General features: G+C 44.7%; 1 protein-coding gene across 4 annotated transcripts; it reads right to left on the bottom strand.

Annotated features, from left to right (window-relative positions):
• Window positions 2,864-51,333, bottom strand: LOC102190194 (general transcription factor II-I repeat domain-containing protein 2). Of its 4 annotated transcripts, none has more exons than XM_018040746.1 (16): window positions 50,860-51,328; window positions 34,504-34,607; window positions 33,247-33,385; window positions 27,924-28,049; window positions 25,641-25,824; window positions 25,076-25,104; window positions 23,646-23,700; window positions 23,281-23,324; window positions 19,190-19,267; window positions 12,957-13,013; window positions 11,473-11,535; window positions 9,770-9,847; window positions 9,390-9,473; window positions 7,724-7,907; window positions 7,147-7,175; window positions 2,864-4,682 (listed from the first exon to the last, which is right to left on the bottom strand). In XM_018040746.1, exons 1-16 carry the CDS (start codon window positions 51,311-51,313, stop codon window positions 3,079-3,081), a joined length of 3,312 nt encoding a protein of 1,103 aa, XP_017896235.1. In that variant the 5' UTR covers window positions 51,314-51,328; the 3' UTR covers window positions 2,864-3,078. The 4 variants fall into 4 exon arrangements, with proteins under 4 accessions (XP_017896235.1, XP_017896236.1, XP_017896237.1 ...); XM_018040747.1 differs by having other exon boundaries at window positions 11,473-11,511; XM_018040748.1 differs by lacking the exon at window positions 19,190-19,267.

Below are 52,837 nucleotides of genomic sequence, written 5' to 3'. Positions count from 1 at the left end.
CCAACTAAAGTTGGTGATTCCATCCAACCATCTCATTCTCTGTCGTCCCCTTCTCCTCCCGCCTTCAATCTTTCCCAGCATCAGGCTCTTTTCAAATGAATCAGTTTTTCGCATCAGGTGGCCAAAGTGTTAGAGTTTCAGCTTCAGCATCAGTCCTTCCAAAGAACACTCAGGACTGATTTCCTTTAGGATGGACTGGGTGGATCTCCTTGCAGTCCAAGGGACTCTCAAGAGTCTTCTCCAACACCACAGTTCAAAAGCATCAATTCTTCAGCGCTCAGCTTTCCTTATAGTCCAACTCTCACATCCATATCTGACTACTGGAAAAACCATAGCTTTGACTGGGTGGACCTTTGTTGGCAAAGTAACGTCTCTGCTTTTTAATATGCTGTCAAGGTTGGTCATAACTTTTCTTCCAAGGAGCAGGCGTCTTTTAATTTCATGGCTGCAATCACCATCTGCAGTGATTTTGGAGCCCCCCAAAATAATGTCTGTCACTGTTTCCACTATTTCCCCATCTGTTTGCCATGAAGCGATGGGACCAGATGCCATGATCTTTGTTTTCTGAATGTTGAGCTTTAAGCCAACTTTTTCACTCTCCACTTTCACTTTCATCAAGAGGCTTTTTAGTTCCTCTTCACTTTCTGCCATAAGGGTGGTGTCATCTGTTACTGATATTTCTCCTGGCAATCTTGATTCCAGCTTGTGCTTCATCCATTCCAGCATTTCTCATGATATACTCTGCATAGAAGTTAAATAAGCAGGGTGACAATATACGGCCTTGATGTACTCCTTTCCCGATTTGGAACCAGTCTGTTGTTCCATATCCAGTTCTAACTGTTGCTTCTTGACTTTCATGCAGATTTCTCAGGATGCAGGTCAGGTAGTCTGATATTCCCATCTCTTAAAGAATTTTCCACAGTTTGTTGTGATCCACACAGTCAAAGGCTTTGAAATAGTCAATAAAGCAGAAGTAGATGTTTCTCTGGAACTCTTTTTTGACGATCCAACGGATGTTGGCAATTTGATCTCTGGTTCCTCTGTCTTTTCTAAATCCAGCTTAAGCATCTGGAAGTTCACAGTTCATGTACTATTGAAGCCTGGCTTGGAGAATTTTGAGCATCACTTTGCTAGCGTGTGAGATGAGTGCAACTGTGTGGTAGTTTGAGCATTCTTTGTATTGCCTTTCTTTGGGATTGGAATGAAAACTGACCTTTTCCAGTCCTGTGGCCACTGTGGAGTTTTCAAAATTTGCTGGCATACTGAGTGCAGCACTTTCACAGCATCATCTTTTAGGATTTGAAACAGCTCAACTGGAATCCTATCACCTCCACTAGCTTTGTTTGTAGTGATGCTTCCTAAGGCCCACTTGACTTCACATTCCAGGATGTCTGGCTCTAGGTGAGTAATCACACCATCGTGATTATCTGGGTTGTGAAGATCTTTTTTGTATAGTTCTTCTGTGTATTCTTGCTACCTCTTCTTAATATCTTCTGCTTCTGTTAGGTCCATATCATTTCTATTCTTTATTGTGCTCAGCTTTGCATGAAATATTCCCTTGGTATCTCTAATTTTCTTGAAGAGATCTCTAGTCTTTCCCATTCCATTGTTTTGCTCTATTTCTTTGCATTGATCTGTATCTATATATTTTTTTGAGTTAATAAATTTTTGTTGCTTATTATGATTTGTTAAAAATTGAAGTGTAGTTAATTTACAATGTTGTATTAGTTTCAGGTGCATCTATATGACAGCCCTCCAAGGGAAAAGTGCTACAAAGGAAAAGTAATTTGGTCAACTGAAAAAACTGGAGTATGATTGCTAAACGAGATAAAAATACTGCATCAGTGTTCAACTTACTGGAATTGGTAACTAAATCATGGTTATGGCCAAGAATATCCTTCTTCTTAAAAATACTCCCAAAAGTATTTAGAGATGAACAAGGTGTAACTTCCCCCTCAAACAGTTCAGGAAAGAACTATGTACATATGTTTATACACATATACAGATAATGATAAACAAGACACTTATACACACAGGAAATGTACACACACACGCACACACACACATACAGACGAGAGGGAGAGAGAGAGGGATGGGGGGAAGAGAACAAACAAATGATAAAACAGTGTGCAAATCTGGCAAAAGGGAATTAACTGTTCTTCATGCACTTTTCATTTCTTTAACTTTTCTATGCATATTTGAAATTATTTCAAATAAAGGTTTAAAAAAAGCCTCCAAACTTCAACTTCGTCTTTGAAAGCCTATGTTATTTATTTTTGGATTTTCTATTGTATTTTGCTTTTCATCATCATCATCTGCTTTTATTTTGTTTTTACTAATTTTTATTGAAGCATAGTTGCTTTGGGGTTCACAGGTGGCTCAGTGGTAAAGAATCCGCCTCCTGAGGCAGGAGATGTGGGTTCGATCCCTGAGTTGGGAAGATCCCCAGGAGAAGGAAATTGCAACTCATTCCAGTATTCTTGTCTGGGAAATCTCATGGATGGAGGAGCCTGGTGGGCTATAGACCGTGGGGTCGTGAAAGAGTCAGAGAGGACCCAGCGACTAGACAACAACAATAGTTGCTTTACAATGGGAGTTTCTGTTTTAAGTCCCACCTTTCCGGTTTCTTAGGAAGGCAGAGACACCACAGTACGTGAACACGTCTCTGATTCTCCTTCAATTTGGAAACATGTGAAATCACATGGAATACCATGCAAACGATGGGGAGGTAGATGTGTGTGTGTATGACCCCATCTCTCTCCCCAATTTAAACTTCAGCACGCAGTCCCAGTGCCCACAGGGGTCAAGTCAGCATGTGAGTGAGTGAAGCAGGCCAGGCGTAAGAAGAGTCAACTACTAGAAATACAATAGAGCCTTCTTGATTGTTTTTTACTGGGCTATGGGGAGCACAAAGTATCATACGAACAGGTATGCTGACTGCAAATGGGATTTCTGAGTCACACTGGAAAAAAAAAAAAACCCAGAAATATTTAATAACGTGTTTTCATCTCAAAACCCCTCAGACCTAGAGGATTCCAGGCTTCCAGCCCCCGGGGACCGTGCGGGAATGTGGTTTTGTCACGTCGAGATGTGGAGTACGGAATCCCACTGGGAGTCTTTCAGCTGGGAGCAGTACTCAGTTTTACTCAGTTTCATAATGGAAAAGAGCTGTTCACAAATGTAGGTGCTCCCAAACATGGAGAGGATCTTGGCACAGTGCGTCTTGTACTTGGGGTAACTGCCCCAGAGGTATTTATAGAATTCCGGTATTCCAACCTTGTCGTATTTGGTTTTCAGGACCGTGTTGCACTGCAGATCAATCACCTCCATCTGCAGGGCTTCCTGGACACTCTCGATCTTTGTGGAGAAAGGGGAGCTGAACAGGGTCAGTTCACTTTCGTAGAGTTTGAAATCGGACAGCCTTTTCTGGAACTCCGTCTTCAGCTCCACGATTTTGGGAATGTAGTTCAGGCCGTCGCTTTCATTCCTGGAGACTGATTTCAGGGTGGGAAAGTGGGCCAGGTTATTCCTGGCCAGATGAGTCTCCCAGAGGCACAGTTTGGCCAGGAAGGCCCGAATCAAGTCATACATCTGCGTCACGATTTGGGAATGCCCTTGCAGGGAGATGTTCAACGTGTTCAAGTGCGTGGTCACGTCCACCAAGAAGGCCAAGTCTTTGATCCAGTCTTGAGAGCTCAGCTGAGGCAGGGGCTTGCCTCTGGAGGACATGAAGCAGTCAATCTCTTCCAAGGATTCAAAGAACCTCTTCAGCACCAGCCCACGGCTGAGCCACTTAATCTCCGTGTAGTACAGAAGGCTGCCGTATTGGCAGTCCAGCTCATAGAGCAAAGTCGTGAACTCGCTGTGGTTCAGCCCGCGGGAGCAGATCCAGTTCACAGCGTTAACCACCACGCTCATGACGTGGTCCATCTTTAACCTCTGAGCGCAGAGCGATTCCGGGTGGATGATGCAACACACGGACTTCAGATCGGAGCCCTTGCAAACCATCGCCACCTTGGACTTGAGTTTCGGGACCAGCCCATCGTTGGCGTCTACCATGGCAGGGGTGCCGGTGGAGGCCACGCTGACTAGTTTCGACCAGTCGATATTAAACTTTTTCAGACTTTTCTCAACACGCAAAAAGATCTCGTTTCCAGACTTCGTACCCGTCATGGGCACCGTATCTAAAAGTTCTTCTGACACATCAAAATTCTCATCGACTCCCCGGATAAAGATGGCCAACTGGGTGGTGTTGTTTATATCTGTGATCTCGTCAATGGCAATGGAATAAGCCACAAAAGACCTGATTTTTTCACGTAGCTTCTCCCACAGGTTCCCAGCCGTGTCTTCCACAGGCTGGATGGCAGCGTTTTCCCTTGGACTCACCTTGGCGAACACTTGTTTTTGCTCGGGACACACGGTGTCTGAGGACCCTAAGAGATACTTTCTGAGTCCTTCCTTTAGCTCCTGGAGCTTCTCATCACGCATCTTCTCGGTGTACTGGTCATAGTGCTTGCTGTGGTTGGTTTGATAATGGCGTCTCAGGTTGTATTCTTTGGATACCGACATGCTCTGTTTGCATATTAAACAGGTAGGGATATTCTGCACTTCCATGAAGAAATAAGCTCTCTCCCACTTTTCTTGAAATACACGGCCCTCTTGATCTATCTTCCTTTTTCCCACTTTTGATAGAGACATGGAGACAAGAAAGAGTTCACTTTTCTCTTGACTGTTAGAAAAACATCAGCAAAAACATGATGACAAATGCAGGGGATAAGGTAGCGGGGGGGCGTGGGTTAACTGGAGAGTAACCCAGCTATGCAGAGGTGAGGGGTGGGGCTGCGGACACTCAGGGCCAGCAGACTATTGCCAAGGGAGCATGGCCCCATGCTGGCTGGATCTTCAGATTTCTAAAGAAAACCTGGAAATGAATTTTTACGAAAAAGCCCCTGGTTTTTCCGTATCGGCCACTAATTCCCTTTTTTAAAAGGCTGATGAGTCAAATGAAAGATGTCTTTGGTGAGGGTCGGTAAGTGGCTATGTTTGTTCCACCTGGTTTAAATGAGAATGATTTGAGATTGTATCTGCATTTTAACATATTGGGCTTCCCTGATGATTCAGCATGTAAAGAATCTGCTTGCAATGCAGGAGACACAGAAGACTCAAGTTCGATCCCTGGGTCAGGAAGATCCCCTGGAGGAGGAAATGGCAGCCTACTCCAGCATTCTTGCCTGAAAAATCCCACAGACAGAGGAGCCTGGCGGGCTACAGTCCAAAGAGTTGGACATATTTTTTTTTTCAATGGCTTTTCAAGAGAATTTGGAAATAACAGAGAAGGGGATGAGTACAGAAGGCATGTAATTTACCTACTATGAGTCCCAAAAGACACTGGTGACAGCCACAGACCCTCACAGAACTTACGTGGTTTCAGTGTAAAGAAATGGGCCACAATGTACGTGAGCTTTACTTCAAGAGAACACGGGTATAAAAATTCACTTTAAGGAAATGCAGACAGAGACGGTCAATTCAGTAGTTGCCTGGGGCTGGGGGTGGGGATGGGAAATGACTAGAAATGGGCAGGAGGAATCTTTGGGGGATGATGGAAATGTTCTAAGATTAGATTATGGTGACAGTTGTGCAACTCTGTAACTTTACTGAGAAAGATCACTGGACTGTGTACGGTTTGCACAAGTCAATGTTATGGTATGTAAATTATGCCACAATAAACCTCTTAAAAAGGTACAAAGCTATTTAGCAACCAGATGAATTTAGGAAGAATAACTGTGCATTTCAAGAGAAGAGTTTTGATTCCAAAAATTTAAAAAAAAAATTTTTTTTTTTTGAGATGGACCATTTTTAAAGTCTTTATTGAATTTGTTACAAGATTGCTTCTGTTTTAGGTTTTGACTTTTTTGGCCCTGAGGCATGTGACCAGGGATCCCCTGACCAGGGATCAAACCTACACCCCCAGCACTGGAGGTGAAGTTTTAACCAGTGGATTTCCAAGGACGTTCAGAGCTTCCAAAATTTAAGTGAGGAGGTTCTCTAGTGATTCAAACTTTTGGAACCATCTCTACATTTTCTGCTTTTTTTTTTTCTTTCTAGAGATACCTTATGTTTTAAAATTTACATTGAAATATAGTTGACTTACAGTGTTAGCTTCAGGTATTATATACATATGTTCTTTTCTAGACTCTTTTCCATTATAGGTTAATGCAAGATGGTATAGTTCCCTGTGCTATACAGCAGGTCTTTGACAGTCACCTTGTCCGCTTTAATATTCAAGAGGATTCTGACTTGCTTGCAAGGATTCTAGGGGAGACATGAAAAATATTTGGACTTCCCCAGTGGTCTAGTGGTTAAGACGAGCTTCTACTGCATGAGGCGTGGGTTTGATCCCTGACTGGGGAACTAAGATCCCACATACCAAGTGGTGTGGCCAAAAAAAAAAAAGTTTTAAATTAAAATGAAATTTAACAAGCAAAAAGGCTGGAACCTTGCTCCATCAGAATAGAAGTCAGCCTCGGCACTGACTGGAGAGGGTTCTGGGAGCCCTGCTGTGCCAGGCAGGAGCCGTGTTGGTTCTAACCATGGGGATGTCAGTGGTTAGAGACCCTGGAGGTGGGGCTGGCGTGGCCAGGCAGGTCCTAGTTACCAACTAAGGTGGAGCAGCAGGAGTTCAGTATTATGAGCACCTTCCTCCGCCATAAAGGACTCCTGAATAAAAGCGCGGTGTGCCATCACACAGAGCAAGCGCCACCAAACTAATATGAGAAAAAAATGGCCTGGCTAAGAAAACACAAGAAATGAAATTAACGTGCTTTATAAGAAGCAGGAAAAATGAACATAGAGACTGACGTGTTTTGGGACTTGTCGCTGGTGATCCAGTGGCTAGGATTCCAAGCTCCCAATGCAGAGGGCCCCGAGTTCGATCCCTGGTCGGGGAACTAGGTCCCACAAGCTGTAACTAAAGATCCTGCATGCCACAACTAAGGACCAGAGCAGCAAATAAATAAGGAAAAAGTGGCATGCTTTGCTCTGAGACTCAAGGCTCAGGAAGGAAGGACCCCATGGTGAGTGCCCCCGAAGACAGCTCACACCTCATATCGAGGGCTGGAACCATCTTCTCACCCCCAGAATACTCACCATTGCTGAGCTCGAGACCTGGAAGTGGTCTGAAGAGAAAAAGAGACATTGGTGAGTGCAACAAAGGGCACTTTTCCTGTCTTGTCCATTTAGTTCTATTTGACAAACTTTTGTGACGTCAGCTATCGGCTAAAGTAAGACTGGTTTCCCAATGATTACCAAGAAATGGGAGCTAATACACACAGTTCCCAGAAGCGGAAGCTGATGAACTGGGACTTCCTCGGTGTTCCAGTGGTTAAGACTTTGAGCTCCCAATGCAGGGGGCCAGGGATTGATTCCTGGTCAGGGAACTAGAGCCCACATGCTGAAACCTGAAGTTCCCGCCTGCTGCAATGAAGATCCCACATGCCGCAACTAAGACCCAGAGCAGTCAAATAAGTAAATTAAATATTTTTTTTAAAAGAACACTGTGAGCTGAGTATGAGGGGCAGTATCACATAGCACTTGACTGACTTGACCGCTGGGACCCACCGCCCCCCTTCTGGGGTGAGAATCCCAGTGCCCCCCGACTTGTCCACCTCGAGGAAGTTAGGATCTGCAGCTCATTCTCCTGACTCGGCAGGGAACCCTCCTGTACCTGATGACTGTGAATTTGATAAAGTCTGCGGCATCCAGGATCCTTCTCATGGAGCTGATTTCTAGGTAGCCGGGGGCTTTGAAGACCACCCCCGGGGGCATGCCGTCGATCACCACGCAGCCAGGGTTGAAGGTGATCTTCCGGTAGGGAACTTTCACAGGGAAATCCACGCCAACGGCTTCACCTGCGGTGAGATGAGCATAAAGCCAGTTCAATTTGTTACTTGCTTCTCCCAAACTGAGCTTTACCTTTAAGGTTAAGCTTTCAAAATTATTCACATCAAGTGATAACAATGGTGATCAGCCATTATTTTATTCTCCAGGTGTGCTAGGATGCAAGAGTGATTTTAGTGATTTTTGAAATTGGGAATGGGTAGGATAGCAGACTTGGTCTCACTATGCATGAAATAGGGATTATCTACCTAAAAAGGGTTTCTGAGGATTAGGTGATTCCTCACAGGTCAAACGCTAAAAACAGTACTCAGCCATGGGAAGAAGTCGGTAAGTCAAAGATAGCTATGGTAGTGATTTTTTAAATTGAGATAAAATTGACATATAACATTATATTAGTTTTGGGTATACAACATAATGATTTGATAAAGATAGCTTTTTAAAACAATTTTTTATTGAAGTATAATCAATTTATAATGTGTTAATTTCTGTTGTACAGCAAAGTGATTCAGTTTTATATATATATATAACACACACACATTTTCTTTTTAAAATATTCTTTTCCACTATGGTTTATCATAGGATATTGACTTTATTTTTCTGTGCTATACAGTATGACCTTGCTGTTTATCCATTCTATTTATAAACGCTTACATCTGCTAACCCCAACTTCCCGCTCCATCCCTCCCTCAGCCTCCCCCTCCTTGGCAACCACCAGTGCGTTCTCTACGTCCATGATTCTGTTTCCCAGATAGGTTCATTTGTGTCCTATTTTAGATTCCACAGAAAGTGATATCATATAGTATTTGTCTTTCTCTTTATGACTTACTTCACTTAGCATGACAATCTCTAGTTGCAGCCATGTTGCTGCAAATGGCATTATTTCATTCTTTTTTGTGGCTGAGCAGCATTCCATCAGACGCAGGTACTAGGTCTTCCTTATCCGTTCATCTGTCGGTGGACATTTAGACTGTTTCCATGTCTTGGCTACTGTGAGTACTGTTGCTACGAACATAGGGGTGCACGTATCTTTTTGAATTATAGTTTTGTCTGGATATATGCCAGGAAATGGAAATGCTGGATCATATGGTGGTTCTGTTTTTAGTTTTCGAAGGAATCCCTATGTTATCCTCCACATGGCTGCACCAACTTATTCCCACCAACAGTGCAGAAGGGTTCTCTTTTCTCCACAGCCTCTCCAGCATTTATTATTTGCAGATTTCTTTAATGATGGCCATTCTGACTGGTGTGAGGTGGTACCTCATTGTGATTTTGAGTTGCATATCTCTAATAATTAATAATGTTGAGCATCTCTTCATGTGCCTATTGGCCAAAAGCTAGCTATTATTATTATTATGTTATTAGTGTTTCCGTGTAAAAACACACACTAATTTTGATCACAGCTCCTTAAGAGAAAGATCAATTTCTTAATCAGTTAGAAAGAAATATTTCAAATATAGTCAAAACTCTGAATATGCAACAACATAAAAACATACCAAATTTTCGGCTAAAAAGGTCATTGACTTGCTCTCTTAGTTGTTTTATTTTTTCAAGGCTTGACAATCTTTCCTTCTCATTATCTAAAAAAATTAAAAAAAAAGTTAATGTATTTGGCCCCAACCCCATAAGGCCATTGGAGAAAACCCCCATTAGCTCATGAGAAAATACTTTACCTGGCTTATCAATTTACATTTAGCAAAAAGTAAGCATTTTGTAAATTTGTAAATTTAAGGCATTAGAGATGTCTTTCCTTAGTTGACAGGTTGAACTTAGTAAAGAAATAGCCCCAAGAGATTAACCCATGTCACAAAATGGTTAAAATATAACAAAATGAAACACAGTCTAAATTATGACAAAATCAGATAGAATTCTATACCTGGGACTGTCACCTGAACGATGTTAAGGTCTTCAACACCTGCTGCAGAATTTGTAATATTGGGTGAACTGCTGTTTCCTTAAACAGAAATTGAAATTTAGAAGTTATAGAAAATTAGACCACTTCTGCTCTAAAACTATCAAACTGCCATTCTGATCAGAAGGCCCAAGGAGAGAATTCCCGGTGACCTAGCGATTGTGACTCAGGCTTTCCCTGCCAACGGCCCAGGTTCAATGCCGGATGGGGAACTAAGATTCTGCAAGCACCACAGTGTGGCCACAAAAAGAAAGAAAGAAAGAAAGCAAGCCAGACTAAATTGTTAACACTCCAGAGAATATTTAGCTGTGGAATCACAAGCTGGCTTGGCATTAATTGACGTTTGAGTCCATGTCAAAGGGGAAAGGACACTATGGCTTTTACTTAGTTTGTAGCCCCTGATACTTCACAGTCAGTCTAAATTGATTTCAAAAGAAGAATGATTAAAAATATATTTCCTGGGACTTCCCTAGCGGTCCAGTGGTTCAGACCCCAAGCCCCCAATGCAGGGGGCACAGGTTCATGCCCTGGTTGAGGAATTAAGATCCTGCATGCGACTTGGCCAAAGGAAAAGAAAAAAAAATCCTTTATTGTTATTCTCATTTTAAGGAGGGGTGAGGAGAGGAAGACATACGAGTGTGTACAAGAGAGCACTTGAGAAGCAGACGACCCATGAGAAATGATGTAACAAGACAGTCAAGGAAAAGCTCAGATGGGGCTAAATAGTAAAAGCGCAGCTGATATTATCACAGTCTGGTCTAATGACAGACACTACGCTCCCTTAAGTTCTATGCGAGAAATGAAATGAGCCTATCTAGTCCTTTCTGCGGAGAAGGCGCTGGCACCCCACTCCAGTACTCTTGCCTGGAAAATCCCATGGACGGAGGAGCCTGGTGGGCTGCAGTCCCTGGGGTCGCTAACAGTCAGACACGACTGAGCGACTTCACTTTCCCTTTTCACTTTCATGCACTGGAGAAGGAAATGGCAACCCACTCCAGTGTTCTTGCCTGGAGAATCCCATGGACGGAGGAGCCTGGTGGGTTGCAGTCCATGGGGTCGCGAAGAGTCGGACATGACTGAGTGACTTCACTTTCCCTTTTCACTTTCATGCACTGGAGAAGGAAATGGCAACCCACTCCAGTGTTCTTGCCTGGAGAATCCCATGGATGGAGAAGCCTGGTGAATCCCATGGATGGAGAAGCCTGGTGGGCTGCAGTCCATGGGGTCGCTAACAGTCAGACATGACTGAGCGACTTCACTTTCACTTTTCACTTTCATGCACTGGAGAAGGAAATGGCAACCCACTCCAGTGTTCTTGCCTGGAGAATCCCAGGGGCGGGGTAGCCTGGTGGGCTGCGGTCTATGGTGTCGCACAGAGTCGGACACGACTGAAGCGACTTAGCAGCAGCAGCAGCAGTCCTTTCTGAGGGACGCAGAGTTCAGTCCCTGTGTTCTGAACGATCAACTATTTGGATATCTGAGATTCTACACTGGAGAGCAAGACCTCAGAAGGACATAAGGAGCCACACCACACTGCTCCTCCCTCCCCTGGTCATACACACACACACACACACATTGATTTCACTCTTTTCCCTGGGGCAGTCCTTTGAGGAAAAAGGAAAACTACACTTAGCAGTGTGAATTCGGCAAGGCTTTTGGCAACCAACCTTCAATTTTCACCTCAGCTCCAGGGTCCTCACTCGTTTCTGAAGGGGCAAGTTGAGTAGAATCTTGAAAAAAAATTTCTAAAATGACACTCGTTGTTACATATTCTCATGTTCCAATATTTTACTGCTCTTCTGCCCCCAAAGTTGCTTATCCTGGCATTTTAAATGCATTTCATATTTAATAAACAGAGGTATAAACACAAAGGTAATTTTAATTTTAAAAGGGATAACAGAGTAATAAAAGATTACCTTAACTTACAAGGGATAAGGGGAGATAAGAAACTTTCAGGGAGCAAATGATACGAAGTTACCCACAGTAAGGGACACAGAATATTCTTCTCTTTGAGCTAATGGAATTCATGTGGCAACAGTGTTTTCTGGTTGTTGTTGGGAATTATTGAGATTTTTCAAAAGCTATTCACTCCTCTCTTATCCTGCCAGCAGCCCCCCAGTGATTCAAGGTCTATCATTACTTGGACTCATAGTTGAGTTTTCTGCTGGATAAGAATTATGACATGTACATCAAGTTGGCATCACCAGACTCAATGGAAACGAGTCTGTGCAAGCTCCAGCAGATGGCGAAGGACAGGGAAGCCTGGTGTGCTGCGGTTCGTGGGGTTGCAAAGAGCTGGACACAACTGAGCGACCGAACAACAACATACAAGTTCTACATACAGACAAGAGCCTGGCTAGATTATCTCACCCAATGGGCTCATTTTAGAAAGATCTGTCACTTGTTACGTTAATTGATTGTTAGCAAGAGAAGAAAGACTAGAACTCAAGACCGTTTTGATTTTGAACTATCGTCGTATAAGATAGGGGAAAATGGATGAAGGTGCACTGGGCTGCGTGCACTGTTCTTGCAGCTTCTTGTCAATCTGTTGCTGTTCAGTTGCTAAGCTGTGTCTGACTCTTTGCGACCCCAGGGACTGTAGCCCGCCAGGCTCCTCTGTCCATGGGATTTCCCGGGCAAGAATACTGGAGTGGGTTGCCATTTCCTTCTCCAGGGGATCTTCCTGACCCAGGGATCGAACTCTAACTACTTTAAAATAAAAAGGTTTCAGGGAGTTTTCTGGTGGCCTAGTGGTTAGGATTCTGGGCTTTCACTACCATGGCATGGGTTTTAATCCCTGGCTAGGGAATTGAAATCTGGTAGGCCGTGTGGTTCGGTCAATAAAGAAAGAATGAAAGGACTGGCATAAAATAGAAAGCTTTTAAAAATCAAACAAGGGGCTCCCCTGGCAGTCCAGTGGTTAAGACTTCACCTTCCAGCGCAGGGGTTTCGGGTTTGATCTCTGGTCGGGGAGCTGAGATCCCACAATGCCTCGGGGCCAAAAACCCAAAACATGAAACAGAAGCAAGTATTGTAACGAATTCAATAAAGACTTTAAAATATGGTTCATATCCAAAAGGTCTTTTAAGAAAGTTTATTCTCTGCAAAATACTGTAAACTGAAAAGAGAGAGAATGCCTCAATTTTCTAACCTTCCATTGGTAATTCCATTTCTATTACTTCAGTGCCTGCAGAAGAATGACGGCTCTCTGAAAGGAAAGCAAACAATATATTAAATAGGCAGAAACACATATTTTTAAAAAAGACATCATTTGAAACTAAGGCAAAGAATTCAAGACCCACATAGGAATACCCACGAAATATTTACAGACTCCTTGAAATCGAATTCATATAAATGATCCTTTATGTTTTTTTTCCCTTAACCTAGCTTTGCTTTGGAAAAACTTAAAACATAGAAAAGCAGAGAGAAGGCGAAATGAGGCCATTTGTCCATCCTCCAGCATCAAGTCATCGACTCAGGTCATTCTTTCTGTGCCCCCACCCCCACCCCCCGGCCGGTTGTTGTTCAGTCACTCAGTTGTGTCAGATTCTTTGCAACCCATGGACTGCAGCACACCAGGCCTTCCTGTCTTTCACTGTCTCCCTGAGTTTGCTCAAACTCATGTCCATTGAGCTGGTGATGCCATCCAACCATGTGGTCCTGTGTCATCCCCTTCTCCTGCCATCAGTCTTTTCCAGCATCAGGGGCTCTTCCAATGTGTCAGCTCTTTGCATCAGGTGGCCAAAGTACTGGAGCTTCAGCTTCAGCATCAGTCCTTCCATGAATATTCAGGGTTGGTTGCCTTTAGGATGGACTGGTTTGATCTCCTTGCAGTCCAAGGGACCCTCAAGAGTCTTCTCCAGCACCACAGTTTGAGCACCAATTGTTTGAAGCTCAGCCTTCTTTAGGATCCAACTCTCACGACCACTGGAAGAACCATACCTTTGAGTATACGGACTCTGTCGGCGAAGAAAAGTAACTACCCCCATTGGTAGTTCAGGGTAAATCTCGGAATTCAGTGTGCAAATGCCTACACTGGAGGAAGTCCATCTCTCTTCTGTTAGCGTCACCATATCGTGATGACCCACACAATGAACAATTATTCTTGGTCTTCCCAACCCAGGGATCGAACCCGGGTCTCCCGCATTGTGGGCAGATGCTTTACCATCTGAGCCACCAGGGAAGATAATTCTTTATCACCATCTCATATCTACTCATTGTTCAAGTTTCCTCAATTCTCATGCATGTGTTTATACTGGAAGTAGGTTTAAATCCCATGGATGGAGGAGCTTGGTGGGCTATAGTCCACAGGTCGCAAAGAGTTGGACACGACTGAGCAACTTCACTTTCACTTTCAGTTTTAAACTTATGGGAAAGTTGTAAAAATAAAATAGTACAAAAAAGATCCATCTACCCTTTACTCAGATAGCAAAATGCTAATAATTTACCCTGTTTGTGATCTTTGTCTTTCCCGACCTCTGGCTCCAGATGGAGACACACATCTGGATTTCTTTTTTGATCTTGCCTAACTGCTCTGCTTAGGACCTCCAAGACAATGTTGAAAAGAAGTGGCAAGAACAGACATATTAAAAAAAATTAATCATTGTTTTTCAGTGTGCTGGGTCTTTGTTGCTGCGTGCAGGCTTTCTCTCGCTGCAGAGATGGGGGCTACTCTTCCTTGCGGTGTGCGGGCTTTTCACTGCGGTGGTTTCTCTCTTGGAACACAGGGTCTAGTGCAGGCGCTTCAGTAACTGTGGTGCGCGAGCTTAGCTGCCCCGCAGCACGTGGGACCTTTCTGAATCAGAGCTCAAACCCATGTCCCCTGCACTGGCAGACATATTCTTAACCAGTGGACCACCAAAGAAGTCCCAGACATACTTGTCTTGTTCCCGGTCTTAGGGGGAAAGTCTTCAATCTTTAAGTATGACATGATCTATATAAGTTTTTAAATAGATGCTCTTAATTATGATGAAAAAGTTCCCTTCCGTTCCTAGTTTCTTGAGCGTTTTTTAAAAATCATGAAAGGTATTAGATTTTGTCAAATGCCTTTTTCCTACATCTATGGGGACAATCGTGTGGGTTTTGTCCTTTATTCATTATGTTGCTATTCTGTTGATTGATTTCCGTACGTTGAGCTAATCTTGCCTTCCTAGGAATCACCGTATGGTGATTCTGTGGTCAGGCCGTTCAAGATGGCCGTTCTCTTGCTCTTAGTACATCTCCCCACTCAACCAGACCCTGCTTCACACACAGGGCTACCTCCATCCTCTTAATTCCGGCTTAATTAGTAACTACCTACCTCGCTTGCCCCCTACCCAACTGTTGGTTTCCCCGGTAACCGAAGAGCCAATCAGACGTCAGTTCCTCCCTGTAAATGGGAGCCTCCTCCTCCGGGTTAGCAAAGGTTGCTGTCACTTCTCATCTGGCGTTTGCTGCACAAGGTGGGTGCTGCTCCAGGACTTTGCTTCAGCTGTGTAAGGTCCCTTGTCCAATAAGCCACTGATGGCTTTGTCGCTGGGCTTTTTCTTTGTTCTCAAGGTTTGCAGGCCTGAGGCTGAGGTACATACCCAACAGGTATGGATGTATAAACTTACGACTGTTTTATTGAAGATTTTTGTTTATCTGTTAATAAGCGATACTGTTCTGTAGTTTCCTTGCGTTGTTTTGTCTGGCTTTTGTATCAGGGTGATACTGGCCTAACAGAATGAGCCGAGACGTATTCCCTCCTCTATTTCCTGTAAGGGTTTTTGAAGTTCTGGTGTACATTCTTTAAACACTTGGTAGAATTCACCAGTGAAGTCATCTGATCCTGGGCTTTTGTTTGTAGGAAGTTTTTCAACGACTATTCAAAATTCTTGTTATGTGACTATTCAAAGTTTGTGTTTTATCTTTAGTCAGCTTCAGTAGTTTGTCCATTTCATTTAGGTGACTCAATTTGTTGGCGTACAATTGTTTACTATTTGTGATAGGCAGATGCCCCCCCACCCACCGCTGCAAAAAAAAGATATCCAAAACCCATGAATTTTTATGTTATATGGCAAGGGGAAGATAGGATTAGGTGTCCTCATTGATAACCTTCAGAAAAGATTATCCTGCATTATCCAGCTGGGCTCTGTGTAATCAATATTTGGAGTATTTCAATGTGGAAAAGGAAGGCAGAGGGTCAGCATTGCAGTGATATATTTTGGGAAAGGCTACATTAATTCCTTGACCTTGGACTTCTTGTTCTTGGGCTCCTTGACCTTGACCTTGTTCCCCCGTCCTGGAAGCCTTTCCCCCCACATCACGCCGTGTCGGCCGGGAAGAGGACAGAATGGTAGTGATGCTCTGACATCCATCCACATCAAGGAAGCCTGGGTGCAGTACAGCCCAGCAAAGCTTGCACAGGGCGTTCTTCATTTCCAGGGAAGAGATGGGGGCCCTGCACACCTAAAAGACCTATGGGGCTTCCATGGGCTTCGCGTGGGCCAGATACTATATGTACCTGTGTAGACGTTGTGTCGGGGGTCTGCTGAGAAGTCTGTGTTGCAGATGGATCATGAAGTCCTGGTGTGTGTGCTGGGGGGTAGCTTCTGAGCACTTGTGGGGCCACGGCTGACTTCACCGGGGGCTCCCTAGGGGCCAATTGCCATTCTGAGCAGGGCACACTGATTGTCTTTTTGGATTTAAAACTATCTCCCTTACTTAAAGGAGACAGAAAGATATCAATACTTCAGCATGTATTTAACCTAAATGGTTATAAAAACATTCAGTGTAATGGAATATCATCCATGATGTCAGACAATCTGGAACTTTTTTGGTATCAAGAAGGAAGCTGTTCTACAAAGATGTCTTGAATGGTTCTGTCGTTTTCAAGCCAACCAGGAGAAAGACTATAAAGTCATACGTTGAATGTAAATATCTCTCTTCAAATAATGTACTTCTTTCTGAAAAGTTAAAATAGAGTGATTGCAGGCGCATCTGATTTATTTATTTCACTGTTGCTTTTTAGAGCAGAATCTGTAAGTATCCTATCCCTGATTGTACACAATTTGATCATTTAAGTTTAAAAATATATTCTTGGGAGTCAAGAATTTGTTTCTAAATGACTGTTGTTTCGAAACAACAGTCATTTAGAAACAAATGTTACACTGATTCTTCACACTAAATTCAGCAAGCACATTTGAGTGTACAGGATGCAGAAAGTCCCGACAGGATGTAGAAAGTCCCGGGTTTGGGACTCCAGGGTGGGAGTAAGATTCTGTGTTTCCCGCCACTAGCTGAGGGAGTCCTCGGCAAAAGCATCAATATAGACTTCCCTGGCGGTCCAGGAGTTAAGACTGCACCCTTCCAATGCGGGGGGGGTGGGGGGCATGGCTTCAATCCCTGGTCAAGGCACTAAGATGGCACATGCTGTTTGGTGTGGCCAAAAAAAAAAAAGCAAAAATAGAACACGGCAGGTCACACTAAATGCTGGAAGCTCCTGCAGGAGTTGAGGTTCTGACTGTGCCCAGAAAGAAGGCGGATGCTGCTCAGAAGTCTACAGGATAGGAAGGGGAGCCTCAGCGAGGGATCAGCTTATATAAAAGCCCTGTGGGAGGGGGACTCAGGGCATGTACAAGGAACCACAGACAGAGCACGTGTCTGAAGAACAGAGGGAGGGTGATGGTGGGGGAGGCAGATGACACAGGAGGGGACACCAGAAAGAGCAGGAGGGGGACTTTCCTGGCGGTCAAGCGGTTAAGGTTCTGAGCTTCCACTGCCTGGGGCACAGGTTTGATCCCTGCTCTGCTCAGTTGGTAAAGAATCCGCCTGCAATGCAGGAGACCCGTTTGATTCCTGGGTCGGGAAGATCTGCTGGAGAAGAGAGAGGCTACCCACTCTAGTATTCTTGGGTTTCCCTTGCGGCTCAGCTAGTAAAGAATCTGCCCACGATGTGTAAGACCTGGGTTTGATCCCTGAGTTAGGAAGATCCCCTGGAGAAGGGAACAGATACCCACTCCAGTATTCTGGCTGGAGAACTCCATGGACTGTGTAGTCCATGGGGTCTGAGCAATTTTCACTTCTCGGGCTTCCCTGGTGGCTCAGGTAGAGTCTGCCTCCAGTGCAGGAGACCCAAGTTCAATCACTGGTTTGGGAAGATCCCCTGGAGAAGGAAATGGCAATCCACTCCAACACTCTTGCTTGGAAAATCCCATGGATGGAGGAGCCTGGCAGGCTACCGTTCATGGGGTTGCAAAGAGTCGGACACAACTGAGCTACTTCACTCTCTCTCTCAGGGAGCTAAGATCCTGTGTGCCTCATGGGGTAGCCAAAAAAGAAGAGGAACAATAGGAGCATGGAAGGGAACTGGGACTTTACAGGTGATCCGGAGCCACAGAGAATGTGAGTGGGGAAAGACGAGAACGGATCCCAGCTTTCAAAGAATACACAATTGGGGTGGGGTAGGATGTATGGGATGGGCTGAGAAGAGATCCTCTGCCCCTCTGCCCAGATGTAAGGAGACTGGTCACGGGGCACAGGGCAGGAGGGGGCAGAAGAGGGTGGGTGGGGTTGGCCCACGACAGAGCAATTACAACAGAACTTCCGTTGGTCTCTGGGCCTTTTAGATCTTTTGGAAAAGGTGTTTTTTAGTAAAACTTACTGAGCTAAGTAAGGCTGCAGGGAAATTCCAAAGTTTACGATTTTGTAGGAAACATTTTCAATCTTATCATGTTTGAGGATGTAATTGCAAATCGTCCTTCACTCTGCAGTGGAGCTGGAAGGTGGAGAAAGGACCTGAACACAGTGCAGTTGCCATAGCAACAAGTTGGTGTCCTGTCACCATGATGGCCCCAGCTGACTATCAACCATCATCATCAGCTGGGGGCCGGCAGGATTCTGGTCTCTGTGTGGAGAACAGAGCCACCCAACCCCAGAGACCACCCCACCTGTATCCCCTTTGGAATGTTTGTGCATTTGGTAACAACCATCTTCTTCCTGTTGAACTTATGTGCTGGTAGTGAACTCTGCCTTTCTAGTAAAAAAAGGCACTTCAGTTTCTTAACTTTGTCTCCATCTCTTTTATCTTAATATCTTCTCAGCAACTCAGACTGGACAAAAGTGGCTTAAGAGGGGAATATTTTAGAACACAGAAAACAATATTTAATAGACAAACTCAAGTAAAACACAGCCTGAAATACCTTTACAGTCATGTATGCCCAGAATCATAAGGATTCAGGCTACATATTAATACAATCTGTTTTACGACTGTGAAATTGTTCACCTTAATGGCACTGTGCCAGATTCTACGTAAGTATACATGGATCTTTATGACTCTTTGCTTATTTGCTCAGATGAGCACTAATTAAAACCTTTCATCACAGATAACTTTTAGAGAAGAAAGTTATTATAAAATGGTATTACCTTGCATACTATATTCATAGTAATTAGGATCTTCTGATTCTTTCTTGACTGACACAACTTCTGCTTTCAGTGAAATACCTTGGAATTCAATGGAAATTATAAAAGGATGTGTTAAACTCACCAACAGAGATGTGACCAGCTAATATACCTTCCAGGTTGTTTAATGCAGGTTGGATTAACACAGTAACACTGCAGTCAGCAAAAGAACTTGTAGCTCAGGCACTATGAACCAATGGGTTAATCTACATAAAAATATAAAAACACAGCCTAAAAGGAATGAAAGACGGAGGGAGGAAGGAAAAGAAGAGAAGGAGAAAGAGGTCTAGTTCCCAGTTTGGAGAGATTTTCCCTTTCAAGATGGCTGAATATGTACATGTATTTACATGAAATACTATAAATCTTCTTCTGTAATGGGGCCTGAATTGGCACAGATTATCTTAATTTACTTACTACAACAGGATGAATGTCAAAACCTGGGGAAACTACATTAGTAAAACCAAAAGGCTTAATCAGGGAAAGGTGTGGGAGATGGCAAAAATTCACCACAGAAGCCTCCCATGCCAGTATACACGCCTGATGCAACCTAACTTTCCCACTCCTGTTTTCTCCAAGTGGAAAACTACCCCCCCTTGTAAACCTGGGGCTGGTCATGTGACTTGCTTCAGCCAATGGGATGCAGACAGAGGCTTGAAATGTGCCTGGGCCTGCCACCTCTGCAGAGTGGCCTGTGAATGAACCTGGAGGATGTGAGGCTCAGAGGAGAGAGAGCCAGCTCTGCTGCCTGAGGCCTCGACCCAGGAGGATGGCCAGCCCAGCCCGGAGGACGGCCTGGTCCACACACAGATGTGTGAGAAAGACGGAATCACGGTTTGAAGCCACTAGGTTCTGGGGTGCAGGCGGTCTTTTATACTGCAATAGATAACTGATACTGAAGTATACATACAATCTGTGAAAGTTAACAGAGGCAAAATCAGTAATTGTGACACAGCTTGGGATTTCACTGTTCACCATTAATTAACAAGTTCTGGGGTCGGGGTGGGGGGCCTTCTGAAATGAACAGCTCTGTTGGCATAGGGATAGTGAGATGGGGTATTAAAGAATGTGATTATCAAAAGGGCTTCCCTGGTGGCTCAGCTGGTAAAGAATCCACCCGCAATGCGTGAGACCTGGGTTTGATCACTGGGTTGGGAAGATCCCCTGGAGAAGGGAAAGGCTACCCACTCCAGCGTTCTGGCCTGGAGAATTCCAAGGACTGAATAGTCCACGGGGTCTCAAAGAGTCTGACACGACAGAGCGACTCTCATTTTTCACATATCACCAGCCTGAATTTTTGTTTGAAATGTGTATAGCTTTTGTAACTTACAGTCAAACTTTTAGGTACAACTTCCAAGTTGATTAGACGCTAATGCCTCTACTCACAAACATCTGATAAATATGTGATGGCTGGGCTGTCAAAGAAAAACTCCCGTTCAATGCAGGCAACTGAAAGCAGATTTGATGCTGCGGAATGCAGAATGTGTTTGAAATGGTAATGAAAACAGGCTGGCTTCAGCTTTTCCTCAACACGTGAGGAGGGGGAGGGGGACATTCAAAAGGCAAAACCCGTTTAAACAGCTGTTCGCTGCGCCAGGTGCTACACAGACATTGGGGGAAGTAAGGCCAAGGGATGGTCAGCTCTCAGAAGCCTGTAGGCAGCTGGAAGCGATCCATACCATGAAATTCACAGCAGAAAGTCACATTATTAGGGAACACATATTGTATCTTAAAGGGAACCACATCTCCAAAGAGAGACCTCAACAAAAGAGGCCTATTTTAAGGCCAATGGGAATGGCTCATCCATGCTACAGCTGGTGAGGAAGGAGAGGGAGGCGGGGGCCGGGAGGGGGCATGGTTCCGTGAAAGGGCCCCCCTCAGGGAGGGCTAACAACCGCTCACTCTCATCCCATCTGTTTTCCCGGTTTCTGACAGGAGACTGTGGCTTGGGGGTTTTGAATTCTCCGTGACCAACAGAGACACAGGCAGAATGTATCTGAAATGCATCATGGCTAAGATTAGAGGGGCTTCTCTGGCTCAGCGGTACAGAATCCGCCTGTAATGCAAGAGACAGGAGATGAGGGTTTGATCCCTGGATCAGGAAGATATCCTGATGGAGGAAATGGCAACCCACCCCAGTATTCTTGCCTGGGAAAGCCCATGGACAGAGGAGCCTGGTGGCGACAGTCCATAGGGTCACAACGAGTGGACATGACTGAGAACACACACATCCCTAAGATTAAAGGGGCATCACGTATAAGGGGGATGAAGACTACACAGCTGAATTCTGCCAGCGGAAATCCTCGGCTCCTCGTTGACTTGTGTTGGTTTTACCTAGAATAACTACAGTGGGCAAGCACTCTTATTTTTCAGACCATGATATTTAAGGTGGAGCTTCCACCAAGCACACATTTCCATGTAGACAGGAGTGACCCTGGTGTATGACAAGGGAGGGGTCAGGCTCTCCTGCCCCGAGGGACTGGGGGAGGCAGCCGGGTGCAAACCACACCCTGACACCTTCAGAAAGGTGGATGCTCTGACCTCCATTTCACTGAAGATAAAGTCTCTCTTTGCCTTTCCTCTACATGTATTCTTAATATTGAATATTTTTCTTTTAGATTCTCTCATGCTTAATTTTAACTTTTGGAAGTTTGGAACTGTTTATTTTTAGATTGCTTTTCTAAACATTATTAAATTCTAGTTTTACCCCCTTATGGTAGTAGGTGGTTTAGTTACTAAGTCGTGTCCAATTCTTTCTTCCCCCGGGACTGTGTGCCTCCAGGCTCCTCTGTCCATGGGATTCTCCAGGCAAGAGTACTGGAGTGGGTTGCCACTTCCTTCTCTAGGGGATCTTCCTGACCCAGGGATCAAATTCTTGTCTCCTGCATTGCAGGCAGGTTATGTACTGCTGAGCCACCAGGGAAACCCTTTACTCCATTATAGCCAGTTTGCATTCATCTTTATCTTTCTGAGGTTTGAGCGTTAGTTTTATGTACTTGTTTATTTTAGGCTGCCTAAGCTTTTAACTTCTAATGCTTTCAAAATTTTTCCATCCCTTGATGAAACATTTGACTTTAAAATTTTTTTCTATTTTTAACCTTTAACATTTTCCCTTAATGCCATTTTTCTTTTTTCTTTTCTTTTTTGAGAAGTGGGAGAAGCAGGGATGGGGGTTAACTGCTCTTATCCATCAAAGAGGGATTTCTTTTCTGCCAATATAGATTATCATAGTAATGCATGTCTATTGTAGAACATTTAGAAATTAGAGTGTAAGAAAGCAATAAAACAAGTTGTTTATTCATACTTTATTCATAAATCAAATTCATAATTCCAAATGTATAAGACTTTTTTTTTACCTATTTAACAGTCAAGTTATAATTTCCATACGATTAAAATAATACTTTACCTACAAATATATCTACTTAGTGACCTCATGGACTGTGGCCTGCCAGGATCCTCTGTCCATGGACTTCTCCAGGCCAGAATACTGGAGTGGGTAGCCGTTCCCTTTTCCAGGGGATCTTCCTAACTCAGGGATCAAACCCAGGTCTCCCGCATTGCAGGCGGATTCTTTACTGTCTGAACCACCAGGGAAGCCCAATAACATTTTAGTAAGTCAAGAAAAGGAAATATATGGTATATGATTGGGAATAATGAATAAAACTGACAGTTTTCTTGTCTTATTGCATTAACTAGGACTTTCAGTATGATATTGAATGGGAGTGATGAGAGGGGACATCCTTACTGATCTTAGTGGGAAAAATTACAGTTTCTCACCATTAAATATGATGTCAGCTACCAGTTTTTTGAAGTTTTTTTTATCAAGTTGAGGAAGTTCCCCTCTATTCCTGATTTACCGAAAGTACCATTTTTACGTAAAATGTGCAGTGAAAGTGAAAGTCGCTCAGTCGTGTCTGACTCTTTGGGACCCATGGACTGCAGCCCGCCAGGCTCCTCTGTCCGTGGAATTCTCCAGGCCAGAATACTGGAGTGGGTATTAAAAGGAGTCAAATAATGACCTGCTGAATACCTTATTCTACAAGCATCAGTATACATACCAGAATCTTCCATGGGTTCAGTCTTCACACGGATGGGGGTGCAGCTAAAAGGAGAAGGGAACGCTGGTCAAGATGGGCAGGAAAAGAACTGCCCACAGGCATCTGGACACACTGAGCCCACTCCCCAGATCTCCGTGATGTCACGGTTCCCCTCCCCTCATCAAACTGAAGGCACAGCTACCTCGACTTTAATTTCATAAAGTTAAATGACACCATGAAGAAAGTTAGAGGTGTCAGCAGAATATAGTTTCATAATCCCAAATATCCCTTTGAATAAGGAATATGTAACAAAATAAGCCATTCCATACTCTAAAGGCTAACACACTGGGTTTAGATGTAGAGGTAATTTTTTATTTGTCCCTTACCTTTCACTTGGTGATGTCACTGACTCATCAGTGTCGGTTACCATCCCAGGCCCACCTGTGCAGGAGTAAAAAGACACACGCTAGCTGGTTTCATGCATCTTGAAACATGACAACATTCAAAAGCATATAAAGGGAAGGGAAATGCAGAGAGGACTGAACTCCAGGTTCCAGGTCATCAGAGAAGGGCAGCAGAGAGACCAGCTCAAAGCAGCCCCCAAGGACTGGGCCACCTGTGTGGGCACAACGGGGGCTGAACAGCAGACAGGGGCCAGAGTGACCTCCAGCAGGTTACTAAGCCTCCCTGTGCCTCAGTTTCCTCATCTGAGGATGGTGCTTGAGTAAGGATTAATTCATCCATGCAAGGTGCTTAGACCAGTGTCCATCACAGAAGGTGTCAGCGGTTATTATCATTATTCTGTAAGGATGATACAAGCCACCTGGGACAGCGGTCACCAGCCACCCCTCACGTTCCAGTCCCTCCTTTAAGGTGAGCTGGGCCCCCAGGAACTCACAACTGCTCCAGAAATACTTGCTCTGTGAACAGTCCATGCACAGGAGTGTCTCATCACCGTCTGTACCCCGAGGTGCGTCTTGTGGACAGTGAGACCCCGCCCACCCCAGCCACTTGGTTTCTGCACCTAGGTAGGCCCAGCACGACACTCTCTTTAGACCTGGTCTTTCATGAACCTTTCATGACCCAAGGTTTCCAACTACATCCAGAACAATGATCTGAGAAAACAAGAATTGGGCGTAGATGGATCTCTAAATGCTCCTGGTAAGACTGCTTCTTTTTTTGGTCCCGTCATCATTATGAGGAGATTATGAGTGGTCCTGGGTTCCCAAACGTAGTCTCCAGCACCCTGCACAAGCCTTCTGCCTGACCACATGGAATGGGCTTCCTGGGGGAACCGAGCTGTTAAGACCCTGCTTATCTTGGGGGCCAGCTTCTCTGGGAAGCTCTTCTGACCACACAATTCTAACCCTTTCCCAAGGGCTCTCACGGTCGCCACCCCTGGTTCTCTGAACAGTCTCATTCCTTCTCACAGACATCTCAGAAACACAGGAATACCACACAGCCCAGACCTACTCCTGAAGCCCAGGACGCCTGGCCCATGGCTGGTGCACAAAGACCAGCCTCCTCACATTCCTATGCATGTGGACAAGGCAGGTCTCCTGCCCTGTGAAGGCTGGAAGCGGAAGTCCGCTGGCTCGCAAGCTGGAGGAGGCTGGTGTCTCGGCTCCTGGGCTGGGTGTGTGTGCTTCCCCGAGCTGGGAGTCCCTGCAAACATCTCCCCAGGTCCCGGGATCAGGGGTGGCCTCCTCAATGCAGGAAAGGCACAGCCTAAACAAGTTTTAGAAGGTGCCAAACTTGCACTTTAACTAAGAAAAGCAACCTGGGCAGTCACCAAGTAGGAGAAGCTGTCACTTACCTGGCTGATTCGCTGGACCCGGGAAAGGTCTGCAAAAGAACCCCATAAATTAACACCTGACATGCACACACCAGACATACAGAGTAAACATCTGAAGAACCAACTTCTAAACGTAAGGGGACAGGGGCTTCCTTGGGGGCTTAGTGGTAAAAAAAATCTGCCTGCCAACGCAGGAGACATGGGTTTCATCCCTGGTCTGGGAGGACCCCACAGGCCGTGTAGCAATGAAGCCCGTGCGCCATAGCTACTGAGTCTGTGCTCTAGAGCCCATGTGCCTCAGCTACCGAAGCCCGCGTGCCCTAGAGGTGGTGTTTCGCAACAAGGGAAGCCACTGAAGTGAGAAGCCTGTGCATCACTAGAGAGGAGCCCCTGCTCGCCACAACTACAGAAACGCCCATGCAGCAGTGGAGCCCCAGCACAGTCAAAAACAGATACATCAAACCATTTAGATAAATACAACAATCCCAATAAATAAATGCAATGGGACAGACTGAACCAACTGAAATTAAGTTGTCAGTTTATCTTTAGATGAACCAGCTGTGAGAAAAGGGGGAGAGCCTGTCACCTGTTGATGAGGAACGAAATCCCCGCTTTGTTCTCCAAAATCCACTTCAGCGTTGCAAGGTCATAGTTCTCAGGGTGTTGGAAGGGGATCCCTTCTGGGAGCCCCTGCACCACTATAGCCTCCTGGTCCGTCAGCATCTTCTCGTAAGGAACAGGTACCATGGCGGTTGTCCCCAAGGCTTTGCCTGGAAGCATTAGCAGGATATCTTTAAACAACAGGAGCATAAGAAACCCTGACCATCAATTTCAGTTAATGCCATAAACCCAGGTGGTGACATTTGGCTCCAAAGTTTATTAAAATCCTAAAGTGTCCCATGCTGCTATATCTCAAGTTCGTAACATTTCCAATCAAAGGGCCAAAAGAATACATAGAATCTGTTTTCCTTTAAATCTTCACAGAAGAGAAAATAACAGGTTGCATAATCTATAAAACATTGAATCAGTATGTTGTACACTGGAAACTAATATAAGGCAAGTCAACTATATTTCAATAAGTAAACTAACTAAAAATAATCCATTTCTGAAAGAAAAGACAATAACAGGTCTTTTTGTCTCTTCTCTTGGCGGTTGCACGATCCAGGGTACTCGCTCGGGTGCACCCAGGGCCTCAGGGAACACCCTGCATGGTCACTCACGGTGCTGCCAGCCGAGGATGGGGGCCTGGCCCAAAGCTTACCTGTCCCTGTATCACATGGTGCAGACCAGGCCTTGCCTGTAGAGAGCCGAGGCCTCGTGTCGCCACCTGGGGCTGTGACGGTCTCTCTGCACCGCTGGCCATCCCCATGGTACTAGAGCCCCATTTCTCATAGGGAAGTATAACCTGAGACCCTAAGATCCCCTAGCTGGGGTCCCCAAATACAGATGCTCACTGCAGGTCACACAGATGTATGCCGCTGTATAGGAAAGAGGAGCCAGGCCTGAAGATGCTCATGGGCTTCTAATGCAAATATAATACCTGCAGACGTCCTTGTTATCTAGCTTTTAAGTGCTTTTCTGTTTTGTGTGTGTGTGTGTTTTAAACGCACTGTGTGGCATGCTAGATGTTACTTCTGGCATAGTACCACGCCCCTGGCAGCGGAAGCACAGATTCTTAACCATTGGACCACCTGGGAACACCCCTATCTAAAGCATTGTGTAGGTATTAAAAAAAAAAAAAAACCGTCTCAGGGGAGTGAGGCTCAGGAGGGAGGGGATATATGTATAATTATGGCTGATTCACGTTGTGGTACGGCAGAAACCAACACAACATTGCAAAGCAATTTTCCTCCAATTAAAAAATAAATTAAAAAAAATTTCCTGTCTCCAGGCCTGTGGGGAGACCAATGAGGATGAGGCTGGTGTGTGAACCAACCATGAACATCTGTCATAACTACATGGGCGTGGGGAGGGGGCTCCACAAAGACTGAAGGCTGACAAATGGGAAGAGACCAAGTTGGTCTGGTGCTTAACTGGCTGGTCGCTTGATGGAAATGTGGATTTCTCTAATGTTAGAGATGGTTTATGTAGTCATGCTGATAAAATGATCTCTAATACCATCTTTGCCAACAAAGGTCCGTCTAGTCAAGGCTATGGTTTTTCCAGTAGTCATGTACGGGTGTAAGAGTTGGACTATAAAGAAAGCTGAGCACCAAAGAATTGATGCTTTTGAACTGTGGTGTTGGAGAAGACTCTTGAGAGTCCCTTAGACTGCAAGGAGATCCAACCAGTCCATCCTAAAGGAGATCAGTCCTAGATGTTCATTGGAAGGACTGATGTTGAAGCTGAAACTCTAATACTCTGGCCACCTGATGTGAAGAGCTGACTCATTTGAAAAGACCCTGATGCTGGGAAAGATTGAAGGCAGGAGGAGAAGGGGAGGACAGAGGATGAGATGGTTGAATGGCATCACCGACTCAATGGACATGGGTTTGAGTAAACTCTGGGAGTTGGTGATGGACAGGGAGGCCTGGTGTGCTGTGATTCATGGGGTCACAAAGAGTCGGACACGACTGAGCGACTGAACTGAATACCACCTTTGTGGGTTTCCCTAGTGGCTCAGCAGTACAGAATCCACCTGCCAGTCCAGGAGGCGAGGGTTCCATCCCTGGGTCGGGAAGCTCCCCTGGAGAAGGAAAGGGCCATCCACTCCAGTATTCTTGCCTGGAGAATCCAAAGGATAGAGGAGCCTGGGGGCGGCTACAGTCCATGGGGTCACAAAAGAGTCCAACACGACCGAGCAACTAAGCAACCTCACCATCTTCTGTAGTGAACTAGTCAGGGAATGAATGCCGAAGGTGAGCTTTACCGTAACAAAAGCAGAAATAGTCTTCGACAGCTTTTCTGAGGATTTCCGTTTCTCCCGAATCAACCTGCATCCCGCTGGCGTTGGCGGGGCCTGGGGGCTTCACCTCCTGCAGCCCTTCAGCAACACCTGTGAATGAGCCATCAGTACAAAGTCAGAAGCCAGGCATCTGTACAGTACATTTCCTTAATATCCATGCTTCCAGTACTGAAAGGAAAAAGGGGGAAAGGAACTGACATAAAACAAGATCTTTTAATTAAAAAAATAGGGTAAAATAACAAGGTGATAGCCTCTGAAATGACTCTATGGATAAACAATCAATAATTCAACGTATGAGGAAATAGAATTTAGTAGTTCAAAGGGAAATATCATAGAAAATTATTTACTACTGAGTTTGCAAGTCACTAGGCAGGAAGACCCTCAGAAATGGAGAGATTTAAGACCAGCCCCGCAGTGATAAGCTCTGAACAAAATCTTAAGATGAATTACTTCTTTTTTTGGCCACACTCGTAGGATCCTTGTTCCCTGATCAGGGATTGAACCCATGCATCCCGCACTGGAAGCATGGCGTCTTAACCATCGGACCACCAAGGAAGTCCTAAGACCGATTACATGAAAGCTTTGAAGAACAGTCAGAAACAGGCAAAACCAGAAAGGAATGGTGTCCTTGAGAGAAGGGAAGAACACATGGAGTGAGATGCATGCTGACCTGGCTTTTCCCCTGTGGGAACTCTTTACTTCCCGTGGGGTTCCGAGGGAAATAGAGCTTAACCAAAAAGCAGCTGGGGGTAAAGAATCTGCCTGCCAACGCAGAAGACGCAAGATCCCTGGGCCGGGAAAGTTCCCTGAAGGAGGAAATGGCAACCCACTCCATTCTTGCCTGGAGAATCCCATGGACGGGGGAGCCTGGTGGGCTACAGTCCATGGGGCCGCAAAGAGTCGGACACCACTGAGTGCCTGGGCACTAACAGCAGCAGACTTGTTGAAATGAGGACATCTACATCACAGGTCGGGACTGCCGCTGTGGTTAGACACTGAAGCGGAAGTTCTGGAGAAGAGTGAGTCACGAGGTGGGAGACCCAATATCATCACAGCAACTTCCCTCGGATTCTTGTTGTTGTTATCGTTGCTAAGTTGTGTCCCACTCTTTGCGACCCCACGGACTGTAGTCCCGCCAGGCTCCTCTGTCTATGGGATCTCCCAGGCAAGAATACTGGAATGGGTTGCCATTTCCTCCTCCAGGGGATCTTCCCGGCCCAGGGATCGAACCCAAGTCTCTTGCATTATAGGCGGATTCTTTACCATCTGAGCCACCAGAGAAGCCTCAACTGGTTCTCCAACTATGCAAGCACAGGGTGAGGCTTTCAGTAGAAGCAACGTTTGGAAGCTTAATTGTTTAGCAGAGATTTAACAGCCAACAGGGTTTAAACATATTTAAACAGGGTTATAGGATTCGCCGGGTTTGGGAAGCTTGTTGAACACTTTGTAAAACTAAGGGGCACATCTTAGGAGGAGGGGCCTCCCTCCGAGACTAAGAGGGATGGATGCTCCAGGGCCAAGGGCATCACTTGTCCACATGGGGACCAGGTGACCTGCCTGCCAGAACAAAATGCAGTTTTATTTAGCAGACCTTTACAACAGAGCATGCATAATACCCGGTATGAAATTTAAAATTAGTAGCGACTTCCCTGGCGGCCCAGTGGTCAAGACTCTGGGCTCCCAATGCAGGCGGCATGGGTTCAATCCCTGCTTGGGGAAGTAAGATCCCACATGCTGTACAGCACAGCGAAAACAAAACAAAACAAAACAAAACACAAGCTACACACACACACAATTAGTAGAAATGTGAAGAAGCAGGAAGATGTGACCCATGATCAAAAGAGAAAAATAGCAATTTATAGACTCAGAACCACTAATGACTCAGTTGAAATGACCAAATAAGGACTTAAGACAACTGCTATAAACACACGAAGGACTTTATATAGCCATGGTGAACACAACAAATGAATATAAGGGGAATTCCAACAGAGAAATGAAAATGCTAACCAGAGAAAGAAGAAAGAGAATGGAGTTTTAGAAGTGGAAAACAGTTGGAAATTAAAATCTCCCCAGATGCACAGTGCCCCAGATATGGCAGGAGGAAGAACCAGTGTCCTCAGAGAAACGCCGGTAGAAACTCCAATCTGAAGCTTGAATATAAAAAGAAAAAGGGGACACCCACACACAAAAGGAACAGAGCCTTAATGACCTGTGAGACAATAAAGAGCAATTTCCCCTCTCTGTGTAAATGAAGAGAATTGGAGTAAATATTTGATGAGATGATGGCCGGAAACACCCACTGTTGACGGAGACGCCAACCTGCAGATCCAATAGACTGCACAGCCCGAGTGAGGCAGAAGCAAATAAGGTCATGAATGGGCATTCCATGGTCAAATCGCTAAAAACCAAAGATGGGACAGAGCTAGGGAAAAACATGCATTGCCTCCAAGGGAACAAAAATAAGAATTCTAACCTAATTTTGCTATCTAAAACAGTGGCAGCCAGGAGACAATGGAAGGGAAACATCTGAAGGGCTGGAGGAAGGAAATTTTCCGGCAGTCCAGCAGTTAGGATGCCATGCTTTCACTGCCGAGGGCGCAGGTTCAATTCCTGGTTGGGGAACTAAGATCCCATAAGCTTTGTGGCATGGCCAAAAAAAAAAAAAAAGCCTGGAGAGGAAAAAACTGTCAAGCCAGGAGGTTTCATAGCAAGTGAAAAACAGTCTTCAAAAAGCAATAGGAACCTACTGTACGGTGGCCCAGGGATCTGTATTCAATAACCCACAATGAAAAACAATCTGAAAAAATATATAAACATAGGTATGACTGAATCACTTTACTGTACACCTGGAACTAACACAGCATTGTAAAGTCAACTATTCTTCAATCCAAAAAAAAAAAAAATTCTTCAAAAACAAAAGCAAGGAGAATGATGTTGGCATGATAGCAGACTAGGAAGCAACAGGCCTTCTTTCTTCCACGGATACACCAAATTAACAACAGACGGAGCAGAACACCGCTGTGAGAACTGCTGACCACCTGAGAAGCTACGGCACCCCAGCCACTGGAAAACCAAGAAGAGACTTCAGCACAGGCGCAGGAAGGTTCTCGGCATTTGGTGTGCCTGTGTGCGCCTCTCCTTCTACGTGGCATAGTGCAGAGCAGCTGGGAAGGAATCCCTCAGTCTGAGCCTCCTCCCTTGGGGTGCAAACACAAGAGTGGACTGTGTGTTCAACCTTCTGGCTCGTCTGGGAGTTGCTGGAGGAACTGATTTCTGTCTTGCCTGACTCAGAGCACACGACTTAATTCAGAGCTGCCGTTCTGCGGGGGGACACCAGGGGGCGAAAGAGAGTCAAAAAGATTTGAAGAGGTTCTAGAACAGACTGGTTCCAAATAGGGAAAGGAGTACGTCAAGGCTGTATATTGTCACCCCGTTTGTGACTGGAAAAGGTCAGTTTTCATTCCAATCCCAAAGAAAGGCAATGCCAAAGAATGCTCAAACTGCCACACAATTGCACTCATCTCACACGCTAGAAAAGTAATCCTTAAAATTCTCCAAGCCAGGCTTCAGCAATACATGAACCGTGAACTCCCTGATGTTCAAGCTGGTTTTAGAAAAGGCAGAGGAACCAGAGATCAAATTGCCAACATCCGCTGGATCATCGAAAAAGCAAGACAGTTCCAGAAAAACATCTATTTCTGCTTTATTGACTATGCCAAAGCCTTTGACTGTGGATCACAATAAACTATGGAAAATTCTGAAAGAGATGGGAATACCAGACCACCTAACCTGCCTCTTGAGAAATCTGTATGCAGGCCAGGAAGCAACAGTTAGAACTGGACATGGAACAACAGACTGGTTCCAAATAGGAAAAGGAGTATGTCAAGGCTGTATATTGTCACCCTGCTTATTTAACTTCTATGCAGAGTACATCATGAGAAACGCTGGACTGGAAGAAACACAAGCTGGAATCAAGATTGCCAGGAGAAATATCAATAACCTCAGATATGCAGATGACACCACCCTTATGGCAGAAAGTGAAGAGGAACTAAAAAGCCTGTTGATGAAAGTAAAAGAGAGAGTGAAAAAGTTGGCTTAAAGCTCAGCATTCAGAAAACGAAGATCATGGCATCCGGTCCCATCAATCCATGGGAAATAGATGGAGAAACAGTGGAAACAGTGTCAGACTTTATTTCTTTGGGCTCCAAAATCACTGCAGATGGTGATTGCAGCCATGAAATTAAAAGACTCTTACTCCTTGGAAGAAAAGTTATGACCAACCTAGATAGTATATTCAAAAGCAGAGACATTACTTTGCCGACTAAGGTCCGTCTGATGGTTTTTTCTGTGGTCATGTATGGATGTGAGAGTTGGACTGTGAAGAAGGCTGAGTGCTGAAGAATTGATGCTTTTGAACTGTGGTGTTGGAGAAGACTCTTGAGAGTCCCTTGGACTGCAAGGAGATCCAACCAGTCCATTCTGAAGGAGATCAACCCTGGGATTTCTTTGGAAGGAATGATGCTAAAGCTGAAACTCCAGTACTTTGGCCACCTCATGCCAAGAGCTGACTCATTGGAAAAGACTCTGATGCTGGGAGGGACTGGGGGCAGGAGAAGAAGGGGATGACCGAGGATGAGATGGCTGGATGGCATCACTGACTTGATGGACATGAATCTGAGTGAACTCTGGGAGTTGGTGATGGACAGGGAGGCCTGGCGTGCTGCGATTCATGGAGTCTCAAAGAGTCGGACACGACTGAGTGACTGAACTGAACTGAACTGAGAACAGATAGCGGCTGGGAGGGTGGTCTTCCCTGCCTGGAGCCAGTAAGCAAAAACGGGAGAGGTCTTGGACTCAGTGTTTTGCTAGGTCAAAGGGATGTGTCCAAACCATTTTTAGGATAATGCTGATGACATCTTAGAAGAAAACAGCACACAAGTCTTGCCTGCAAATATCCTAAGATTTATAAATAGAAAGGATAACATCCTTAACGTGCGTGCATGCAAAGTGGCTTCAGTCTTGTCCGACTCTCTGAGACTCTATAGACTGTAGCCCGCCAGGCTCCTCTGTCCATGGGATTCTCCAGGCAAGAGGACTGGAGTGGGTGGCCATTCCCTATTCCAGAGGATCTTCCCACCCAAGGACAGAACCCAGGTCTCCTGTATTGCAGGCAGATTCTTTTCCACTGAGCCACCATGACGACATCTTAGAAGAAAACAATATATAAGTCTTGCCTGTAAATATTCTAAGATTTATGAATACAAAGGATAAAATCCTTAACACCTACAGTATTTTGCAAAATCCTTCTGTAAATCCGTCCTGGCATTGACAAAAGCACGGCCTTTCTCTGTTCCAATAACAAACACGTCCGCTTCATACATTGCGATGCAGGCCACTTCCGCCTTGGACTTGGCCAGCTCTTTACACTGAAATGAAACACAGAGTTAAATGTTGTCTACATGGATGGATCCATATTTTTTGGGGCCAGGGAGGTCTGCTTTAAGAAAAAAATACAAAATTACACACACACACACACACACACACACACACAAGAAAAATCCCTAGCTAATTTTCCCCTGGTCCAGGATCCAATCCAGGCTTGCACTTTCTGTTTGCTGTCCCGTCTATCCAATCTCCTTCCATGTGGGACAGACAGATCTCATCTTTCTTTGTCTTGCAGGAGACTGACATTTATGGAAGTGCAGTGCAGCTATTTTCCAGGCGTCCTGAAATTTGGGTTTGTCCGACGCTCCCTCCTTAGAGGCATGAGTGTCTCGGAGGCAGTACTGCTGCTTCTGAGTACCTCCCACCAGGTAGCTCCAGAGGCCCCTCTGGCCCACCTCTGCCCGTGTTCCTGTTGGTCACTTGATTAAGGAGGTAGCTGTCAAGTTTGTCCACTTTTATAAAGTTCCTGATTGTTCTTTTTTTTAATCCATAAGCATCTTGTAATCAGATGCTTTGAGATTATGTAAGTTAGTTAGTTGTGTTCTACTCTTTGTGACCCCATGGACTATAGTCCACCAGGCTCCTCTGTCCATGGAAATCTCCAAGCAAGAATACTGGAGTGGGCAGCCATTCCCTTCTCCAGGGGGTTTTCCCCAACCCAGCAATCAGACCCAGGTCTCCTGCATGGCAGGCAGATTCTTTACCATCTGAGCCACCAGAGAAGCCCCTGAGGTTATGTAAATTGCCCCTCAAATGTTTACCCACTGGGTAAAGTTTATACTTTGGATGTAAATAGATGCATATAAATAGATTATTAATTGACCTTTGAATTTAAACAAAAAATATTTTCAAACAAGGTAACAGAAATGCTTGCATTAAATTTTCAGATCTGGAGAGCTTAGCTTTATACGATTCCATCCATAATGCAGGAAAACAGTTCTTAATTATCTGACAAGCCCATCATTCTTTCTTAAAAAGGGTATGTGTACACAAATAGGATTTAACACTGTAGCTGAATGTCAAAAGTGTTGGTGAAGTGTTTCGTAATTCAGCAGTGATCCAACCAGATGATGTTTTATAGAATTGCAAACCATCTCACCATGGACTCAAGAGCAGACACGAGGAACGTCACTACCATCCTGCTCTCCGAGGACTCCTCATTTGCAATGGGCAGGGTGGACACTGCAACTTGCGCCATAATCCCTAGGAGAGAGACGTATTAAGAAAGTGAGTGGTAGAAACTGTGTCCTGCTCAACTGGTTGAGAACTGGGAGGGTCCTCACAGGTGACCCAGTTCAAACCTTCCTTTAAAGCTGACACTTAAAAACAGTATATGGGGACTTCTCTGGTGATCTAGTGGTTAAGAATTCGCCTTCCAATGCAGGGAACTCTGGTTCGATCCCTGGTCAGGGAACTAAGGCCCCACAAGCCAAGGGGCAACTAAGTCTGCATGCTGCAACTAGAGAAGCTTGCTTGCCACAATGAAGACCCAGAGCACCTCCCACCCCCCAAAAAAGGACAGTATATGATCCAGTTGTCATGTATGGATGTGAGAGTTGGACCACAAAGAAAGCTAAGTGCCAAAGAATTGATGCTTTTAACTGTGGTGTTGGAGAAGACTCTTGAGAATCCTCTGAACTCCAAAGAGATCAAATCAATCCTAAAAGAAATCAACCCTAAATATTCATTGGAAGGACTGATGTTGAAGCTGAAGTTCCAATACTTTGGCCACCTGATGCAAAGAACTGATTCACTAGAAAAGACATTGATGCTGGGAAAGATTGAAGGCAGGAGGATAAGGGGATGACAGAGGATGAGAGGGTTGGATGGCATCACTGACTCGATGGACATGAGTTTGAGCAGGCTCTGGGAGTTGGTGATGGACAGGCAAGCCTGGTGTGCTGCAGTCCATCAGGTCAAAAAGAGTCGGACATGCCTGAGCGACTGAACAACAACAATATGATTTGCCTAAGATCGTGTATTTCCCACTAAACCTAGACATGTGTTTCATTAAATGAAGTCGGGTATTACACTAGAGAGGCAGCTTAACTATTTCTCAAGTGAGGAGGAGAGAAGGTAATGTCTCTTACTGATCCAGCATTGTTTTGTCTGATTCTAGCATTGTGATGACTGACACCACATTCCAGCCCACATACACAGAAAAAGGAGAGCAGTGGGTTTGTGTACTAGAGGCTGGAAGAGAGAAAAAACCCCTCCCTTCCTCTCCTGTTAGGACTTCTGCAATGAAGGCTCATGCTAATTTTTGCTAAATTCTATATCAAGTGAGCATTAGAAAGCTTCTTTGAAAAATTTTCTGCAGCACCAGAAAAAGTTCTTTGAAATACAGCATGCAGTGTATTAGTATCTGTCATGCCCTGTCCCTGCAATAGCTGACTTAATTATACTTGTAAGCAAAAGATAAACAGATCAACATAACTATGTGGGAGGAAGCCCAAAGATCCATGGGCCTGAAGTATGGTGGTCCTACAAGACTATTCAGAAATATTTGCAAATGTTTCTTCCTGAATTGATTTCTTGACTACTTGAAGGGGTATGGCCACATGCCCTGTGTTGGCCGAGGATGTCAGGGAAGTGACATCACTTCCACGCTGGGGATTCCACCATACTCCCTCTTCCTTTGCAGTTTGATCTGTTAGGTCCCATGTGATCAGGTTCCAGGGAAAAACGCAGATCAAACCCATGGCCAACTCACAAGAGACCTCCAGGGCAAGCAAGGAATCAATCCTTGCTCCTTGAATGCACCCAAATCTGGTGGTGTTTTAGACCATCGCTTACCCTGGCCAATCTGGATGGATAAACCATGCTGAAAAGGAACTCTAAAAATGTAACTACGCATCTAGCTAGACTTTCTGAAGCCACTGGAGGATCCTTGAGGATCTCTTATGTTAAAGTCAAAGCCTCCCTGAGAAAGAAAGACTAGCACACACAGAGCCTTAGGATGCAAATTGTTAGAATTAAAGTTTCTTTCTTTTTTTTTTACAACTCTGCCTATTATGAAATAGACCATAAGAATGTGACATCATACCGAGCAAGCGAGCTAAATCACTTCAGTTGTGTCCAACTCTTTGTGATGCTGTGGACAGCAGCCTGCCAGGCTCCTTGGTCCATGGGAATTCTCCAGGCAAGAATACTGGAGTGGGTTGCCGTGCCCTCCTCCAGGGGATCTTCCTGACCCAGGGATCGAACCCACAACTCTTACGTCTCCTGCATTTGCAGGCTGGTTTTTAACCACTAGTGCTACCTGAGAAGCCCAAGAACATGAATTAACAGGCATGACCTGGGCATGAACAGGTGAGGAAATACACTTCAATTTGAAGCTTTTATTTATTTAAAAATTGATTTATGTACTAGGCATGCCACTTAGGCATGCTGGATCTTAGATCTTAGTTCCCTGACTAGGGATGGAACCTGTGCTCTCTGCAGTGGAAGTTTGGAGTCCTAACTACTGGACCATCAGGGAAGTCCCAATTTGAATCTTTGAAGCAATTATCTTAAAATCAAGCCTTTGACTCTCTTCTTGTTATTACACCCCACTTGAGAACAAACAGAAGTTGGTGACTATTGCTGGTCATCACAAGGCCTCTGTTTCAGCAACAGAGCTGGAGTCGTAAAAAGCAGAAAACAGGATAACCTGGAAGAGATGGACGGATTCTTAGAAAAGTTCAATCTTCCAAGACTGAACCAGGAAGAAACAGAAATTAGGAACAACTCCAGTTACAAGCACTGAGATTGCAGCTGTGATCAAAAATCTCCCAAGAAACAACAGTGCAGGACCAGATGGCTTCACAGGAGAATTCCATCAAACATTTAGAGAAGAGCTAATGCCTGTCCTTCAAAAACTCTTTCAAAAAATTGCAGAGGAAGGAACACTTCCAAACTCATTCTACGAGGCCACCATCACCCTGATACCAAAACCAGACAAAGACAACACAAAAAGAGAAAACTACGGGCCAGTATCACTGATGAACATAGATGCAAAAATCCTCAACAAAATGTGAGCAAATATAATTCAGCAACACATCAAAAAGCTCATACACCATGATCAAGTTGGGTTTATTCTAGGGATGCATGAATTCTTCAATATATGCAAATCAATCAACGTGATGTACCATGTTAACAAATTGAAAGATAAAAACCACATGATATCTCTATAGATGCACAAAAAGCCTTTGACAAAAATCAGCACCCATTTATGATTAAAGCTCTTCAAAAAATGGGCATAGAAGGAACCTACCTCAACATAGTAAAGGCCATATATGATAAGCCTACAGCAAACATTATTCTCAATGGTGAAAAACTGGAAGTATTCCCCCTAAGATCAGGAACAGGACGAGAGTGTTCACTTTCACCACTATTATTCAACAGAGTTCTGGAAGTCCAAGCTACAGCAATCAAAGGAGAAAAAGAAATAAAAGGAATCCAGATCAGAAAAGAAGTAAAACTCTCACTGCTTGTGGATGACATGATACTGTACATAGAAGACCCTAAAGCCAGAAAATTACTAAAGCTATTCATTGAATTTAGCAAAGTTGCAGCATACGAAATCAACATACAAAAATCACTTGCATTTCTATATACTAACAATGAAAAGTCAGAAAGAGAAATTAAGGAATCAACCCCATTCACCATTGCAACAAAAAGAATTAAATATCTAGGAGTAAACTCACCTGAGGAGACAAAAGAACTGTACACAGAAAATTATAAGACACTGATGAAAGAAATCAAAGACGACATAAACAGATGGAGAGATAGTCCATGTTCCTGAGTAGGAAGAATCAACATTGTGAAAATGACTATACTACCGAGCACAATCTACAGATTCAATGTGATCCCTATCAAATTACCAATGACATTTTCCACAGAACTAGAACAAAAACTTTCACAATTCCAATGCAAATACAAAAGACCCCGAACAGCCAAAGCAGTCCTGAGAAAGAAGAATGGAGCTGGAGGAATCAACCTTCCTGCCTTCAGATTATACTACAAAGCTACAGTCATCAAGACAGTATGGCACTGGCACAAAAACAGAAACACAGACCAACGGAACAGGATAGAAAGCCCAGAAATAAGCCCATGCACCTACGGGTACCTTATTTTCAACAAAGGAGGCAAGAATATACAATGGGGCAAAGACAGCCTCTTCAATAAACTGGTGCTGGGAAAACTGGACAGCTACATGTAAAAGAATGAAATTAGAACACTTCCTAACACCATACGCAAAGATAAACTCAACATGGATTAGAGACCTAAATGTAAGACCAGAAACCATTAAACTCTTCGAGGGAAACATAGGCAGAACACTCGATGACCTAAGTCAAAGCAAGATCCTCTATGACCCACCTCCTAGAGTAACAGAAATAAAAACACAAGTAAACAAGCGGGACCTGAGTAAACTTAAAAACGTTTAAACAGCAAAGGAAACTATAAGCAAGGTAAAAAGACAATCCTCAAAATGGAAGAAAATAATAGCAAATGAAACAACTGACAAAGAATTAATTTCCAAAATATACAAGCAGTTCATACAACTCAATACCAGAAAAACAAACAATCCAGTCAAAAAGTGGGAAAAAGACTTAAACAGCCATTTCTCCAAAGACATACAGATGGCTAACAGACACATGAAAAGATACTCAACATTGCTCATTATTAGAGAAATGCAAATCAAAACTACAATGAGATATCACCTCACACCAGTCAGGATGGGTGCTATCAAAAAGTCTACAAACAATAAATGCTGGAGAGGGTGTGGAGAAAAGGGAACGCTCTTGCACTGTTGGTGGGAATGTAAACTGATACCGCCACTATGCAAGACAGTTTGGAGATTCCTTGAGAAACTAGGAATAAAACCACCATATGACCCAGCAATCCCACTGCCAGGCATATACCCCGAGGAAACCAAAATCGAAAAAGACACATGTATCCCGTTGTTCATTGCAGCACTATTTACAACAGCTAGAACATGGAAGCAACCTAGATGTCCAGCAACAGATAATGGATAAAGAAGTTGTGGTACAGATACACGATGGAATGTTACTCAGCATAAAAAGGAACGCCTTTGAGTCAGGTCTAATGAGGTGGATGAACTTAGAACCTATTATACAGAGTGAAGTAAGTCAGAAAGGGAAAGATAAATACCATATTCTAACGCACATATACGGAATCTAGAAAAATGGTACTAAAGAATTTACTTACAGGGCAGCAGTGGAGAAACAGACATAGAGAATAGACTTACGGACTTGGGGAGAGGGGAGGAGAGGGTGAGATGGATGGAGAGAGTAACATGGAAACTTACATTATCATATGTAAAATAGACAGCCAATGGGAATTTGCTGTATGGCTCAGGAAACTCAAACAGGGGCTCTGTATCAACCTAGAGGGGTGGGATGGGGAGGGAGGTTCAAAAGGGAGGGGATATATGTATACCTATGGCTGATTCATGTTGAGGTTTGACAGAAAACAACAAAATTCTGTAAAGCAATTATCCTTCAATTAAAAAAAAATTGAAAAAGAAAAAGCAGCAAGCAGCACCCAGCAGGCACTCATGTTAAGTCTTAGAAACTCTTTCCTCTAGCGGCTAGATTCCATGATTATCACTTAGCACATGAGACCAAGGAAATGCGTATCACAAAGTATGAAACCGCAAAGGCATGTTGTTTCCCACTTACCAGAATGTTCACTTAGATTATGCTCCATCCTTATTACTTCGGGAGCTCAGAATACTTTCATTCAAAATTCTTATTTTGCCTACTATCCCAGACAGAGAAAAAGGAGCAGACGCATTCTCAGATCAGAAACATGTTGATTTGTCCATGCAAAGCTAGAACCAGGGCAACTTTCTGCCTACCGCTGTTTCCACCTCTCACCTTCAATTGCCCTAGGTCTGCTAAGATGTCAGGGCTTCCTAGGTGGTGCTGGTGGTAAGAACCTGCCTGCCAATGCCGGAGATGTAAGAGACAGGAGTTTGACTACTGGGTTGGGAAGATCCCCTGGAGAGGGGCATGGCAACCCACTCCAGTATTCTTGCCTGGAGAATCCCCATGGACAGAGGAGCCTGGCAGGCTACAGTCCATGGGGCCCCAAAGAGTTGGACACAACTGAAGTGAGTTGGCACGCATGTATGCATTGCTACGATGTCGATCACATTCAGTGTGTGTTAAGGAATGGGGAAGGACAGGGTGGGACGAATTGAGAGTAGCAATGAGATATATACATTATCATGTGTAAAATAGATAGCCAGTAGGAAGTTGCTGTGTAACTCAGGAGCTCAGCCTGGTGCTCTGTGGAGCCCTAGAGGGGTGGGAGGGAGACTTAAGAGGGAGGGGATGTCTGTCTACACATGGTTGATTCATGCACAACAGGAACCAACACTCTGTAAAGCAATTATCCTTCAATTTAAAAAATTTTACAAAACATAATGGGAGGGACGCCATCCTAACAGCCTGTGGGAAGCCACAGGAGGCGAGCGCTCCCGCTCCATTCTCAAAACTTCCCGGGGCCATCTCAGTACTCTTTGATGGGAAGAGCCCTGGAGGCGGCGGAGTCCAGTTGGGCTCCGTGGGGAAGGCCGATTCTGTCTGGGGCTTTCTGCTCTCTAGAAGTGGCTGCATCTGGATCACTTCCCTGAGCGCCCTTAGTCAACACAGCGCGTGGGACATTCCCTGCACCCCTACCCCGTGACTGCGTCCGCTCCTCCGGCCTTTGCCAGGAAGAAACTGTCATCGCCCCGCCGCATTAGCGGTGACCACACACCAGGCCGGGTGGTGACATGAGCTTCCAGAGCACGAGGCCTGACGGGCGGGCCCTCCCAGAGCCAGGAGCAGGAAAGCCGGGCTGGGGGCGCCCCAGACCACCAACCAGCTCCGTGACCCCGGTGGGCCGCCTCCTCTCTGATCAGAGACACCCCATCACCTTCCAGGAAGGGTCTTTTCACCGCTGACCTTTTATGAGCTCCCTCGCCTTAAAATCAAGGGAACCACACATTTATAGGAGTCTATGCATATGTAATGTTCAGAACAGGGAAATCTACAGAGACAGAAGTAGACTGCGGGTTGCTTAAGGCTGGGAGGTGGGTAGATAAATGGTACAGGGTTTCTTTTCAGGGGTGATGAAACTATTCTAAAATTGTCTGTGGTTACGATTGCTCAACTATATGCATATATTAAAAGCCACTGAATTGTATACTTTAAATGGGTGAATTTTATTTCAAAAAAAGAAAGGTGGGGTTTCAGGGGTTACGACTTGGCGTTTTCACTGCCAGGTCAGGGGGTTCAATCCCTGGTCAAGAAACTAAGCTCCCAACAGGCTCAGCTGTGGGCCCAACAACAACAAAAAGCTATTAAGAAATCAAATGACAGGACTTTCCTGGTGGTCCAGTGGTTAAGACTCCACCCTTCCACTTCAAGGAAGGGGCTCGGGTGGATCCCTTTTGGGGAAATAAAGTCCTATATACTGTGCAGTGTGGCCAAAAAACTAAAAATTAGAAAGAAAATCCAAGGAAATCGAAGAGAAGTTGGATGGCGAGAAAGGAAATTAACACTCATCAAACGTACACCACACGCCAGTGCTTTTTTGATCAACCGATTCGCTACTCGCACACTGTCTAAGGTCCCATGCTAACACACAGGATGATTCGTGGAGCAACAGGGGCTGGGAATGCAGTGGAGGAGTGGATGGCAAACCAAGGAGCTCAGGGAGCTTAGATAAAGGATCTCCAAAGGCAGGAGCCCCACGATTAGAGAGGCCGTGTGTCCTGGGCTAGGACAGAACTCTTGCACCTGTCTTGTAGGTAAGTTATTAACAGTCCTCCCTTCTTTCCCTGGTGGCTCAGACAGTGAACCGTCTGCCTGCAGTGGGGGAAACCCAGGTTTGATTCCTGGCTCGGGAAGATCCCCTGGAGCAGGAAATGGCAACCCACTCCAGTCTTCTTGCCTGGAAAATTCCACGGACAGAGGAGCCTGGCTGGCTACAGTCCATGGGGTCACAAAGAGTTGAACACGACTGAGCCACTTCACCTCACTTCTCTCTCTCAAGCCCCTGGAAGATGCATTGTAACATGTTTACATGTGGGTGGTTTGTGAAACCAAAAAAAATAATCACTTGAACATGAAGTCATGTATCCTTAAAAAACATTTCTGTTGTTGTTGTTTTGGCCAAGGCGTGGCTTGTAGGATCTTAGTTCACTGAGTGTGTGTCTGTGTGCCCTGTCGCTCAGTTGTATCTGACTCCTTTTGTCCCCATGGACTGTAGCCCGCCAGGCTCCTCTGTCCATGGAATTCTCCAGGCAATAATACTGGAGTGGGTTGCCATGCCCTCCTCCAGGGGATCTTCCCGACCCAGGGATCGAACCCGGGTCCTCCACAGTAAAAGTGCCAAGTCCTAACCACTGGACAGCCAGGGAATTCCCCTTAAAAATATTTTTAAAAATTAAAGTACACTTTGCAAAAAGTTCAACCTTGTCTAAGGTATGGTTCTGTACATTTTTAGCAAACATAAAGTTATGTAGCCACCAACTGAAATCATGGTATGAACTGCTCCATCACACCCCAGATTCCTCCATGCCTCTTTGTCAACACCCCCACCCCAACTTCTGGCCAGAACTGATCTGTCTTCTGTCCCGTAGTCTTGCTTATTCCTAAATATCACATAAATGGAATCCTACCCTGTGCTGAGGCTGTATCAGTAATTTGTTGTTTGTGTTACTGAATATTCCACTGTAGAGATGAAATACAGTTAAATTAACCTTTTCGCTATTTACAGAACTTTTGGGCTGTCTGAAGTTTTTTGATGACTATGAATAAACCATAAATTAAAAGATGCTTGCTCCTTGGAAGCAAAGTGATGACCAACCTAGAGAGCATATTAAAAAGCAGAGACATTACTTTGCCAACAAAGGTCCATCTAGTCAAACCTATGGTTTTTCCAGTAGTCATGTATGGCTGTGAGAGTTGGACTATAAAGAAAGCTGAGCACCGAAGAATTGATGCTTTTGAACTGTGGTGTTGGAGAGTCCCTTGAGACAGCAAGGAGATCCAACCAGTCCATCCTAAAGGAAACCAGTCCTGAATATTCATTGGAAGGACTGATGCTGAAGCTGAAACTCCAATATTTTGGCCACCTGAGGCAAAGAACTGACTCATTTGAAAAGAGCCTGATGCTGATTGAAGGTGGGAGGAGAAGGGGATGACAGAGGATGAGATGGTTGAATGGAATCACTGGCTCAACGGACATGAGTTTGAGTAAACTCTGGGAGTTGGCGATGGTCAGGGAGGCCTGGCGTGCTGCAGTTCATGGGGTCATAAAGAGTTGGACATGACTGAGCAACTGAACTGATGAATAAAACCACTATTGTGTCAACCTAAGGTCTCATTTCTGTTGCGTAAACACCTAAGAGTGGGATTGCTGGGTCATATATCTTGAGGTTTTTTTGGTTTGTTTTTTTAGCTTCAAAAGAAGTGAAACTGTTTTCCAAAGTGGTTGTACCATTTTGTATTCCTACCACTTTTGTTGTTGTTCAGTTGCTAAGTCATGTCTGACTCTTCTTGACCCCATGGACTGCAGCAGGCCAGGCTCCCCTGTCCTGCATTATCTCCTGGAGCTTGCTCAAATTCATGACCATTGAGTCAGTAATGCTACCTCACCATCTCATCCTCTGCCACCCTCTTCTTCTTTTGCCTTTAATCTTTCCCAGCATCAGGATCTTTTCCAATTCCTACCACTAATATATGAGAATATAGTGAAAGGAAAGTCGATCAGTTGTGACTGACTCTTTGTGACCCCACGGCCTATACAGTCCATGGAATTCTCTAGGCCAGAAGATAGGAGTGGGTAGCCTTTCCCTTCTCCATGGGATCTTCCCAACCCAGGGATCGACCCCAGGTCTCCCACATTGCAGGCGGATTCTTTACCAGCTGAGTCATAAGGGAAGCCCAAGAATCCTGGAGGAGGTAGCCCTTCCCTTCTCCAGGAGATCTTCCTGACCCAGGAATTGAACCAGGGTCTCCTGCATTGCAGGCGGATTCTTTACCAACTGGGCTGCCAGGGAAGCCCTATGAGAATATATCCCTACCACTAATATGTGAGAATTCCAGCTGCTCTGCATCCTTGTCAACATGCAGTATTGTCAGCTTTAAAAAATTCTTTTTAGCAACTTTAATAGGTGGGTAGTGATATCACTTCGCAGTTTTGTTGACAATTTCCCAATGACTAAAAGTGCTAGGCATCTTTCATGTGCTCTTCTGCCATCCATATAGCGTATTCAGTGAAATGTCCTGTTCAGATTTTTTGTCCATTTTCAAACTAGATTGTCTGCTTATTTTTATTATTGAGTTTATACATTCTTTATATTTTCTGGATACAAATCTTCTACGTGTGATGGGCAAAATATTGGGCTGGCCAGAAAGTTCATTCAGGTTTTTCTCTAAGATGGTATGGAAAAATCTAAATGAACTTTTTTTGGCCAACCCAATATTTTCTATATTGGGAAATGTAGCAACCCAATGTTTTGCTATAGGGAACAGTATACAGAGATAACTGATAAAACTTTATGATGTTTATCAGTAATCTAAGGATGATGTGGCCACAGATACTTTATCTCAAATGGTTCAGAAAAAATAAAACTTCGTACTACACTTGTAATTTTTCTGTAAGTTTGATACTGTTTCAAATTTCTAAAAATTATTTTTTAAGCTTACATCAAATATACACACATTTCTGTCTCTTAAAATAGTACAGTCAATGGGTTTTATAATTCCTTTAACAAGTATTTAAACTGTATCATCAAGAATTCAGATTAAACTACTTCATGTGAAAGTCCCAACTTGAAGTAATTTTTATTTGTGCAAAATCTATCTATTGGCAAAGACAGAATTTCACTTCTATTTCTTGTCTATATTTTTACACATCACCTGCATTACTTTGTTGAAATATTAAAATCTCTTTCCTATCGTAAGTTATAGAAATCTCACAAGGATTTTTAAATCACCTTTTAAATATAGCAAACATTGGTCAACTTTTATCTTGCTGTTGATGTTTAGTCACTAAGTCTTGTCTGACTCTTTGCAACCCCCTGGACTGCAGCCCACCAGGCTCCTCTCTCTGTCTATGGAATTCTCCAGGCAAGAATACTGGAGTGGATAGCCATTCCTTTCTCCAGTAGATCTTCCTGACTCAGGGACTGAACCTGTGTCTCCTCCATTGCAGGCAGATTCTTTACCATCTGAGCCATTATTTAAAACTGTGATGAAGAAGCTGATAGTCTTTTTATTATTAATATTATTTTCTTATGTGGATCACTTTGAAAGTTTTTACTGAATTTGTTACAATACTGTTTTATGGTTCAGTTTTTTGGCTGCCCTCCCCGACCAGGGATCAAACCCGGACCTCCTACATTGGAAGTTGAAGTGTCAACCATTAGACTGCCAGGGAAGTCCAAAGAAACTGATATTCTTGACCATCACCTTTCTGAGTCAATTAATTCAAATACTGCTTAAAAATAAGACTATGTCTCATTTGGCAGAGTTGTGTCTTACAACGGAAGTAGGGACACCAAAAGGTAAATTCAAGTACGGTCAACACTGTGGGAGGAAGCAGTGAACACCTTTCCCAGGGGGAACACTTTTCTTCTACGATTTCTTTAATTGTTTAGGAGAGAGGCTTTTCTGACTCTTAATCTGCCCAAGCAACTTTGCCGACACTGCGCACTTTTTCGGGTAAGTGGTTCTGAAATATGTCAGCCACCCTTGGCAGGCTCTGCGCTGCCTATCACCCGTCCACCCCCTCTTTGGGGGTGGTTTCCCTTTTGGCTTAGAATTTTGCCATTGACAGATATGTCCTTAGAGTTCATGTCTTCCAGCCACAACTTTAATACTTTTCAGCCTCTCTCAAGCCTTCTCCTGGCTGGTCACTTAGCAACCTCTGGAGCCCTCAAGGCCACAGTTTGCTAACTCTCCTGTCCACGGCATGAATTCTGGATTCATCGTGACCTTGCTGTGATCTCTTGCTAAGTCCCTCAGAGCCAGTTTTTCCTGCAGCGTTGACCTGGGTCATTGTTTCCACCATTAATTATCCAATGATGTAGTGAGGGGCCATAATGTATGAAAACTACACATTTTAAAATAATATAATCAGACTTGATGTTGTGAGATGCTCACACTGACAGCTACCAGAGATGAGCCCACTTAAAGGACTGGCATATTCCAGCCTCTTATTTTATGCTCCCATCCAATCTGTAATTATACCACAATAGTCTCTGAGAGGACTGTGATGCCAAAACTTTAACAGAGAATAAAATAATAGGCAGAATGAAACTAGTTGGAACTCAAAAAAGATTTTATCAGTGGGCATCAATGGTAGTAATTTTAAAAAATGAATGTTTTATAATTTAATTCTAAAAGTGAATGTTTTATAATTATCACCTACTTGCACCCTTTACTTAACAACAAATGGAGGCAGGAACTTTGTCTTTTATACTTTACACTTTAGAACACATCATGCGTTAATAGCACATCAAAACTAACGAACCATGATTATAAGCTAATTTGGTGGTTTCTCACCTTGAGAACACTGAGGAAAAAAAAGAAATCACTGCATTCTAATAAAGCTAAAAGTCCTAGACAATGAGAGCTAGTACCACAGAGTTCAAACTCCCAAAGCCAATATAGTGATTGAAATTCAAAGCCCTGGGTATGTTCATTTAGATCACAGATTTTACACTGTGCTTAACTTTTTGCTTTTTTAAAACTGGAGATGTAAACTGAAACAACTCTCAAATCTCTTAGCTCTCCCAGAAATCTTTGAGGCCTTTCCTTTTCAATGTTATATTTTACCAATGAAAAGCAAACATCAAAACCAGACTGCCTCCTATTTTGGTAAATAAAGTTTTACTGGAACACAGCCACACTCATTGGTTTACGTCTTGTCCGTTGGCTGTTTTTCCGCAAAGGCAGGGTTGCAGGTGACAGAGACCGCATGCCCTCAGAGCTGGAAATATTTATTATCTGACCCCTTACAAAAAAAAGTTTGCCCATCCCTCTTCTAGATTTCATTTCCACCACTTATAATTTTCAGCATTTGGAACAGCATCCACTCCATGTATCAAAACTCTGAAATACTGAGACAGACGTCTGCTTTGCTTTTTAAGCTGTTTCCAGATTTTTCTTTTCAAAGGTTAATTTTTTTCAGGTCCCTGAGGCCTTGATTGTATTTAGCAAGTTCCTAAAGTGCCACCTTCTCCCAGGTCTACAGTAAATGGAAACTGCAAACGTAAGCGGACCTATTCATCATTCAACAGAAACATACTGAAGTGGTCAAGCGGTCCAAACTCCCAGTTATAAAATCAGTACGTTCTGAGGATGTCACAGACAGCTTGGTGACAACAGTTAATAATGCGGGCATGTGTGCCCAGTCGTGTCTGACTCTTTGAGACCCCGTGGACTGTAGCCCGCCAAGTTCCTCTGTCCTTGCGCTCTCCCAGGCAGGAATACAGGAGTGGGTTGCCATTTCCTTCCACAGGGGATCTGCTTGACCCAAGCATCCAACTCATATCTCCTGCATCTCCGGCATCAGCAGGTGAATTCTTTACCACTGAGCCACCTGGGAAGCCCATAGCTAATAATACTGTACTGTATATTTGAAAGGTGCTGAGAGAACTGATCTTACCACGAGAAAAAACAATTGCAACTGTGATGTGACGGATGTTCACCAGTCATTTCACAATACATACATATGTCAAATCACTATGTTGTACTCCTAAAACTAACAGAACGTTATATGTCAATTATATCTCAATCTGAGAAAAAATATTCTAAAAAAAAGAATAATAACAAATTTCAAGACAACAAGGACTCTTCTGGAAGGATCGAGGAGTATGGAAAAGAACTAGAAATATTACGTATTTTCAATGACAAAAAATGAAAAAAAAAAACCTAGTTAAAATTAAATGCTTAACAAATAGTCAAGTACTTCAGTTTAGCTGAACGAATGCTTAAAACTTTTAAAAATGTAATGCGCACCAGCTGTATGAAAACATATACTGCTGACAGGAAGGACAAGGGAGAAACAAAAGTGAATAAAATCCACACCCTGTGCTCTGGAGTGAGACACAGCAGCAAAGACACAGCAGAATGGCAGGTGATGAAGACAAAATGGGAGCCAGATGGCCCTGAAATGGTCTAAGCTGCTGAGTCAAGAACGTCCGGGATGAGAACGAAGGCATGTGAGCAAGTTCTAAAACCTGAGAAAAAGTGAAGAGACCATCCAGGCTGCAGGTGTGGGCAAAGACCCAGAGCGCTGGGCAGCAAACACTGGGGCTAAATAACAGGAAGGCAGGAAGAACAGGGACCCACTCCAAATGGACTGACGCCTGCAGCTGCCTGGTGCCAAGCCGTGTGTCCTCTGAAGGCAAGGTGGCTGGTCACGCAGACCAAACCTTCCTCTCCAAATGTAAGAAAGGAGAAGAGCCTGCTCAGTTCTTCACATGCAGCTGTGAGCAATACCCAGTTTCCCAATTCCCAATCTTGTATCTTCATATCGGCTTACTTCAAATTACCAGCAGGAAATGAAACAGTGACATTTTCAGCCCAGCAATTCCACTCCTTGGCAGGTACTCAAGAGTTGAAAACAAATGCACACACACACACAAACGTGAACATGGCTGTTCACCGCAATATTCATAATAGCCAAACAGTGGAAAAAATTTTTTAAAATTCATCATTTGACAGAAAATGAAAATGTGGTATACCCCCCATACAATGGATTATTAGTCAGCCATAAGAAGGAATGAATGAATGAAGCCAGATCCCAAAGATCCTTTGATGATCCTGTGCTTAGGAACGATGTGGAACAAGAACTATTTGGAATGTCAGAGACATAGGGACAGAATGAATATTGGCAGTGTCCACGGCTGGGGTGGGAAAGGGGAACGACTGTCTTAATGGATTCAGCATTTCTTTGGGGGTGATGAAAATGTAAGGTCTGTCTAATCCAGGCTATGGTTTTTCTAGTAGTCATGTATGGATGTGAGTTGGATTGCGAAGAAAGCTGAGTGCTGAAGAATTGATGCGTTTGAACTGTGGTGTTGGAGAAGACTCTTGAGAGTCTCTTGGACTGCAAGGAGATCCAACCAGTTCTTCTAAGGGAGATCAATCCTGGGTGTTCATTGGAAGGACTGATGTTGAAGCTGTAACTCCAATACTTTGGCCACCTCATGCGAAGAGCTGACTCATTGGAACAGACCCTGATGCTGGGAGGGATTGGGGGCAGGAGAAGAAGGGGACGACCGAGGATGAGATGGCTGGATGGCATCACCGACTCGATGGACATGAGTTTGGGTAAACTCTGGGAGTTGGTGATGGACAGGGAGGCCTGGCGTGCTGTGATTCATGGGGTCGCAAAGAGTCGGATACGGCTGAGCGACTGAACTGAACTGAAATGTTCTGTAATTAGTGGTGATGGCTGCATAACTGTGAATAAACAATAATCACTGAACTATACGGGGCTTTCCAGGTGGTGCTAGTGGTCAAGAACCCGCCTAGGAGGCCAAGAGCCATGGGTTCGATCCCTGGGTTGGGCAGATCTCCTGGAGATGGCAACCCACTCCAGTATTCTTGCCTGGGAAATCCCACGGACAGCGAAGCCTGGGGGGCTCCATTGGGTCGTTGAGTCGACACGACTGAAGCGATTTAGCACCTCAGACACACTAAACTACACACTTTTATAAAGGTGAATTTCATGGAGTGTCAATAAAGCTGCCATTAAACAGCAAGGACGGGGTTAACAGCCCTCCAAGCCTTTTTTCTCCTTTACATCTAAATCATAACCGTGACGGAGTGTAGTTCAGGACCAGAGATTCTTCTTCCGGCCTCTGGACTGGTTTTCTGCTCACAAGCCGGCCGCGGGTGGCCGCCCAACTGGACACACCCACGACAAAACCCAGGTCGCGCGGAACTCGGCAACGAGCGCGACAGGAGGCAAGGGATCGGAACGCCTCCGCCGGGGAGCTGGACGCAGTTACCAGGCAACAGCGGCTAACCCGCCCCCACCACCTAACCAATCACGCACTTCCGCACGCAGCGCAGTATCCCCGCGTACGACCGCCGGAGCGTGACCTCCGGCACAGCGGGCCCTAGAGTCCAGAGCCGGCAAGCACCCGCCCCCACTGCCACCGCTCAGCCAATCAGGAGGGAAAGGGATGCGCGTTCCGTGCGTGCGACCGTTGCCCCCGCGCCTGGGCTTCCTCGCCCCACCCCCACTGCTTGGGCCCTTCCCGCCGGGAACTGGTTCGGGGGGCCCGTCGGGCCGCCGGAGGAGGGGGGGCTTGCAGCGCACGCCTGGGTGGGTAGCCTCCCCAGGCTTCCCCTCCGCCAGGTCTGCGGGACGAGAAAGTTCCAAGCAAAGCACCCGCTCTTAATGGCGGCTGCGGCGGGGGCGGGATACGCACCTGAGGTCCCCGCCGGCGGGCAGCGCCCGGCCGGCCGCGGGGTCTGAGGTCTGGGCCACCTGGGAGTGCCTGGCGCCGAGTGCGGCCTGCCGCGACCGTCTGGAGGCGAGGGCTCGGCGTTGTGGGCGGCGGCCGGAGCCCTGCTCTCCACTATCCCTCCTTTTTCTTTCTTTCTTTTCCTTTTTTTTTTTTTTTTGGCTTCCTGGAAGGCAGCCTGGACTCGTGTGTCCGCAGCGCCCCAAGTGGGAGTTGCCGTTTCCGGTGCCGTGGAATCCACTTCAGCTGCACATTGAGTTTGTTGGAAGTCGCTTAGTCCCGCGCTGTTCAGGGCCAGAAGTGCTTGTCCATCTCCAGCCTTTGATGCGTGTCTGCACGTGTCGCCCGCCGCCCCCGACACCGCCTCCAAACGTGGATGTCCTTTCTTGCTCTTATTTAATTTTACACTTTTTCGCATGATTGCAGTTTGTAGCTTTAAGCGGTGAGGTCATAGCTCCAGTGACCTGTGAATCTGCCTTAAAGCCATTGAGTTACATTGTAATACTGTTAACAGTTGTGTCCTGACCTTTTGATGGGACTCAGTGACCTTACTGGGCTTCCCTGGTGGCTCAGAGGTTAAAGCGTCTGCCTGCAATTCAGGAGACATGGGTTCGATCCCTGGGTTGGAAAGATCCCCTGGAGAAGGAAATGGCAACCTACTCCAGTATTCTTGCCTAGAGAAACTCATGGACGGAGGAGCCTGGTGGGCTACAGTCCACGGGGTCGCAAAGAGTCGGACACGACTGAGCGACCTCACTCACTCACTCAGTGACATTACTAAGGAGTCGAGAGCTGTCCTCCTGATGGTGCTGGTGTCCTCCTGATGGTGCTGGTTCTCCAGCAGAGTCAAGTATTACTTTAGTGTTGTTTAATCAAAGTCCGTTACATTTTTATTTTAAATATGCCAAAAGGAGAGTTGCTGCTGTTGTCAGTAGCTAAGTCGTGTCCGACTCTTAAGACCCCACAGACTGCAAAAGAATAGGGTAATAGAAACCGTTTACCCATTGCTCAGATTTACATAGCATGCCTTATTTTAAAGGACTATTTAGACACAATTGAAGACACTGTTCTCATTCCTTTTTCTTTACTATCTTAGAGTTCTAATACACATTTTCTTTTGCAGAAAGGCAAGTGTCCCAAATTCCCTGAACTTTTTTTTTTGTGAGTGGCTAACAAGGGTATTGAGCATTACTTTACTAGCATGAGATGAGTGCAATTGTGCGGTAGTTTGAGCATTCTTTGGCATTGCCTTTCTTTAGGATTGGAATGAAAACTGACCTTTTCCAGTCCTGTGGCCACTGCTGAGTTTTCCAAATTTGCTGGCATATTGAGTGCAGCACTTTCACAGCATCATCTTTCAGGATTTGAAATAGTGAACGGTGAACTTCCATATGTTCAAGCTGGTTTTAGAAAAGGCAGAGGAACCAGAGATCAAATTGCCAACATCCGCTGGATCATAGAAAAAGCAAGACAGTTCCAGAAAAACATCTATTTCTGCTTTATTGACTATGCCGAAGCCTTTGACTGTGTCGATCACAGTAAACTGTGGAAAATTCTGAGAGAGATGGGAATACCAGACCACCTGATCTGCCTCTTGAGAAACCTACATGCAGGTCAGGAAGCAACAGTTAGAACTGGACATGGAACAACAGACTGGTTCCAAATAGGAAAAGGAGTGTGTCAAGGCTGTATATTGTCACCCTGCTTATTTAACTTCTATGCAGAGTACATCATGAGAAACGCTGGACTGGAAGAAGCACAAGCTGGAATCAAGATTGCCGGGAGAAATATCAATAACCTCAGATATGCAGATGACACCACCCTTATGGCAGAAATTGAAGAGGAACTAAAAAGCCTCTTGATGAAAGTAAAAGAGGAGAGTGAAAAAGTTGGCCTAAAGCTCAACATTCAGAAAACGAAGCTCATGGCATCTGGTCCCATC

The sequence above is a fragment of the Capra hircus genome, chromosome 25, assembly GCF_001704415.2.
Source record: "Capra hircus breed San Clemente chromosome 25, ASM170441v1, whole genome shotgun sequence".
In the NCBI taxonomy this organism is placed as follows: domain Eukaryota; kingdom Metazoa; phylum Chordata; class Mammalia; order Artiodactyla; family Bovidae; genus Capra; species Capra hircus.
Note: the sequence above shows the minus strand (reverse complement) of the source record. Positions and strands in the feature narration are given on the sequence as shown.

What these genes read in the sequence shown, in the direction of transcription:
- LOC102190194 (XM_018040746.1), bottom strand. Translation starts at nt 51,313, where the DNA reads ATGCGAAAAAGTGTAAAATTAAATAAGAGCAAGAAAGGACATCCACGT. An exon ending in AATGGAATTACCAATGGAAG is followed by an intron (nt 11,536 to 12,956) that starts GTTAGAAAATTG and finishes TTTTTTTTCAAG; the next exon opens with ATTCTACTCAACTTGCCCCT. An exon ending in ATCAAATTCACAGTCATCAG is followed by an intron (nt 7,176 to 7,723) that starts GTACAGGAGGGT and finishes TTTTCTCTTCAG; the next exon opens with ACCACTTCCAGGTCTCGAGC.